Genomic DNA, 72,089 nt, shown 5'->3' with positions numbered 1-72,089 from the left:
ATTTGTGCTCAAAAAGTGAGGGATTGTCTGTGAAGAATGAATGCATGGAGCGTAAAAATGAACTTTTGCACCATAAAATGAGGCCTAATTGTAGAAAAATGAGGATTTTCACACAAAACAGGTGGTTTTAGGCCTTGAAATGGGGTATAGTAGGCATTATCTCTGAAAAATGAATGCTTGGACTATAAAAATGAGATTTTGGACCCTAAAAATTAGGCCCAATTGTAGAAAAATGAGGAATATCAGGAAAATAATGGTGCTTTTCGATCTTGAAATAGGTTTTGTGCCCTAAATGTGAGGGATTCTCTGTGAAAAATGAATGCTTGGAGCATAAAAATGAGTTTTGCACCATAAAAATAATGGCTAATTGTAGAAAAATGAGGATTTTCACGCAAGAAACCTGCTTGAAGACCTTGTAATGGGGTAGAGTAGGCATTATCTGTGAAAAGTGAATGCTTGGACTAAAAAAGTGAGGATTTCGATAATAAAAATAGAGGCCTTATTGAAGAAAAATGAGGAATATCAGGAAAATAACGGTGCTTTTTGATCTTGAAATAGGTTTTGTGCCCTAAATTTGAGGGATTCTCTGTGAAGAATGAATGCATGGAGCGTAAAAATGAACTTTTGCACCATAAAATGAGGCCTAATTGTAGAAAAATGAGGATTTTCACACAAAGAAGGTTCTTTTTCACCTTGAAATGGGATTTGTGGTCGAAAAGTGAGGGGTTGTCTGTGAAAAATGAGTTCTTGGCGTCTAAAAATGAGCTTTTGGACCATAAAAATGAGAACTAATTGTAGAAAAATGAGGATTTTCACACACAGAATGTGCTTTTTCACCTTGAAATGGGATTTGTGCTCGAAAAGTGAGGGATTGTCTTTGAAAAAAGAATGCTTGGAGTATTCAAATGAGCTCTTGGACCATAAAAATGACAACTAATTGTAGAAAAATGAGGATTTTCAAAAAAACCCAGGTGCTTTTTCACCTTGAAATAGGATTTGTGCCCTAAATGTGAGAGATTGTCTGTGAAAAATGAATGCATGGAATGTAAAAATGAGATTTTGGACCATAAAAATAAGGCCTAATTCTAGAAAAATGAGGATTTTCACAAAAAACAGGTACTTTTTGACCTTGAAATGAGGTATGGTAGGCATTATCTGTGAAAAATGAATGCTTGGACTGTAAAGGTGAGGTTTTGGACTATAAGAATGCAGACGTAGAGTAGAATAATGAGGATTATCAAGGAAAACATGGTGCTTTTTGACCTTGTTATGGGTTTTGTCCCTCAATTTGAGGGATTTTCTGTGAAAAATGAATGCTTGGAGGATAAAAATGAGCTTTTGGACCATAAAAATGAGGCCTAATTTTAGAAAAATGAGGGTTTGCACACAAAGAATGTGCTTTTTCACCTTGAAATAGGATTTGTCCTCAAGAAGTGAGGGATTGCTGTGAAAAATGAGTTCTTGGCATCTAAAAATGAGCTTTTGGACCATAAAAATGAGAACTAATTGTAGAAAAATGAGGATTTTTTTTTAAAAAAACATGTGCTTTTTCACCTTGAAATGGGATGTGCTCGAAAAGTGAGGGATTGTCTGTAAAAAATGAGTGCTTGGTGTCTAAAAATGAGCATTTGGACCATAAAAATGAGGCCTAATTGTAAAAAAATGAGGATTTTTTTTTTTAAAAAAGGTGCTTTTTGATCTTGAAATGGGATTTGGACTCAAAAAGTGTGGGATTGTCTGTGAGAAATGTATGATTGGATATTCAAATGAGTTTTGCACCATAAAAATGAGGCCTAATTGTAGAAAAATGAGGATTTTCAAACACAGAATGTGCTTTTTCACCTTGAAATGGGATTTGTGCTCGAAAAGTGAGGGATTGTCTGTGAAGAATGAATGCATGGAGCGTAAAAATGAACTTTTGCAGCATAAAATGAGGCCTAATTGTAGAAAAATGAGGATTTTCACACAAAACAGGTGGTTTTAGGCCTTGAAATGGGGTATAGTAGGCATTATCTCTGAAAGATGAATGCTTGGACTATAAAAATGAGATTTTGGACCCTAAAAATTAGGCCCAGTTGTAGAAAAATGAGGAATATCAGGAAAATAATGGTGCTTTTCGATCTTGAAATAGGATTTGTGCCCTAAATGTGAGGGATTCTCTGTGAAAAATGAATGCTTGGAGCATAAAAATGAGTTTTGCACCATAAAAATAAAGGCTAATTGTAGAAAAATGAGGATTTTCACGCAAGAAACCTGCTTTAAGACCTTGTAATGGGGTAGAGTAGGCATTATCTGTGAAAAATGAATGCTTGGACTAAAAACATGAGGATTTCGATAATAAAAATAGAGGCCTTATTGAAGAAAAATGAGGAATATCAGGAAAATAACGGTGCTTTTTAATCTTGAAATAGCTTTTGTGCCCTAAATGTGAGGGATTCTCTGTGAAAAATGAATGCTTGCAGTATAAAAATGAGATTTTGCACCATAAAAATGAGGCCTAATTGTAGAAAAATGAGGATTTTCACACAAAGAAGGTTCTTTTTCACCTTGAAATGGGATTTGTGGTCGAAAAGTGAGGGATTGTCTGTGAAAAATGAGTTCTTGTCGTCTAAAAATGAGCTTTTGGACCATAAAAATGAGAACTAATTGTAGAAAAATGAGGATTTTCACACACAGAATGTGCTTTTTCACCTTGAAATGGGATTTGTGCTCGAAAAGTGAGGGATTGTCTTTGAAAAAAAGAATGCTTGGAGTATTCAAATGAGCTCTTGGACCATAAAAATGACAACTAATTGTAGAAAAATGAGGATTTTCAAAAAAAACCAGGTGCTTTTTCACCTTGAAATAGGATTTGTGCCCTAAATGTGAGAGATTGTCTGTGAAAAATAATGCTTGGAGTATAAAAAGGAGCTTTTGCACCATAAAAATGAGGCCTAATTGTAGAAAAATGAGGATTTTCACATAAAGAATGTGCATTTTCACCGTGAAATGGGATTTGTGCTCGAAAAGTGAGGGATTGTCTGTGAAAAATGAATGCTTGTACTATTCAAATGAGCTTTTGGACCCTAAAAATGAGGCCTAATTTGTGAAAAATGAGGGTTTTCACACAAAACGTGCTTTTAGGCCTTGAAATGGGGTATAGTAGGCATTATCTGTGAAAAGTGCTTTCTTAGAATCTAAAAATGAGGATTTGGACAATAAAAATAGAGGCCATATTATAGCAAAATGAGCATTATCAGGAAAATAATGGTGTTTTTTGATCTTGAAATAGGTTTTGTGCCCTAAATGTGAGAGATTGTCTGTGAAAAATGAATGCATGGAATGTAAAAATGAGATTTTGGACCATAAAAATAAGGCCTAATTCTAGAAAAATGAGGATTTTCACAAAAAACAGGTACTTTTTGACCTTGAAATGAGGTATGGTAGGCATTATCTGTGAAAAATGAATGCTTGGACTGTAAAGGTGAGGTTTTGGACTATAAGAATGCAGACGTAGAGTAGAATAATGAGGATTATCAAGGAAAACATGGTGCTTTTTGACCTTGATATGGGTTTTGTCCCTCAATTTGAGGGATTTTCTGTGAAAAATGAATGCTTGGAGTATAAAAATGAGCTTTTGGACCATAAAAATGAGGCCTAATTTTAGAAAAATGAGGGTTTGCACACAAAGAATGTGCTTTTTCACCTTGAAATAGGATTTCTACTCAAGAAGTGAGGGATTGCTGTGAAAAATGAGTTCTTGGCATCTAAAAATGAGCTTTTGGACCATAAAAATGAGAACTAATTGTAGAAAAATGAGGATTTTTTTAAAAACAAACCCATGTGCTTTTTCACCTTGAAATGGGATGTGCTCGAAAAGTGAGGGATTGTCTGTAAAAAATGAGTGCTTGGTGTCTAAAAATGAGCATTTGGACCATAAAAATGAGGCCTAATTGTAAAAAAATGAGGATTTTCACACCCAGAATGTGCTTTTTCACCTTGAAATGGGATTTGTGCTCGAAAAGTGAGGGATTGTCTGAGAAGAATGAATGCATGGAGCGTAAAAATGAACTTTTGCAGCATAAAATGAGGCCTAATTGTAGAAAAATGAGGATTTTCACACAAAACAGGTGGTTTTAGGCCTTGAAATGGGGTATAGTAGGCATTATCTCTGAAACATGAATGCTTGGACTAAAAAAATGAGGATTTCGATAATAAAAATAGAGGCCTTATTGAAGAAAAATGAGGAATATCAGGAAAATAACGGTGCTTTTTGATCTTGAAATAGGTTTTGTGCCCTAAATTTGAGGGATTCTCTGTGAAGAATGAATGCATGGAGCGTAAAAATGAACTTTTGCACCATAAAATGAGGCCTAATTGTAGAAAAATGAGGATTTTCACACAAAGAAGGTTCTTTTTCACCTTGAAATGGGATTTGTGGTCGAAAAGTGAGGGGTTGTCTGTGAAAAATGAGTTCTTGGCGTCTAAAAATGAGCTTTTGGACCATAAAAATGAGAACTAATTGTAGAAAAATGAGGATTTTCACACACAGAATGTGCTTTTTCACCTTGAAATGGGATTTGTGCTCGAAAAGTGAGGGATTGTCTTTGAAAAAAGAATGCTTGGAGTATTCAAATGAGCTCTTGGACCATAAAAATGACAACTAATTGTAGAAAAATGAGGATTTTCAAAAAAACCAGGTGCTTTTTCACCTTGAAATAGGATTTGTGCCCTAAATGTGAGAGATTGTCTGTGAAAAATAATGCTTGGAGTATAAAAATGAGCTTTTGCACCATAAAAATGAGGCCTAATTGTAGAAAAATGAGGATTTTCACATAAAGAATGTGCTTTTTCACCTTGAAATGGGATTTGTGCTCGAAAAGTGAGGGATTGTCTGTGAAAAAAGAATGCTTGTACTATTCAAATGAGCTTTTGGACCCTAAAAATGAGGCCTAATTTGTGAAAAATGAGGGTTTTCACACAAAACGTGCTTTTAGGCCTTGAAATGGGGTATAGTAGGCATTATCTGTGAAAAGTGCTTTCTTAGAATCTAAAAATGAGGATTTGGACAATAAAAATAGAGGCCATATTATAGCAAAATGAGCATTATCAGGAAAATAATGGTGTTTTTTGATCTTGAAATAGGTTTTGTGCACTAAATGTGAGAGATTGTCTGTGAAAAATGAATGCATGGAATGTAAAAATGAGATTTTGGACCATAAAAATGAGGCCTAATTCTAGAAAAATGAGGATTTTCACAAAAAACAGGTACTTTTTGACCTTGAAATGAGGTATGGTAGGCATTATCTGTGAAAAATGAATGCTTGGACTGTAAAGGTGAGGTTTTGGACTATAAGAATGCAGACGTAGAGTAGAATAATGAGGATTATCAAGGAAAACATGGTGCTTTTTGACCTTGTTATGGGTTTTGTCCCTCAATTTGAGGGATTTTCTGTGAAAAATGAATGCTTGGAGTATAAAAATGAGCTTTTGGACCCTAAAAATGAGGCCTAATTTTAGAAAAATGAGGGTTTGCACACAAAGAATGTGCTTTTTCACCTTGAAATAGGATTTCTATTCAAGAAGTGAGGGATTGCTGTGAAAAATGAGTTCTTGGCATCTAAAAATGAGATTTTGGACCATAAAAATGAGAAATAATTGTAGAAAAATGAGGATTTAAAAAAAAAAAACATGTGCTTTTTCACCTCGAAATGGGATGTGCTCGAAAAGTGAGGGATTGTCTGTAAAAAATGAGTGCTTGGTGTCTAAAAATGAGCATTTGGACCATAAAAATGAGGCCTAATTTTAAAAAAATGAGGATTTAAAAAAAAAAACCAGGTGCTTTTTGATCTTGAAATGGGATTTGGACTCAAAAAGTGTGGGATTGTCTGTGAGAAATGTATGATTGGATATTCAAATGAGTTTTGCACCATAAAAATGAGGCCTAATTGTAGAATAATGAGGATTTAAAAAAAAAAAAACAGGTGCTTTTTCACCTTGAAATGGGATTTGTGCTTGAAAAGTGGGGGATTGTCTGTGAAGAATGAATGCATGGAGCGTAAAAATGAACTTTTGCACCATAAAATGAGGCCTAATTGTAGAAAAATGAGGATTTTCACACAAAACAGGTGGTTTTAGGCCTTGAAATGGGGTATAGTAGGCATTATCTCTGAAAAATGAATGCTTGGACTATAAAAATGAGATTTTGGACCCTAAAAATTAGGCCCAATTGTAGAAAAATGAGGAATATCAGGAAAATAAGGTGCTTTTCGATCTTGAAATAGGTTTTGTGCCCTAAATGTGAGGGATTCTCTGTGAAAAATGAATGCTTGGAGCATAAAAATGAGTTTTGCACCATAAAAATAATGGCTAATTGTAGAAAAATGAGGATTTTCACACAAAGAAGGTTCTTTTTCACCTTGAAATGGGATTTGTGGTCGAAAAGTGAGGGATTGTCTGTGAAAAATGAGTTCTTGGCGTCTAAAACTGAGCTTTTGGACCATAAAAATGAGAACTAATTGTAGAAAAATGAGGATTTTCACACACAGAATGTGCTTTTTCACCTTGAAATGGGATTTGTGCTCGAAAAGTGAGGGATTGTCTTTGAAAAAAGAATGCTTGGAGTATTCAAATGAGCTCTTGGACCATAAAAATGACAACTAATTATAGAAAAATGAGGATTTTCAAAAAAAACCAGGTGTTTTTTCACCTTGAAATAGGATTTGTGCCCTAAATGTGAGAGATTGTCTGTGAAAAATAATGCTTGGAGTATAAAAATGAGCTTTTGCACCATATAAATGAGGCCTAACTGTAGAAAACTGAGGATTTTCACAAAAAACAGGTACTTTTTGACCTTGAAATGAGGTATGGTAGGTATTATCTGTGAAAAATGAATGCTTGGACTGTAAAGGTGAGGTTTTGGACTATAAGAATGCAGACGTAGAGTAGAATAATGAGGATTATCAAGGAAAACATGGTGCTTCTTGACCTTGATATGGGTTTTCTCCCTCAATTTGAGGGATTTTCTGTGAAAAATGAATGCTTGGAGTATAAAAATGAGCTTTTGGACCATAAAAATGAGGCCTAATTTTAGAAAAATGAGGGTTTGCACACAAAGAATGTGCTTTTTCACCTTGAAATAGGATTTCTACTCAAGAAGTGAGGGATTGCTGTGAAAAATGAGTTCTTGGCATCTAAAAATGAGCTTTTGGACCATAAAAATGAGAACTAATTGTAGAAAAATGAGGATTTTTTTTAAAAAAAACAAGTGCTTTTTCACCTTGAAATGGGATGTGCTCGAATAGTGAGGGATTGTCTGTAAAAAATGAGTGCTTGGTGTCTAAAAATGAGCATTTGGACCATAAAAATGAGGCCTAATTGTACAAAAATGAGGATTTTTAAAAAAAAAAACAGGTGCTTTTTGATCTTGAAATGGGATTTGGACTCAAAAAGTGTGGGATTGTCTGTGAGAAATGTATGATTGGATATTCAAATGAGTTTTGCACCATAAAAATGAGGCCTAATTGTAGAAAAATGAGGATTTTCACACACAGAATGTGCTTTTTCACCTTGAAATGGGATTTGTGCTCAAAAAGTGAGGGATTGTCTGTGAAGAATGAATGCATGGAGCGTAAAAATGAACTTTTGCAGCATAAAATGAGGCCTAATTGTAGAAAAATGAGGATTTTCACACAAAACAGGTGGTTTTAGGCCTTGAAATGGGGTATAGTAGGCATTATCTCTGAAAGATGAATGCTTGGACTATAAAAATGAGATTTTGGACCCTAAAAATTAGGCCCAATTGTAGAAAAATGAGGAATATCAGGAAAATAATGGTGCTTTTCGATCTGGAAATAGGTTTTGTGCCCTAAATGTGAGGGATTCTCTGTGAAAAATGAATGCTTGGAGCATAAAAATGAGTTTTGCACCATAAAATTAAAGGCTAATTGTAGAAAAATGAGGATTTTCACGCAAGAAACCTGCTTTAAGACCTTGTAATGGGGTAGAGTAGGCATTATCTGTGAAAAATGAATGCTTGGACTAAAAACATGAGGATTTTGATAATAAAAATAGAGGCCTTATTGAAGAAAAATGAGGAATATCAGGAAAATAACGGTGCTTTTTGATCTTGAAATAGGTTTTGTGCCCTAAATGTGAGGGATTCTCTGTGAAAAATGAATGCTTGGAGCATAAAAATGAGTTTTGCACCATAAAAATAATGGCTAATTGTAGAAAAATGAGGATTTTCACAGAAAGAAGGTTCTTTTTCACCTTGAAATGGGATTTGTGGTCGAAAAGTGAGGGATTGTCTGTGAAAAATGAGTTCTTGGCGTCTAAAAATGAGCTTTTGGACCATAAAAATGAGAACTAATTGTAGAAAAATGAGGATTTTCACACACAGAATGTGCTTTTTCACCTTGAAATGGGATTTGTGCTCGAAAAGTGAGGGATTGTCTTTGAAAAAAGAATGCTTGGAGTATTCAAATGAGCTCTTGGACCATAAAAATGACAACTAATTGTAGAAAAATGAGGATTTTCAAGAAAAACCAGGTGTTTTTTCACCTTGAAATAGGATTTGTGCCCTAAATGTGAGAGATTGTCTGTGAAAAATAATGCTTGGAGTATAAAAATGAGCTTTTGCACCATAAAAATGAGGCCTAACTGTAGAAAACTGAGGATTTTCACAAAAAACAGGTACTTTTTGACCTTGAAAAGAGGTATGGTAGGCATTATCTGTGAAAAATGAATGCTTGGACTGTAAAGGTGAGGTTTTGGACTATAAGAATGCAGACGTAGAGTAGAATAATGAGGATTATCAAGGAAAACATGGTGCTTCTTGACCTTGATATGGGTTTTGTCCCTAAATTTGAGGGATTTTCTCTGAAAAATGAATGCTTGGAGGATAAAAATGAGCTTTTGGACCATAAAAATGAGGCCTAATTTTAGAAAAATGAGGGTTTGCACACAAAGAATGTGCTTTTTCACCTTGAAATAGGATTTGTCCTCAAGAAGTGAGGGATTGCTGTGAAAAATGAGTTCTTGGCATCTAAAAATGAGCTTTTGGACCATAAAAATGAGAACTAATTGTAGAAAAATGAGGATTTTCACACACAGAATGTGCTTTTTCACCTTGAAATGGGATGTGCTCGAAAAGTGAGGGATTGTCTGTAAAAAATGAGTGCTTGGTGTCTAAAAATGAGCATTTGGACCATAAAAATGAGGCCTAATTGTACAAAAATGAGGATTTTTAAAAAAAAAACAGGTGCTTTTTGATCTTGAAATGGGATTTGGACTCAAAAAGTGTGGGATTGTCTGTGAGAAATGTATGATTGGATATTCAAATGAGTTTTGCACCATAAAAATGAGGCCTAATTGTAGAAAAATGAGGATTTTCACACACAGAATGTGCTTTTTCACCTTGAAATGGGATTTGTGCTCAAAAAGTGAGGGATTGTCTGTGAAGAATGAATGCATGGAGCGTAAAAATGAACTTTTGCAGCATAAAATGAGGCCTAATTGTAGAAAAATGAGGATTTTCACACAAAACAGGTGGTTTTAGGCCTTGAAATGGGGTAGAGTAGGCATTATCTGTGAAAAATGAATGCTTGGACTAAAAAAATGAGGATTTCGATAATAAAAATAGAGGCCTTATTGAAGAAAAATGAGGAATATCAGGAAAATAACGGTGCTTTTTGATCTTGAAATAGGTTTTGTGCCCTAAATGTGAGGGATTCTCTGTGAAAAATGAATGCTTGGAGCATAAAAATGAGTTTTGCACCATAAAAATAAAGGCTAATTGCAGAAAAATGAGGATTTTCACGCAAGAAACCTGCTTTAAGACCTTGTAATGGGGTAGAGTAGGCATTACCTGTGAAAAATGAATGCTTGGACTAAAAAAATGAGGATTTCGATAATAAAAATAGAGGCCTTATTGAAGAAAAATGAGGAATATCAGGAAATTAACGGTGCTTTTTGATCTTGAAATAGCTTTTGTGCCCTAAATTTGAGGGATTCTCTGTGAAAAATGAATGCTTGGAGTATAAAAATGAGCTTTTGGACCCTAAAAATGAGGCCTAATTTTAGAAAAATGAGGGTTTGCACACAAAGAATGTGCTTTTTCACCTTGAAATAGGATTTCTATTCAAGAAGTGAGGGATTGCTGTGAAAAATGAGTTCTTGGCATCTAAAAATGAGATTTTGGACCATAAAAATGAGAAATAATTGTAGAAAAATGAGGATTTAAAAAAAAAAAACATGTGCTTTTTCACCTCGAAATGGGATGTGCTCGAAAAGTGAGGGATTGTCTGTAAAAAATGAGTGCTTGGTGTCTAAAAATGAGCATTTGGACCATAAAAATGAGGCCTAATTTTAAAAAAATGAGGATTTAAAAAAAAAAACCAGGTGCTTTTTGATCTTGAAATGGGATTTGGACTCAAAAAGTGTGGGATTGTCTGTGAGAAATGTATGATTGGATATTCAAATGAGTTTTGCACCATAAAAATGAGGCCTAATTGTAGAATAATGAGGATTTAAAAAAAAAAAAACAGGTGCTTTTTCACCTTGAAATGGGATTTGTGCTTGAAAAGTGGGGGATTGTCTGTGAAGAATGAATGCATGGAGCGTAAAAATGAACTTTTGCACCATAAAATGAGGCCTAATTGTAGAAAAATGAGGATTTTCACACAAAACAGGTGGTTTTAGGCCTTGAAATGGGGTATAGTAGGCATTATCTCTGAAAGATGAATGCTTGGACTATAAAAATGAGATTTTGGACCCTAAAAATTAGGCCCAATTGTAGAAAAATGAGGAATATCAGGAAAATAAGGTGCTTTTCGATCTTGAAATAGGTTTTGTGCCCTAAATGTGAGGGATTCTCTGTGAAAAATGAATGCTTGGAGCATAAAAATGAGTTTTGCACCATAAAAATAATGGCTAATTGTAGAAAAATGAGGATTTTCACACAAAGAAGGTTCTTTTTCACCTTGAAATGGGATTTGTGGTCGAAAAGTGAGGGATTGTCTGTGAAAAATGAGTTCTTGGCGTCTAAAACTGAGCTTTTGGACCATAAAAATGAGAACTAATTGTAGAAAAATGAGGATTTTCACACACAGAATGTGCTTTTTCACCTTGAAATGGGATTTGTGCTCGAAAAGTGAGGGATTGTCTTTGAAAAAAGAATGCTTGGAGTATTCAAATGAGCTCTTGGACCATAAAAATGACAACTAATTATAGAAAAATGAGGATTTTCAAAAAAAACCAGGTGTTTTTTCACCTTGAAATAGGATTTGTGCCCTAAATGTGAGAGATTGTCTGTGAAAAATAATGCTTGGAGTATAAAAATGAGCTTTTGCACCATATAAATGAGGCCTAACTGTAGAAAACTGAGGATTTTCACAAAAAACAGGTACTTTTTGACCTTGAAATGAGGTATGGTAGGTATTATCTGTGAAAAATGAATGCTTGGACTGTAAAGGTGAGGTTTTGGACTATAAGAATGCAGACGTAGAGTAGAATAATGAGGATTATCAAGGAAAACATGGTGCTTCTTGACCTTGATATGGGTTTTCTCCCTCAATTTGAGGGATTTTCTGTGAAAAATGAATGCTTGGAGTATAAAAATGAGCTTTTGGACCATAAAAATGAGGCCTAATTTTAGAAAAATGAGGGTTTGCACACAAAGAATGTGCTTTTTCACCTTGAAATAGGATTTCTACTCAAGAAGTGAGGGATTGCTGTGAAAAATGAGTTCTTGGCATCTAAAAATGAGCTTTTGGACCATAAAAATGAGAACTAATTGTAGAAAAATGAGGATTTTTTTTAAAAAAAACAAGTGCTTTTTCACCTTGAAATGGGATGTGCTCGAATAGTGAGGGATTGTCTGTAAAAAATGAGTGCTTGGTGTCTAAAAATGAGCATTTGGACCATAAAAATGAGGCCTAATTGTACAAAAATGAGGATTTTTAAAAAAAAAAACAGGTGCTTTTTGATCTTGAAATGGGATTTGGACTCAAAAAGTGTGGGATTGTCTGTGAGAAATGTATGATTGGATATTCAAATGAGTTTTGCACCATAAAAATGAGGCCTAATTGTAGAAAAATGAGGATTTTCACACACAGAATGTGCTTTTTCACCTTGAAATGGGATTTGTGCTCAAAAAGTGAGGGATTGTCTGTGAAGAATGAATGCATGGAGCGTAAAAATGAACTTTTGCAGCATAAAATGAGGCCTAATTGTAGAAAAATGAGGATTTTCACACAAAACAGGTGGTTTTAGGCCTTGAAATGGGGTATAGTAGGCATTATCTCTGAAAGATGAATGCTTGGACTATAAAAATGAGATTTTGGACCCTAAAAATTAGGCCCAATTGTAGAAAAATGAGGAATATCAGGAAAATAATGGTGCTTTTCGATCTGGAAATAGGTTTTGTGCCCTAAATGTGAGGGATTCTCTGTGAAAAATGAATGCTTGGAGCATAAAAATGAGTTTTGCACCATAAAATTAAAGGCTAATTGTAGAAAAATGAGGATTTTCACGCAAGAAACCTGCTTTAAGACCTTGTAATGGGGTAGAGTAGGCATTATCTGTGAAAAATGAATGCTTGGACTAAAAACATGAGGATTTTGATAATAAAAATAGAGGCCTTATTGAAGAAAAATGAGGAATATCAGGAAAATAACGGTGCTTTTTGATCTTGAAATAGGTTTTGTGCCCTAAATGTGAGGGATTCTCTGTGAAAAATGAATGCTTGGAGCATAAAAATGAGTTTTGCACCATAAAAATAATGGCTAATTGTAGAAAAATGAGGATTTTCACAGAAAGAAGGTTCTTTTTCACCTTGAAATGGGATTTGTGGTCGAAAAGTGAGGGATTGTCTGTGAAAAATGAGTTCTTGGCGTCTAAAAATGAGCTTTTGGACCATAAAAATGAGAACTAATTGTAGAAAAATGAGGATTTTCACACACAGAATGTGCTTTTTCACCTTGAAATGGGATTTGTGCTCGAAAAGTGAGGGATTGTCTTTGAAAAAAGAATGCTTGGAGTATTCAAATGAGCTCTTGGACCATAAAAATGACAACTAATTGTAGAAAAATGAGGATTTTCAAGAAAAACCAGGTGTTTTTTCACCTTGAAATAGGATTTGTGCCCTAAATGTGAGAGATTGTCTGTGAAAAATAATGCTTGGAGTATAAAAATGAGCTTTTGCACCATAAAAATGAGGCCTAACTGTAGAAAACTGAGGATTTTCACAAAAAACAGGTACTTTTTGACCTTGAAAAGAGGTATGGTAGGCATTATCTGTGAAAAATGAATGCTTGGACTGTAAAGGTGAGGTTTTGGACTATAAGAATGCAGACGTAGAGTAGAATAATGAGGATTATCAAGGAAAACATGGTGCTTCTTGACCTTGATATGGGTTTTGTCCCTAAATTTGAGGGATTTTCTCTGAAAAATGAATGCTTGGAGGATAAAAATGAGCTTTTGGACCATAAAAATGAGGCCTAATTTTAGAAAAATGAGGGTTTGCACACAAAGAATGTGCTTTTTCACCTTGAAATAGGATTTGTCCTCAAGAAGTGAGGGATTGCTGTGAAAAATGAGTTCTTGGCATCTAAAAATGAGCTTTTGGACCATAAAAATGAGAACTAATTGTAGAAAAATGAGGATTTTCACACACAGAATGTGCTTTTTCACCTTGAAATGGGATGTGCTCGAAAAGTGAGGGATTGTCTGTAAAAAATGAGTGCTTGGTGTCTAAAAATGAGCATTTGGACCATAAAAATGAGGCCTAATTGTACAAAAATGAGGATTTTTAAAAAAAAAACAGGTGCTTTTTGATCTTGAAATGGGATTTGGACTCAAAAAGTGTGGGATTGTCTGTGAGAAATGTATGATTGGATATTCAAATGAGTTTTGCACCATAAAAATGAGGCCTAATTGTAGAAAAATGAGGATTTTCACACACAGAATGTGCTTTTTCACCTTGAAATGGGATTTGTGCTCAAAAAGTGAGGGATTGTCTGTGAAGAATGAATGCATGGAGCGTAAAAATGAACTTTTGCACCATAAAATGAGGGCTAATTGTAGAAAAATGAGGATTTTCACACAAAACAGGTGGTTTTAGGCCTTGAAATGGGGTAGAGTAGGCATTATCTGTGAAAAATGAATGCTTGGACTAAAAAAATGAGGATTTCGATAATAAAAATAGAGGCCTTATTGAAGAAAAATGAGGAATATCAGGAAAATAACGGTGCTTTTTGATCTTGAAATAGGTTTTGTGCCCTAAATGTGAGGGATTCTCTGTGAAAAATGAATGCTTGGAGCATAAAAATGAGTTTTGCACCATAAAAATAAAGGCTAATTGCAGAAAAATGAGGATTTTCACGCAAGAAACCTGCTTTAAGACCTTGTAATGGGGTAGAGTAGGCATTACCTGTGAAAAATGAATGCTTGGACTAAAAAAATGAGGATTTCGATAATAAAAATAGAGGCCTTATTGAAGAAAAATGAGGAATATCAGGAAATTAACGGTGCTTTTTGATCTTGAAATAGCTTTTGTGCCCTAAATTTGAGGGATTCTCTGTGAAAAATGAATGCTTGGAGTATAAAAATGAGCTTTTGGACCCTAAAAATGAGGCCTAATTTTAGAAAAATGAGGGTTTGCACACAAAGAATGTGCTTTTTCACCTTGAAATAGGATTTCTATTCAAGAAGTGAGGGATTGCTGTGAAAAATGAGTTCTTGGCATCTAAAAATGAGATTTTGGACCATAAAAATGAGAAATAATTGTAGAAAAATGAGGATTTAAAAAAAAAAAACATGTGCTTTTTCACCTCGAAATGGGATGTGCTCGAAAAGTGAGGGATTGTCTGTAAAAAATGAGTGCTTGGTGTCTAAAAATGAGCATTTGGACCATAAAAATGAGGCCTAATTTTAAAAAAATGAGGATTTAAAAAAAAAAACCAGGTGCTTTTTGATCTTGAAATGGGATTTGGACTCAAAAAGTGTGGGATTGTCTGTGAGAAATGTATGATTGGATATTCAAATGAGTTTTGCACCATAAAAATGAGGCCTAATTGTAGAATAATGAGGATTTAAAAAAAAAAAAACAGGTGCTTTTTCACCTTGAAATGGGATTTGTGCTTGAAAAGTGGGGGATTGTCTGTGAAGAATGAATGCATGGAGCGTAAAAATGAACTTTTGCACCATAAAATGAGGCCTAATTGTAGAAAAATGAGGATTTTCACACAAAACAGGTGGTTTTAGGCCTTGAAATGGGGTATAGTAGGCATTATCTCTGAAAGATGAATGCTTGGACTATAAAAATGAGATTTTGGACCCTAAAAATTAGGCCCAATTGTAGAAAAATGAGGAATATCAGGAAAATAAGGTGCTTTTCGATCTTGAAATAGGTTTTGTGCCCTAAATGTGAGGGATTCTCTGTGAAAAATGAATGCTTGGAGCATAAAAATGAGTTTTGCACCATAAAAATAATGGCTAATTGTAGAAAAATGAGGATTTTCACACAAAGAAGGTTCTTTTTCACCTTGAAATGGGATTTGTGGTCGAAAAGTGAGGGATTGTCTGTGAAAAATGAGTTCTTGGCGTCTAAAACTGAGCTTTTGGACCATAAAAATGAGAACTAATTGTAGAAAAATGAGGATTTTCACACACAGAATGTGCTTTTTCACCTTGAAATGGGATTTGTGCTCGAAAAGTGAGGGATTGTCTTTGAAAAAAGAATGCTTGGAGTATTCAAATGAGCTCTTGGACCATAAAAATGACAACTAATTATAGAAAAATGAGGATTTTCAAAAAAAACCAGGTGTTTTTTCACCTTGAAATAGGATTTGTGCCCTAAATGTGAGAGATTGTCTGTGAAAAATAATGCTTGGAGTATAAAAATGAGCTTTTGCACCATATAAATGAGGCCTAACTGTAGAAAACTGAGGATTTTCACAAAAAACAGGTACTTTTTGACCTTGAAATGAGGTATGGTAGGTATTATCTGTGAAAAATGAATGCTTGGACTGTAAAGGTGAGGTTTTGGACTATAAGAATGCAGACGTAGAGTAGAATAATGAGGATTATCAAGGAAAACATGGTGCTTCTTGACCTTGATATGGGTTTTCTCCCCCAATTTGAGGGATTTTCTGTGAAAAATGAATGCTTGGAGCATAAAAATGAGTTTTGCACCATAAAAATAAAGGCTAATTGCAGAAAAATGAGGATTTTCACGCAAGAAACCTGCTTTAAGACCTTGTAATGGGGTAGAGTAGGCATTACCTGTGAAAAATGAATGCTTGGACTAAAAAAATGAGGATTTCGATAATAAAAATAGAGGCCTTATTGAAGAAAAATGAGGAATATCAGGAAATTAACGGTGCTTTTTGATCTTGAAATAGGTTTTGTGCCCTAAATGTGAGCGATTCTCTGTGAAAAATGAATGCTTGCAGTATAAAAATGAGATTTTGCACCATAAAAATGAGGCCTAATTGTAGAAAAATGAGGATTTTCACACAAAGAAGGTTCTTTTTCACCTTGAAATGGGATTTGTGGTCGAAAAGTGAGGGATTGTCTGTGAAAAATGAGTTCTTGGCGTCTAAAAATGAGCTTTTGGACCATAAAAATGAGAACTAATTGTAGAAAAATGAGGATTTTCACACACAGAATGTGCTTTTTCACCTTGAAATGGGATTTGTGCTCGAAAAGTGAGGGATTGTCTTTGAAAAAAAGAATGCTTGGAGTATTCCAATGAGCTCTTGGACCATAAAAATGACAACTAATTGTAGAAAAATTAGGATTTTCAAAAAAAAACAGGTGCTTTTTCACCTTGAAATAGGATTTGTGCCCTAAATGTGAGAGATTGTCTGTGAAAAATAATGCTTGGAGTATAAAAATGAGCTTTTGCACCATAAAAATGAGGCCTAACTGTAGAAAAATGAGGATTTTCACATAAAGAATGTGCTTTTTCACCTTGAAATGGGATTTGTGCTCGAAAAGTGAGGGATTGTCTGTGAAAAAAGAATGCTTGTACTATTCAAATGAGCTTTTGGACCCTAAAAATGAGGCCTAATTTGTGAAAAATGAGGGTTTTCACACAAAACGTGCTTTTAGGCCTTGAAATGGGGTATAGTAGGCATTATCTGTGAAAAGTGCTTTCTTAGAATCTAAAAATGAGGATTTGGACAATAAAAATAGAGGCCATATTATAGAAAAATGAGCATTATTAGGAAAATAATGGTGCTTTTTGACCTTGTTATGGGTTTTGTCCCTCAATTTGAGGGATTTTCTGTGAAAAATGAATGCTTGGAGGATAAAAATGAGCTTTTGGACCATAAAAATGAGGCCTAATTTTAGAAAAATGAGGGTTTGCACACAAAGAATGTGCTTTTTCACCTTGAAATAGGATTTGTCCTCAAGAAGTGAGGGATTGCTGTGAAAAATGAGTGCTTGGCATCTAAAAATGAGCTTTTGGACCATAAAAATGAGAACTAATTGTAGAAAAATGAGGATTTTTTTTAAAAAAAACATGTGCTTTTTCACCTTGAAATGGGATGTGCTCGAAAAGTGAGGGATTGTCTGTAAAAAATGAGTGCTTGGTGTCTAAAAATGAGCATTTGGACCATAAAAATGAGGCCTAATTGTAAAAAAATGAGGATTTAAAAAAAAAAACAGGTGCTTTTTGATCTTGAAATGGGATTTGGACTCAAAAAGTGTGGGATTGTCTGTGAAGAATGAATGCATGGAGCGTAAAAATGAACTTTTGCACCATAAAATGAGGCCTAATTGTAGAAAAATGAGGATTTTCACACAAAGAAGGTTCTTTTTCACCTTGAAATGGGATTTGTGGTCGAAAAGTGAGGGGTTGTCTGTGAAAAATGAGTTCTTGGCGTCTAAAAATGAGCTTTTGGACCATAAAAATGAGAACTAATTGTAGAAAAATGAGGATTTTCACACACAGAATGTGCTTTTTCACCTTGAAATGGGATTTGTGCTCGAAAAGTGAGGGATTGTCTTTGAAAAAAGAATGCTTGGAGTATTCAAATGAGCTCTTGGACCATAAAAATGACAACTAATTGTAGAAAAATGAGGATTTTCAAAAAAACCAGGTGCTTTTTCACCTTGAAATAGGATTTGTGCCCTAAATGTGAGAGATTGTCTGTGAAAAATAATGCTTGGAGTATAAAAATGAGCTTTTGCACCATAAAAATGAGGCCTAATTGTAGAAAAATGAGGATTTTCACATAAAGAATGTGCTTTTTCACCTTGAAATGGGATTTGTGCTCGAAAAGTGAGGGATTGTCTGTGAAAAAAGAATGCTTGTACTATTCAAATGAGCTTTTGGACCCTAAAAATGAGGCCTAATTTTTGAAAAATGAGGGTTTTCACACAAAACGTGCTTTTAGGCCTTGAAATGGGGTATAGTAGGCATTATCTGTGAAAAGTGCTTTCTTAGAATCTAAAAATGAGGATTTGGACAATAAAAATAGAGGCCATATTATAGAAAAATGAGCATTATCAGGAAAATAATGGTGTTTTTTGATCTTGAAATAGGTTTTGTGCCCTAAATGTGAGAGATTGTCTGTGAAAAATGAATGCATGGAATGTAAAAATGAGATTTTGGACCATAAAAATAAGGCTTAATTCTAGAAAAATGAGGATTTTCACAAAAAACAGGTACTTTTTGACCTTGAAATGAGGTATGGTAGGCATTATCTGTGAAAAATGAATGCTTGGACTGTAAAGGTGAGGTTTTGGACTATAAGAATGCAGACGTAGAGTAGAATAATGAGGATTATCAAGGAAAACATGGTGCTTTTTGACCTTGTTATGGGTTTTGTCCCTCAATTTGAGGGATTTTCTGTGAAAAATGAATGCTTGGAGGATAAAAATGAGCTTTTGGACCATAAAAATGAGGCCTAATTTTAGAAAAATGAGGGTTTGCACACAAAGAATGTGCTTTTTCACCTTGAAATAGGATTTGTCCTCAAGAAGTGAGGGATTGCTGTGAAAAATGAGTTCTTGGCATCTAAAAATGAGCTTTTGGACCATAAAAATGAGAAATAATTGTAGAAAAATGAGGATTTTTAAAAAAAACCCATGTGCTTTTTCACCTTGAAATGGGATGTGCTCGAAAAGTGAGGGATTGTCTGTAAAAAATGAATGCTTGGTGTCTAAAAATGAGCATTTGGACCATAAAAATGAGGCCTAATTGTAAAAAAATGAGGATTTAAAAAAATAAACAGGTGCTTTTTGATCTTGAAATGGGATTTGGACTCAAAAAGTGTGGGATTGTCTGTGAGAAATGTATGATTGGATATTCAAATGAGTTTTGCACCATAAAAATGAGGCCTAATTGTAGAAAAATGAGGATTTTCACACCCAGAATGTGCTTTTTCACCTTGAAATGGGATTTGTGCTCGAAAAGTGAGGGATTGTCTGTGAAGAATGAATGCATGGAGCGTAAAAATGAACTTTTGCAGCATAAAATGAGGCCTAATTGTAGAAAAATGAGGATTTTCACACAAAACAGGTGGTTTTAGGCCTTGAAATGGGGTATAGTAGGCATTATCTCTGAAAGATGAATGCTTGGACTATAAAAATGAGATTTTGGACCCTAAAAATTAGGCCCAGTTGTAGAAAAATGAGGAATATCAGGAAAATAATGGTGCTTTTCGATCTTGAAATAGGATTTGTGCCCTAAATGTGAGGGATTCTCTGTGAAAAATGAATGCTTGGAGCATAAAAATGAGTTTTGCACCATAAAAATAAAGGCTAATTGTAGAAAAATGAGGATTTTCACGCAAGAAACCTGCTTTAAGACCTTGTAATGGGGTAGAGTAGGCATTATCTGTGAAAAATGAATGCTTGGACTAAAAAAATGAGGATTTCGATAATAAAAATAGAGGCCTTATTGAAGAAAAATGAGGAATATCAGGAAAATAACGGTGCTTTTTAATCTTGAAATAGCTTTTGTGCCCTAAATGTGAGGGATTCTCTGTGAAAAATGAATGCTTGCAGTATAAAAATGAGATTTTGCACCATAAAAATGAGGCCTAATTGTAGAAAAATGAGGATTTTCACATAAAGAATGTGCATTTTCACCGTGAAATGGGATTTGTGCTCGAAAAGTGAGGGATTGTCTGTGAAAAATGAATGCTTGTACTATTCAAATGAGCTTTTGGACCCTAAAAATGAGGCCTAATTTGTGAAAAATGAGGGTTTTCACACAAAACGTGCTTTTAGGCCTTGAAATGGGGTATAGTAGGCATTATCTGTGAAAAGTGCTTTCTTAGAATCTAAAAATGAGGATTTGGACAATAAAAATAGAGGCCATATTATAGCAAAATGAGCATTATCAGGAAAATAATGGTGTTTTTTGATCTTGAAATAGGTTTTGTGCCCTAAATGTGAGAGATTGTCTGTGAAAAATGAATGCATGGAATGTAAAAATGAGATTTTGGACCATAAAAATAAGGCCTAATTCTAGAAAAATGAGGATTTTCACAAAAAACAGGTACTTTTTGACCTTGAAATGAGGTATGGTAGGCATTATCTGTGAAAAATGAATGCTTGGACTGTAAAGGTGAGGTTTTGGACTATAAGAATGCAGACGTAGAGTAGGATAATGAGGATTATCAAGGAAAACATGGTGCTTTTTGACCTTGATATGGGTTTTGTCCCTCAATTTGAGGGATTTTCTGTGAAAAATGAATGCTTGGAGTATAAAAATGAGCTTTTGGACCATAAAAATGAGGCCTAATTTTAGAAAAATGAGGGTTTGCACACAAAGAATGTGCTTTTTCACCTTGAAATAGGATTTGTCCTCAAGAAGTGAGGGATTGCTGTGAAAAATGAGTTCTTGGCATCTAAAAATGAGCTTTTGGACCATAAAAATGAGAACTAATTGTAGAAAAATGAGGATTTTTTTAAAAAAAAACCCATGTGCTTTTTCACCTTGAAATGGGATGTGCTCGAAAAGTGAGGGATTGTCTGTAAAAAATGAGTGCTTGGTGTCTAAAAATGAGCATTTGGACCATAAAAATGAGGCCTAATTGTAAAAAAATGAGGATTTTCACACCCAGAATGTGCTTTTTCACCTTGAAATGGGATTTGTGCTCGAAAAGTGAGGGATTGTCTGAGAAGAATGAATGCATGGAGCGTAAAAATGAACTTTTGCAGCATAAAATGAGGCCTAATTGTAGAAAAATGAGGATTTTCACACAAAACAGGTGGTTTTAGGCCTTGAAATGGGGTATAGTAGGCATTATCTCTGAAACATGAATGCTTGGACTAAAAAAATGAGGATTTCGATAATAAAAATAGAGGCCTTATTGAAGAAAAATGAGGAATATCAGGAAAATAACGGTGCTTTTTGATCTTGAAATAGGTTTTGTGCCCTAAATTTGAGGGATTCTCTGTGAAGAATGAATGCATGGAGCGTAAAAATGAACTTTTGCACCATAAAATGAGGCCTAATTGTAGAAAAATGAGGATTTTCACACAAAGAAGGTTCTTTTTCACCTTGAAATGGGATTTGTGGTCGAAAAGTGAGGGGTTGTCTGTGAAAAATGAGTTCTTGGCGTCTAAAAATGAGCTTTTGGACCATAAAAATGAGAACTAATTGTAGAAAAATGAGGATTTTCACACACAGAATGTGCTTTTTCACCTTGAAATGGGATTTGTGCTCGAAAAGTGAGGGATTGTCTTTGAAAAAAGAATGCTTGGAGTATTCAAATGAGCTCTTGGACCATAAAAATGACAACTAATTGTAGAAAAATGAGGATTTTCAAAAAAACCAGGTGCTTTTTCACCTTGAAATAGGATTTGTGCCCTAAATGTGAGAGATTGTCTGTGAAAAATAATGCTTGGAGTATAAAAATGAGCTTTTGCACCATAAAAATGAGGCCTAACTGTAGAAAAATGAGGATTTTCACATAAAGAATGTGCTTTTTCACCTTGAAATGGGATTTGTGCTCGAAAAGTGAGGGATTGTCTGTGAAAAAAGAATGCTTGTACTATTCAAATGAGCTTTTGGACCCTAAAAATGAGGCCTAATTTGTGAAAAATGAGGGTTTTCACACAAAACGTGCTTTTAGGCCTTGAAATGGGGTATAGTAGGCATTATCTGTGAAAAGTGCTTTCTTAGAATCTAAAAATGAGGATTTGGACAATAAAAATAGAGGCCATATTATAGAAAAATGAGCATTATTAGGAAAATAATGGTGCTTTTTGACCTTGTTATGGGTTTTGTCCCTCAATTTGAGGGATTTTCTGTGAAAAATGAATGCTTGGAGGATAAAAATGAGCTTTTGGACCATAAAAATGAGGCCTAATTTTAGAAAAATGAGGGTTTGCACACAAAGAATGTGCTTTTTCACCTTGAAATAGGATTTGTCCTCAAGAAGTGAGGGATTGCTGTGAAAAATGAGTGCTTGGCATCTAAAAATGAGCTTTTGGACCATAAAAATGAGAACTAATTGTAGAAAAATGAGGATTTTTTTTAAAAAAAACATGTGCTTTTTCACCTTGAAATGGGATGTGCTCGAAAAGTGAGGGATTGTCTGTAAAAAATGAGTGCTTGGTGTCTAAAAATGAGCATTTGGACCATAAAAATGAGGCCTAATTGTAAAAAAATGAGGATTTAAAAAAAAAAACAGGTGCTTTTTGATCTTGAAATGGGATTTGGACTCAAAAAGTGTGGGATTGTCTGTGAAGAATGAATGCATGGAGCGTAAAAATGAACTTTTGCACCATAAAATGAGGCCTAATTGTAGAAAAATGAGGATTTTCACACAAAGAAGGTTCTTTTTCACCTTGAAATGGGATTTGTGGTCGAAAAGTGAGGGGTTGTCTGTGAAAAATGAGTTCTTGGCGTCTAAAAATGAGCTTTTGGACCATAAAAATGAGAACTAATTGTAGAAAAATGAGGATTTTCACACACAGAATGTGCTTTTTCACCTTGAAATGGGATTTGTGCTCGAAAAGTGAGGGATTGTCTTTGAAAAAAGAATGCTTGGAGTATTCAAATGAGCTCTTGGACCATAAAAATGACAACTAATTGTAGAAAAATGAGGATTTTCAAAAAAACCAGGTGCTTTTTCACCTTGAAATAGGATTTGTGCCCTAAATGTGAGAGATTGTCTGTGAAAAATAATGCTTGGAGTATAAAAATGAGCTTTTGCACCATAAAAATGAGGCCTAATTGTAGAAAAATGAGGATTTTCACATAAAGAATGTGCTTTTTCACCTTGAAATGGGATTTGTGCTCGAAAAGTGAGGGATTGTCTGTGAAAAAAGAATGCTTGTACTATTCAAATGAGCTTTTGGACCCTAAAAATGAGGCCTAATTTTTGAAAAATGAGGGTTTTCACACAAAACGTGCTTTTAGGCCTTGAAATGGGGTATAGTAGGCATTATCTGTGAAAAGTGCTTTCTTAGAATCTAAAAATGAGGATTTGGACAATAAAAATAGAGGCCATATTATAGAAAAATGAGCATTATCAGGAAAATAATGGTGTTTTTTGATCTTGAAATAGGTTTTGTGCCCTAAATGTGAGAGATTGTCTGTGAAAAATGAATGCATGGAATGTAAAAATGAGATTTTGGACCATAAAAATAAGGCTTAATTCTAGAAAAATGAGGATTTTCACAAAAAACAGGTACTTTTTGACCTTGAAATGAGGTATGGTAGGCATTATCTGTGAAAAATGAATGCTTGGACTGTAAAGGTGAGGTTTTGGACTATAAGAATGCAGACGTAGAGTAGAATAATGAGGATTATCAAGGAAAACATGGTGCTTTTTGACCTTGTTATGGGTTTTGTCCCTCAATTTGAGGGATTTTCTGTGAAAAATGAATGCTTGGAGGATAAAAATGAGCTTTTGGACCATAAAAATGAGGCCTAATTTTAGAAAAATGAGGGTTTGCACACAAAGAATGTGCTTTTTCACCTTGAAATAGGATTTGTCCTCAAGAAGTGAGGGATTGCTGTGAAAAATGAGTTCTTGGCATCTAAAAATGAGCTTTTGGACCATAAAAATGAGAAATAATTGTAGAAAAATGAGGATTTTTAAAAAAAACCCATGTGCTTTTTCACCTTGAAATGGGATGTGCTCGAAAAGTGAGGGATTGTCTGTAAAAAATGAATGCTTGGTGTCTAAAAATGAGCATTTGGACCATAAAAATGAGGCCTAATTGTAAAAAAATGAGGATTTAAAAAAATAAACAGGTGCTTTTTGATCTTGAAATGGGATTTGGACTCAAAAAGTGTGGGATTGTCTGTGAGAAATGTATGATTGGATATTCAAATGAGTTTTGCACCATAAAAATGAGGCCTAATTGTAGAAAAATGAGGATTTTCACACCCAGAATGTGCTTTTTCACCTTGAAATGGGATTTGTGCTCGAAAAGTGAGGGATTGTCTGTGAAGAATGAATGCATGGAGCGTAAAAATGAACTTTTGCAGCATAAAATGAGGCCTAATTGTAGAAAAATGAGGATTTTCACACAAAACAGGTGGTTTTAGGCCTTGAAATGGGGTATAGTAGGCATTATCTCTGAAAGATGAATGCTTGGACTATAAAAATGAGATTTTGGACCCTAAAAATTAGGCCCAGTTGTAGAAAAATGAGGAATATCAGGAAAATAATGGTGCTTTTCGATCTTGAAATAGGATTTGTGCCCTAAATGTGAGGGATTCTCTGTGAAAAATGAATGCTTGGAGCATAAAAATGAGTTTTGCACCATAAAAATAAAGGCTAATTGTAGAAAAATGAGGATTTTCACGCAAGAAACCTGCTTTAAGACCTTGTAATGGGGTAGAGTAGGCATTATCTGTGAAAAATGAATGCTTGGACTAAAAAAATGAGGATTTCGATAATAAAAATAGAGGCCTTATTGAAGAAAAATGAGGAATATCAGGAAAATAACGGTGCTTTTTAATCTTGAAATAGCTTTTGTGCCCTAAATGTGAGGGATTCTCTGTGAAAAATGAATGCTTGCAGTATAAAAATGAGATTTTGCACCATAAAAATGAGGCCTAATTGTAGAAAAATGAGGATTTTCACATAAAGAATGTGCATTTTCACCGTGAAATGGGATTTGTGCTCGAAAAGTGAGGGATTGTCTGTGAAAAATGAATGCTTGTACTATTCAAATGAGCTTTTGGACCCTAAAAATGAGGCCTAATTTGTGAAAAATGAGGGTTTTCACACAAAACGTGCTTTTAGGCCTTGAAATGGGGTATAGTAGGCATTATCTGTGAAAAGTGCTTTCTTAGAATCTAAAAATGAGGATTTGGACAATAAAAATAGAGGCCATATTATAGCAAAATGAGCATTATCAGGAAAATAATGGTGTTTTTTGATCTTGAAATAGGTTTTGTGCCCTAAATGTGAGAGATTGTCTGTGAAAAATGAATGCATGGAATGTAAAAATGAGATTTTGGACCATAAAAATAAGGCCTAATTCTAGAAAAATGAGGATTTTCACAAAAAACAGGTACTTTTTGACCTTGAAATGAGGTATGGTAGGCATTATCTGTGAAAAATGAATGCTTGGACTGTAAAGGTGAGGTTTTGGACTATAAGAATGCAGACGTAGAGTAGAATAATGAGGATTATCAAGGAAAACATGGTGCTTTTTGACCTTGATATGGGTTTTGTCCCTCAATTTGAGGGATTTTCTGTGAAAAATGAATGCTTGGAGTATAAAAATGAGCTTTTGGACCATAAAAATGAGGCCTAATTTTAGAAAAATGAGGGTTTGCACACAAAGAATGTGCTTTTTCACCTTGAAATAGGATTTGTCCTCAAGAAGTGAGGGATTGCTGTGAAAAATGAGTTCTTGGCATCTAAAAATGAGCTTTTGGACCATAAAAATGAGAACTAATTGTAGAAAAATGAGGATTTTTTTAAAAAAAAACCCATGTGCTTTTTCACCTTGAAATGGGATGTGCTCGAAAAGTGAGGGATTGTCTGTAAAAAATGAGTGCTTGGTGTCTAAAAATGAGCATTTGGACCATAAAAATGAGGCCTAATTGTAAAAAAATGAGGATTTTCACACCCAGAATGTGCTTTTTCACCTTGAAATGGGATTTGTGCTCGAAAAGTGAGGGATTGTCTGAGAAGAATGAATGCATGGAGCGTAAAAATGAACTTTTGCAGCATAAAATGAGGCCTAATTGTAGAAAAATGAGGATTTTCACACAAAACAGGTGGTTTTAGGCCTTGAAATGGGGTATAGTAGGCATTATCTCTGAAACATGAATGCTTGGACTAAAAAAATGAGGATTTCGATAATAAAAATAGAGGCCTTATTGAAGAAAAATGAGGAATATCAGGAAAATAACGGTGCTTTTTGATCTTGAAATAGGTTTTGTGCCCTAAATTTGAGGGATTCTCTGTGAAGAATGAATGCATGGAGCGTAAAAATGAACTTTTGCACCATAAAATGAGGCCTAATTGTAGAAAAATGAGGATTTTCACACAAAGAAGGTTCTTTTTCACCTTGAAATGGGATTTGTGGTCGAAAAGTGAGGGGTTGTCTGTGAAAAATGAGTTCTTGGCGTCTAAAAATGAGCTTTTGGACCATAAAAATGAGAACTAATTGTAGAAAAATGAGGATTTTCACACACAGAATGTGCTTTTTCACCTTGAAATGGGATTTGTGCTCGAAAAGTGAGGGATTGTCTTTGAAAAAAGAATGCTTGGAGTATTCAAATGAGCTCTTGGACCATAAAAATGACAACTAATTGTAGAAAAATGAGGATTTTCAAAAAAACCAGGTGCTTTTTCACCTTGAAATAGGATTTGTGCCCTAAATGTGAGAGATTGTCTGTGAAAAATAATGCTTGGAGTATAAAAATGAGCTTTTGCACCATAAAAATGAGGCCTAATTGTAGAAAAATGAGGATTTTCACATAAAGAATGTGCTTTTTCACCTTGAAATGGGATTTGTGCTCGAAAAGTGAGGGATTGTCTGTGAAAAAAGAATGCTTGTACTATTCAAATGAGCTTTTGGACCCTAAAAATGAGGCCTAATTTGTGAAAAATGAGGGTTTTCACACAAAACGTGCTTTTAGGCCTTGAAATGGGGTATAGTAGGCATTATCTGTGAAAAGTGCTTTCTTAGAATCTAAAAATGAGGATTTGGACAATAAAAATAGAGGCCATATTATAGCAAAATGAGCATTATCAGGAAAATAATGGTGTTTTTTGATCTTGAAATAGGTTTTGTGCACTAAATGTGAGAGATTGTCTGTGAAAAATGAATGCATGGAATGTAAAAATGAGATTTTGGACCATAAAAATGAGGCCTAATTCTAGAAAAATGAGGATTTTCACAAAAAACAGGTACTTTTTGACCTTGAAATGAGGTATGGTAGGCATTATCTGTGAAAAATGAATGCTTGGACTGTAAAGGTGAGGTTTTGGACTATAAGAATGCAGACGTAGAGTAGAATAATGAGGATTATCAAGGAAAACATGGTGCTTTTTGACCTTGTTATGGGTTTTGTCCCTGAATTTGAGGGATTTTCTGTGAAAAATGAATGCTTGGAGTATAAAAATGAGCTTTTGGACCATAAAAATGAGGCCTAATTTTAGAAAAATGAGGGTTTGCACACAAAGAATGTGCTTTTTCACCTTGAAATAGGATTTGTCCTCAAGAAGTGAGGGATTGCTGTGAAAAATGAGTTCTTGGCATCTAAAAATGAGCTTTTGGACCATAAAAATGAGAACTAATTGTAGAAAAATGAGGATTTTTTTTTAAAAAATCATGTGCTTTTTCACCTTGAAATGGGATGTGCTCGAAAAGTGAGGGATTGTCTGTAAAAAATGAGTGCTTGGTGTCTAAAAATGAGCATTTGGACCATAAAAATGAGGCCTAATTGTAAAAAAATGAGGATTTTAAAAAAAAAAACAGGTGCTTTTTGATCTTGAAATGGGATTTGGACTCAAAAAGTGTGGGATTGTCTGTGAGAAATGTATGATTGGATATTCAAATGAGTTTTGCACCATAAAAATGAGGCCTAATTGTAGAAAAATGAGGATTTAAAAAAAAAAACCAGGTGCTTTTTCACCTTGAAATGGGATTTGTGCTCAAAAAGTGAGGGATTGTCTGTGAAGAATGAATGCATGGAGCGTAAAAATGAACTTTTGCAGCATAAAATGAGGCCTAATTGTAGAAAAATGAGGATTTTCACACAAAACAGGTGGTTTTAGGCCTTGAAATGGGGTAGAGTAGGCATTATCTCTGAAAAATGAATGCTTGGACTATAAAAATGAGATTTTGGACCCTAAAAATTAGGCCCAATTGTAGAAAAATGAGGAATATCAGGAAAATAATGGTGCTTTTCGATCTTGAAATAGGTTTTGTGCCCTAAATGTGAGGGATTCTCTGTGAAAAATGAATGCTTGGAGCATAAAAATGAGTTTTGCACCATTAAAATAAAGGCTAATTGTAGAAAAATGAGGATTTTCACGCAAGAAACCTGCTTTAAGACCTTGTAATGGGGTAGAGTAGGCATTATCTGTGAAAAATGAATGCTTGGACTAAAAAAATGAGGATTTCGATAATAAAAATAGAGGCCTTATTGAAGAAAAATGAGGACTACCAGGAAAATAACGGTGCTTTTTGATCTCGAAATAGGTTTTGTGCCCTAAATTTGAGGGATTCTCTGTGAAAAATGAATGCTTGCAGTATAAAAATGAGATTTTGCACCATAAAAATGAGGCCTAATTGTAGAAAAATGAGGATTTTCACACAAAGAAGGTTCTTTTTCACCTTGAAATGGGATTTGTGGTCGAAAAGTGAGGGATTGTCTGTGAAAAATGAGTTCTTGGCGTCTAAAAATGAGCTTTTGGACCATAAAAATGAGAACTAATTGTAGAAAAATGAGGATTTTCACACACAGAATGTGCTTTTTCACCTTGAAATGGGATTTGTGCTCGAAAAGTGAGGGATTGTCTTTGAAAAAAGAATGCTTGGAGTATTCAAATGAGCTCTTGGACCATAAAAATGACAAATAATTGTAGAAAAATGACGATTTTCAAAAAAACCCAGGTGCTTTTTCACCTTGAAATAGGATTTGTGCCCTAAATGTGAGAGATTGTCTGTGAAAAATAATGCTTGGAGTATAAAAATGAGCTTTTGCACCATAAAAATGAGGCCTAATTGTAGAAAAATGAGGATTTTCACATAAAGAATGTGCTTTTTCACCTTGAAATGGGATTTGTGCTCGAAAAGTGAGGGATTGTCTGTGAAAAAAGAATGCTTGTACTATTCACATGAGCTTTTGGACCCTAAAAATGAGGCCTAATTTTTGAAAAATGAGGCTTTTCACACAAAACGTGCTTTTAGGCCTTGAAATGGGGTATAGTAGGCATTATCTGTGAAAAGTGCTTTCTTAGAATCTAAAAATGAGGATTTGGACAATAAAAATAGAGGCCATATTATAGAAAAATGAGCATTATCAGGAAAATAATGGTGTTTTTTGATCTTGAAATAGGTTTTGTGCCCTAAATGTGAGAGATTGTCTGTGAAAAATGAATGCATGGAATGTAAAGATGAGATTTTGGACCATAAAAATGAGGCCTAATTCTAGAAAAATGAGGATTTTCACAAAAAACAGGTACTTTTTGACCTTGAAGTGAGGTATGGTAGGCATTATCTGTGAAAAATGAATGCTTGGACTGTAAAGGTGAGGTTTTGGACTATAAGAATGCAGACGTAGAGTAGAATAATGAGGATTATCAAGGAAAACATGGTGCTTTTTGACCTTGTTATGGGTTTTGTCCCTCAATTTGAGGGATTTTCTGTGAAAAATGAATGCTTGGAGTATAAAAATGAGCTTTTGGACCATAAAAATGAGGCCTAATTTTAGAAAAATGAGGGTTTGCACACAAAGAATGTGCTTTTTCACCTTGAAATAGGATTTGTCCTCAAGAAGTGAGGGATTGCTGTGAAAAATGAGTTCTTGGCATCTAAAAATGAGCTTTTGGACCATAAAAATGAGAACTAATTGTAGAAAAATGAGGATTTTTTTTTAAAAAAACATGTGCTTTTTCACCTTGAAATGGGATGTGCTCGAAAAGTGAGGGATTGTCTGTAAAAAATGAGTGCTTGGTGTCTAAAAATGAGCATTTGGACCATAAAAATGAGGCCTAATTGTAAAAAAATGAGGATTTAAAAAAAAAAACAACAGGTGCTTTTTGATCTTGAAATGGGATTTGGACTCAAAAAGTGTGGGATTGTCTGTGAGAAATGTATGATTGGATATTCAAATGAGTTTTGCACCATAAAAATGAGGCCTAATTGTAGAAAAATGAGGATTTAAAAAAAAAAAACCAGGTGCTTTTTCACCTTGAAATGGGATTTGTGCTCAAAAAGTGAGGGATTGTCTGTGAAGAATGAATGCATGGAGCGTAAAAATGAACTTTTGCAGCATAAAATGAGGCCTAATTGTAGAAAAATGAGGATTTTCACACAAAACAGGTGGTTTTAGGCCTTGAAATGGGGTATAGTAGGCATTATCTCTGAAAAAAGAATGCTTGGACTATAAAAATGAGATTTTGGACCCTAAAAATTAGGCCCAGTTGTAGAAAAATGAGGAATATCAGGAAAATAATGGTGCTTTTCGATCTTGAAATAGGTTTTGTGCCCTAAATGTGAGGGATTCTCTGTGAAAAATGAATGCTTGGAGCATAAAAATGAGTTTTGCACCATAAAAATAAAGGCTAATTGTAGAAAAATGAGGATTTTCACGCAAGAAACCTGCTTTAAGACCTTGTAATGGGGTAGAGTAGGCATTATCTGTGAAAAATGAATGCTTGGACTAAAAAAATGAGGATTTCGATAATAAAAATAGAGGCCTTATTGAAGAAAAATGAGGACTATCAGGAAAATAACGGTGCTTTTTGATCTCGAAATAGGTTTTGTGCCCTAAATTTGAGGGATTCTCTGTGAAAAATGAATGCTTGCAGTATAAAAATGAGATTTTGCACCATAAAAATGAGGCCTAATTGTAGAAAAACGAGGATTTTCACACAAAGAAGGTTCTTTTTCACCTTGAAATGGGATTTGTGGTTGAAAAGTGAGGGATTGTCTGTGAAAAATGAGTTCTTGGTGTCTAAAAATGAGCTTTTGGACCATAAAAATGAGAACTAATTGTAGAAAAATGAGGATTTTCACATAAAGAATGTGCTTTTTCACCTTGAAATGGGATTTGTGCTCGAAAAGTGAGGGATTGTCTTTGAAAAAAGAATGCTTGGAGTATTCAAATGAGCTCTTGGACCCTAAAAATGACAACTAATTGTAGAAAAATGAGGATTTTCAAAAATACCCAGGTGCTTTTTCACCTTGAAATAGGATTTGTGCCCTAAATGTGAGAGATTGTCTGTGAAAAATAGTGCTTGGAGTATAAAAATGAGCTTTTGCACCATAAAAATGAGGCCTAATTGTAGAAAAATGAGGATTTTCACATAAAGAATGTGCTTTTTCACCTTGAAATGGGATTTGTGCTCGAAAAGTGAGGGATTGTCTGTGAAAAAAGAATGCTTGTACTATTCACATGAGCTTTTGGACCCTAAAAATGAGGCCTAATTTTTGAAAAATGAGGGTTTTCACACAAAACGTGCTTTTAGGCCTTGAAATGGGGTATAGTAGGCATTATCTGTGAAAAGTGCTTTCTTAGAATCTAAAAATGAGGATTTGGACAATAAAAATAGAGGCCATATTATAGAAAAATGAGCATTATCAGGAAAATAATGGTGTTTTTTGATCTTGAAATAGGTTTTGTGCCCTAAATGTGAGAGATTGTCTGTGAAAAATGAATGCATGGAATGTAAAGATGAGATTTTGGACCATAAAAATGAGGCCTAATTCTAGAAAAATGAGGATTTTCACACACAGAATGTGCTTTTTCACCTTGAAATGGGATTTGTGCTCAAAAAGTGAGGGATTGTCTGTGAAGAATGAATGCATGGAGCGTAAAAATGAACTTTTGCAGCATAAAATGAGGCCTAATTGTAGAAAAATGAGGATTTTCACACAAAACAGGTGGTTTTAGGCCTTGAAATGGGGTATAGTAGGCATTATCTCTGAAAAATGAATGCTTGGACTATAAAAATGAGATTTTGGACCCTAAAAATTAGGCCCAATTGTAGAAAAATGAGGAATATCAGGAAAATAATGGTGCTTTTCGATCTTGAAATAGGTTTTGTGCCCTAAATGTGAGGGATTCTCTGTGAAAAATGAATGCTTGGAGCATAAAAATGAGTTTTGCACCATAAAAATAAAGGCTAATTGTAGAAAAATGAGGATTTTCACGCAAGAAACCTGCTTGAAGACCTTGTAATGGGGTAGAGTAGGCATTATCTGTGAAAAATGAATGCTTGGACAAAAAAAATGAGGATTTCGATAATAAAAATAGAGGCCTTATTGAAGAAAAATGAGGAATATCAGGAAAATAACGGTGCTTTTTGATCTCGAAATAGGTTTTGTGCCCTAAATTTGAGGGATTCTCTGTGAAAAATGAATGCTTGCAGTATAAAAATGAACTTTTGCACCATAAAAATGAGGCCTAATTGTAGAAAAATGAGGATTTTCACACAAAGAAGGTTCTTTTTCACCTTGAAATGGGATTTGTGGTCGAAAAGTGAGGGATTGTCTGTGAAAAATGAGTTCTTGGCGTCTAAAAATGAGCTTTTGGACCATAAAAATGAGAACTAATTGTAGAAAAATGAGGATTTTCACATAAAGAATGTGCTTTTTCACCTTGAAATGGGATTTGTGCTCGAAAAGTGAGGGATTGTCTTTGAAAAAAGAATGCTTGGAGTATTCAAATGAGCTCTTGGACCCTAAAAATGACAACTAATTGTAGAAAAATGAGGATTTTCAAAAATACCCAGGTGCTTTTTCACCTTGAAATATGATTTGTGCCCTAAATGTGAGAGATTGTCTGTGAAAAATAGTGCTTGGAGTATAAAAATGAGCTTTTGCACCATAAAAATGAGGCCTAATTGTAGAAAAATGAGGATTTTCACATAAAGAATGTGCTTTTTCACCTTGAAATGGGATTTGTGCTCGAAAAGTGAGGGATTGTCTGTGAAAAAAGAATGCTTGTACTATTCAAATGAGCTTTTGGACCCTAAAAATGAGGCCTAATTTTTGAAAAATGAGGGTTTTCACACAAAACGTGCTTTTAGGCCTTGAAATGGGGTATAGTAGGCATTATCTGTGAAAAGTGCTTTCTTAGAATCTAAAAATGAGGATTTGGACAATAAAAATAGAGGCCATATTATAGAAAAATGAGCATTATCAGGAAAATAATGGTGTTTTTTGATCTTGAAATAGGTTTTGTGCCCTAAATGTGAGAGATTGTCTGTGAAAAATGAATGCATGGAATGTAAAGATGAGATTTTGGACCATAAAAATGAGGCCTAATTCTAGAAAAATGAGGATTTTCACAAAAAACAGGTACTTTTTGACCTTGAAGTGAGGTATGGTAGGCATTATCTGTGAAAAATGAATGCTTGGACTGTAAAGGTGAGGTTTTGGACTATAAGAATGCAGACGTAGAGTAGAATAATGAGGATTATCAAGGAAAACATGGTGCTTTTTGACCTTGTTATGGGTTTTGTCCCTCAATTTGAGGGATTTTCTGTGAAAAATGAATGCTTGGAGTATAAAAATGAGCTTTTGGACCCTAAAAATGAGGCCTAATTTTAGAAAAATGAGGGTTTGCACACAAAGAATGTGCTTTTTCACCTTGAAATAGGATTTGTCCTCAAGAAGTGAGGGATTGCTGTGAAAAATGAGTTCTTGGCATCTAAAAATGAGCTTTTGGACCATAAAAATGAGAACTAATTGTAGAAAAATGAGGATTTTTTTTAAAAAAAACATGTGCTTTTTCACCTTGAAATGGGATGTGCTCGAAAAGTGAGGGATTGTCTGTAAAAAATGAGTGCTTGGTGTCTAAAAATGAGCATTTGGACCATAAAAATGAGGCCTAATTGTAAAAAAATGAGGATTTAAAAAAAAAAAACAACAGGTGCTTTTTGATCTTGAAATGGGATTTGGACTCAAAAAGTGTGGGATTGTCTGTGAGAAATGTATGATTGGATATTCAAATGAGTTTTGCACCATAAAAATGAGGCCTAATTGTAGAAAAATGAGGATTTAAAAAAAAAAACCAGGTGCTTTTTCACCTTGAAATGGGATTTGTGCTCAAAAAGTGAGGGATTGTCTGTGAAGAATGAATGCATGGAGCGTAAAAATGAACTTTTGCAGCATAAAATGAGGCCTAATTGTAGAAAAATGAGGATTTTCACACAAAACAGGTGGTTTTAGGCCTTGAAATGGGGTATAGTAGGCATTATCTCTGAAAAATGAATGCTTGGACTATAAAAATGAGATTTTGGACCCTAAAAATTAGGCCCAATTGTAGAAAAATGAGGAATATCAGGAAAATAATGGTGCTTTTCGATCTTGAAATAGGTTTTGTGCCCTAAATGTGAGGGATTCTCTGTGAAAAATGAATGCTTGGAGCATAAAAATGAGTTTTGCACCATAAAAATAAAGGCTAATTGTAGAAAAATGAGGATTTTCACGCAAGAAACCTGCTTTAAGACCTTGTAATGGGGTAGAGTAGGCATTATCTGTGAAAAATGAATGCTTGGACTAAAAAAATGAGGATTTCAATAATAAAAATAGAGGCCTTATTGAAGAAAAATGAGGAATATCAGGAAAATAACGGTGCTTTTTGATCTCGAAATAGGTTTTGTGCCCTAAATTTGAGGGATTCTCTGTGAAAAATGAATGCTTGCAGTATAAAAATGAGATTTTGCACCATAAAAATGAGGCCTAATTGTAGAAAAATGAGGATTTTCACACAAAGAAGGTTCTTTTTCACCTTGAAATGGGATTTGTGCTCGAAAAGTGAGGGATTGTCTGTGAAAAATGAGTTCTTGGCGTCTAAAAATGAGCTTTTGGACCATAAAAATGAGAACTAATTGTAGAAAAATGAGGATTTTCACACACAGAATGTGCTTTTTCACCTTGAAATGGGATTTGTGCTCAAAAACTGAGGGATTGTCTTTGAAAAAAGAATGCTTGGAGTATTCAAATGAGCTCTTGGACCATAAAAATGACAACTAATTGTAGAAAAATGAGGATTTTCAAAAATACCCAGGTGCTTTTTCACCTTGAAATAGGATTTGTGCCCTAAATGTGAGAGATTGTCTGTGAAAAATAGTGCTTGGAGTATAAAAATGAGCTTTTGCACCATAAAAATGAGGCCTAATTGTAGAAAAATGAGGATTTTCACATAAAGAATGTGCTTTTTCACCTTGAAATGGGATTTGTGCTCGAAAAGTGAGGGATTGTCTGTGAAAAAAGAATGCTTGTACTATTCAAATGAGCTTTTGGACCCTAAAAATGAGGCCTAATTTTTGAAAAATGAGGGTTTTCACACAAAACGTGCTTTTAGGCCTTGAAATGGGGTATAGTAGGCATTATCTGTGAAAAGTGCTTTCTTAGAATCTAAAAATGAGGATTTGGACAATAAAAATAGAGGCCATATTATAGAAAAATGAGCATTATCAGGAAAATAATGGTGGTTTTTGATCTTGAAATAGGTTTTGTGCCCTAAATGTGAGAGATTGTCTGTGAAAAATGAATGCATGGAATGTAAAGATGAGATTTTGGACCATAAAAATGAGGCCTAATTCTAGAAAAATGAGGATTTTCACAAAAAACAGGTACTTTTTGACCTTGAAATGAGGTATGGTAGGCATTATCTGTGAAAAATGAATGCTTGGACTGTAAAGGTGAGGTTTTGGACTATAAGAATGCAGACGTAGAGTAGAATAATGAGGATTATCAAGGAAAACATGGTGCTTTTTGACCTTGTTATGGGTTTTGTCCCTCAATTTGAGGGATTTTCTGTGAAAAATGAATGCTTGGAGTATAAAAATGAGCTTTTGGACCCTAAAAATGAGGCCTAATTTTAGAAAAATAAGGGTTTGCACACAAAGAATGTGCTTTTTCACCTTGAAATAGGATTTGTCCTCAAGAAGTGAGGGATTGCTGTGAAAAATGAGTTCTTGGCATCTAAAAATGAGCTTTTGGACCATAAAAATGAGAACTAATTGTAGAAAAATGAGGATTTTTTTTAAAAAAAACATGTGCTTTTTCACCTTGAAATGGGATGTGCTCGAAAAGTGAGGGATTGTCTGTAAAAAATGAGTGCTTGGTGTCTAAAAATGAGCATTTGGACCATAAAAATGAGGCCTAATTGTAAAAAAATAAACAACAGGTGCTTTTTGATCCTGAAATGGGATTTGGACTCAAAAAGTGTGGGATTGTCTGTGAGAAATGTATGATTGGATATTCAAATGAGTTTTGCACCATAAAAATGAGGCCTAATTGTAGATAAATGAGGATTTTCACACACAGAATGTGCTTTTTCACCTTGAAATGGGATTTGTGCTCAAAAAGTGAGGGATTGTCTGTGAAGAATGAATGCATGGAGCGTAAAAATGAACTTTTGCAGCATAAAATGAGGCCTAATTGTAGAAAAATGAGGATTTTCACACAAAACAGGTGGTTTTAGGCCTTGAAATGGGGTATAGTAGGCATTATCTCTGAAAAATGAATGCTTGGACTATAAAAATGAGATTTTGGACCCTAAAAATTAGGCCCAATTGTAGAAAAATGAGGAATATCAGGAAAATAATGGTGCTTTTCGATCTTGAAATAGGTTTTGTGCCCTAAATGTGAGGGATTCTCTGTGAAAAATGAATGCTTGGAGCATAAAAATGAGTTTTGCACCATAAAAATAAAGGCTAATTGTAGAAAAATGAGGATTTTCACGCAAGAAACCTGCTTGAAGACCTTGTAATGGGGTAGAGTAGGCATTATCTGTGAAAAATGAATGCTTGGACAAAAAAAATGAGGATTTCGATAATAAAAATAGAGGCCTTATTGAAGAAAAATGAGGAATATCAGGAAAATAACGGTGCTTTTTGATCTCGAAATAGGTTTTGTGCCCTAAATTTGAGGGATTCTCTGTGAAAAATGAATGCTTGCAGTATAAAAATGAACTTTTGCACCATAAAAATGAGGCCTAATTGTAGAAAAATGAGGATTTTCACACAAAGAAGGTTCTTTTTCACCTTGAAATGGGATTTGTGCTCGAAAAGTGAGGGATTGTCTGTGAAAAAAGAATGCTTGTACTATTCAAATGAGCTTTTGGACCCTAAAAATGAGGCCTAATTTTTGAAAAATGAGGGTTTTCACACAAAACGTGCTTTTAGGCCTTGAAATGGGGTATAGTAGGCATTATCTGTGAAAAGTGCTTTCTTAGAATCTAAAAATGAGGATTTGGACAATAAAAATAGAGGCCATATTATAGAAAAATGAGCATTAGCAGGAAAATAATGGTGGTTTTTGATCTTGAAATAGGTTTTGTGCCCTAAATGTGAGAGATTGTCTGTGAAAAATGAATGCATGGAATGTAAAAATGAGATTTTGGACCATAAAAATAAGGCCTAATTCTAGAAAAATGAGGATTTTCACAAAAAACAGGTACTTTTTGACCTTGAAGTGAGGTATGGTAGGCATTATCTGTGAAAAATGAATGCTTGGACTGTAAAGGTGAGGTTTTGGACTATAAGAGTGCAGACGTAGAGTAGAATAATGAGGATTATCAAGGAAAACATGGTGCTTTTTGACCTTGTTATGGGTTTTGTCCCTCAATTTGAGGGATTTTCTGTGAAAAATGAATGCTTGGAGTATAAAAATGAGCTTTTGGACCATAAAAATGAGGCCTAATTTTAGAAAAATGAGGGTTTGCACACAAAGAATGTGCTTTTTCACCTTGAAATAGGATTTGTCCTCAAGAAGTGAGGGATTGCTGTGAAAAATGAGTTCTTGGCATCTAAAAATGAGCTTTTGGACCATAAAAATGAGAACTAATTGTAGAAAAATGAGGATTTTTTTTTAAAAAAACATGTGCTTTTTCACCTTGAAATGGGATGTGCTCGAAAAGTGAGGGATTGTCTGTAAAAAATGAGTGCTTGGTGTCTAAAAATGAGCATTTGGACCATAAAAATGAGGCCTAATTGTAAAAAAATGAGGATTTAAAAAAAAAAACCAGGTGCTTTTTGATCTTGAAATGGGATTTGGACTCAAAAAGTGTGGGATTGTCTGTGAGAAATGTATGATTGGATATTCAAATGAGTTTTGCACCATAAAAATGAGGCCTAATTGTAGAAAAATGAGGATTTTCACACACAGAATGTGCTTTTTCACCTTGAAATGGGATTTGTGCTCAAAAAGTGAGGGATTGTCTGTGAAGAATGAATGCATGGAGCGTAAAAATGAACTTTTGCAGCATAAAATGAGGCCTAATTGTAGAAAAATGAGGATTTTCACACAAAACAGGTGGTTTTAGGCCTTGAAATGGGGTATAGTAGGCATTATCTCTGAAAAATGAATGCTTGGACTATAAAAATGAGATTTTGGACCCTAAAAATTAGGCCCAATTGTAGAAAAATGAGGAATATCAGGAAAATAATGGTGCTTTTCGATCTTGAAATAGGTTTTGTGCCCTAAATGTGAGGGATTCTCTGTGAAAAATGAATGCTTGGAGCATAAAAATGAGTTTTGCACCATAAAAATAAAGGCTAATTGTAGAAAAATGAGGATTTTCACGCAAGAAACCTGCTTGAAGACCTTGTAATGGGGTAGAGTAGGCATTATCTGTGAAAAATGAATGCTTGGATTAAAAAAATGAGGATTTCGATAATAAAAATAGAGGCCTTATTGAAGAAAAATGAGGAATATCAGGAAAATAACGGTGCTTTTTGATCTCGAAATAGGTTTTGTGCCCTAAATTTGAGGGATTCTCTGTGAAAAATGAATGCTTGCAGTATAAAAATGAGATTTTGCACCATAAAAATGAGGCCTAATTGTAGAAAAATGAGGATTTTCACACAAAGAAGGTTCTTTTTCACCTTGAAATGGGATTTGTGGTCGAAAAGTGAGGGATTGTCTGTGAAAAATGAGTTCTTGGCGTCTAAAAATGAGCTTTTGGACCATAAAAATGAGAACTAATTGTAGAAAAATGAGGATTTTCACACACAGAATGTGCTTTTTCACCTTGAAATGGGATTTGTGCTCGAAAAGTGAGGGATTGTCTTTGAAAAAAGAATGCTTGGAGTATTCAAATGAGCTCTTGGACCCTAAAAATGACAACTAATTGTAGAAAAATGAGGATTTTCAAAAATACCCAGGTGCTTTTTCACCTTGAAATAGGATTTGTGCCCTAAATGTGAGAGATTGTCTGTGAAAAATAGTGCTTGGAGTATAAAAATGAGCTTTTGCACCATAAAAATGAGGCCTAATTGTAGAAAAATGAGGATTTTCACATAAAGAATGTGCTTTTTCACCTTGAAATGGGATTTGTGCTCGAAAAGTGAGGGATTGTCTGTGAAAAAAGAATGCTTGTACTATTCACATGAGCTTTTGGACCCTAAAAATGAGGCCTAATTTTTGAAAAATGAGGGTTTTCACACAAAACGTGCTTTTAGGCCTTGAAATGGGGTATAGTAGGCATTATCTGTGAAAAGTGCTTTCTTAGAATCTAAAAATGAGGATTTGGACAATAAAAATAGAGGCCATATTATAGAAAAATGAGCATTATCAGGAAAATAATGGTGTTTTTTGATCTTGAAATAGGTTTTGTGCCCTAAATGTGAGAGATTGTCTGTGAAAAATGAATGCATGGAATGTAAAGATGAGATTTTGGACCATAAAAATGAGGCCTAATTCTAGAAAAATGAGGATTTTCACAAAAAACAGGTACTTTTTGACCTTGAAATGAGGTATGGTAGGCATTATCTGTGAAAAATGAATGCTTGGACTGTAAAGGTGAGGTTTTGGACTATAAGAATGCAGACGTAGAGTAGAATAATGAGGATTATCAAGGAAAACATGGTGCTTCTTGACCTTGTTATGGGTTTTGTCCCTCAATTTGAGGGATTTTCTGTGAAAAATGAATGCTTGGAGTATAAAAATGAGCTTTTGGACCCTAAAAATGAGGCCTAATTTTAGAAAAATGAGGGTTTGCACACAAAGAATGTGCTTTTTCACCTTGAAATAGGATTTGTCCTCAAGAAGTGAGGGATTGCTGTGAAAAATGAGTTCTTGGCATCTAAAAATGAGCTTTTGGACCATAAAAATGAGAACTAATTGTAGAAAAATGAGGATTTTTTTTTAAAAAAACATGTGCTTTTTCACCTTGAAATGGGATGTGCTCGAAAAGTGAGGGATTGTCTGTAAAAAATGAGTGCTTGGTGTCTAAAAATGAGCATTTGGACCATAAAAATGAGGCCTAATTGTAAAAAAATGAGGATTTAAAAAAAAAAAACAGGTGCTTTTTGATCTTGAAATGGGATTTGGACTCAAAAAGTGTGGGATTGTCTGTGAGAAATGTATGATTGGATATTCAAATGAGTTTTGCACCATAAAAATGAGGCCTAATTGTAGAAAAATGAGGATTTAAAAAAAAAAAAACAGGTGCTTTTTCACCTTGAAATGGGATTTGTGCTCAAAAAGTGAGGGATTGTCTGTGAAGAATGAATGCATGGAGCGTAAAAATGAACTTTTGCAGCATAAAATGAGGCCTAATTGTAGAAAAATGAGGATTTTCACACAAAACAGGTGGTTTTAGGCCTTGAAATGGGGTATAGTAGGCATTATCTCTGAAAAATGAATGCTTGGACTATAAAAATGAGATTTTGGACCCTAAAAATTAGGCCCAATTGTAGAAAAATGAGGAATATCAGGAAAATAATGGTGCTTTTCGATCTTGAAATAGGTTTTGTGCCCTAAATGTGAGGGATTCTCTGTGAAAAATGAATGCTTGGAGCATAAAAATGAGTTTTGCACCATAAAAATAAAGGCTAATTGTAGAAAAATGAGGATTTTCACGCAAGAAACCTGCTTGAAGACCTTGTAATGGGGTAGAGTAGGCATTATCTGTGAAAAATGAATGCTTGGACAAAAAAAATGAGGATTTCGATAATAAAAATAGAGGCCTTATTGAAGAAAAATGAGGAATATCAGGAAAATAACGGTGCTTTTTGATCTCGAAATAGGTTTTGTGCCCTAAATTTGAGGGATTCTCTGTGAAAAATGAATGCTTGCAGTATAAAAATGAACTTTTGCACCATAAAAATGAGGCCTAATTGTAGAAAAATGAGGATTTTCACACAAAGAAGGTTCTTTTTCACCTTGAAATGGGATTTGTGCTCGAAAAGTGAGGGATTGTCTGTGAAAAAAGAATGCTTGTACTATTCAAATGAGCTTTTGGACCCTAAAAATGAGGCCTAATTTTTGAAAAATGAGGCTTTTCACACAAAACGTGCTTTTAGGCCTTGAAATGGGGTATAGTAGGCATTATCTGTGAAAAGTGCTTTCTTAGAATCTAAAAATGAGGATTTGGACAATAAAAATAGAGGCCATATTATAGAAAAATGAGCATTAGCAGGAAAATAATGGTGGTTTTTGATCTTGAAATAGGTTTTGTGCCCTAAATGTGAGAGATTGTCTGTGAAAAATGAATGCATGGAATGTAAAAATGAGATTTTGGACCATAAAAATAAGGCCTAATTCTAGAAAAATGAGGATTTTCACAAAAAACAGGTACTTTTTGACCTTGAAGTGAGGTATGGTAGGCATTATCTGTGAAAAATGAATGCTTGGACTGTAAAGGTGAGGTTTTGGACTATAAGAGTGCAGACGTAGAGTAGAATAATGAGGATTATCAAGGAAAACATGGTGCTTTTTGACCTTGTTATGGGTTTTGTCCCTCAATTTGAGGGATTTTCTGTGAAAAATGAATGCTTGGAGTATAAAAATGAGCTTTTGGACCATAAAAATGAGGCCTAATTTTAGAAAAATGAGGGTTTGCACACAAAGAATGTGCTTTTTCACCTTGAAATAGGATTTGTCCTCAAGAAGTGAGGGATTGCTGTGAAAAATGAGTTCTTGGCATCTAAAAATGAGCTTTTGGACCATAAAAATGAGAACTAATTGTAGAAAAATGAGGATTTTTTTTTAAAAAAACATGTGCTTTTTCACCTTGAAATGGGATGTGCTCGAAAAGTGAGGGATTGTCTGTAAAAAATGAGTGCTTGGTGTCTAAAAATGAGCATTTGGACCATAAAAATGAGGCCTAATTGTAAAAAAATGAGGATTTAAAAAAAAAAACCAGGTGCTTTTTGATCTTGAAATGGGATTTGGACTCAAAAAGTGTGGGATTGTCTGTGAGAAATGTATGATTGGATATTCAAATGAGTTTTGCACCATAAAAATGAGGCCTAATTGTAGAAAAATGAGGATTTTCACACACAGAATGTGCTTTTTCACCTTGAAATGGGATTTGTGCTCAAAAAGTGAGGGATTGTCTGTGAAGAATGAATGCATGGAGCGTAAAAATGAACTTTTGCAGCATAAAATGAGGCCTAATTGTAGAAAAATGAGGATTTTCACACAAAACAGGTGGTTTTAGGCCTTGAAATGGGGTATAGTAGGCATTATCTCTGAAAAATGAATGCTTGGACTATAAAAATGAGATTTTGGACCCTAAAAATTAGGCCCAATTGTAGAAAAATGAGGAATATCAGGAAAATAATGGTGCTTTTCGATCTTGAAATAGGTTTTGTGCCCTAAATGTGAGGGATTCTCTGTGAAAAATGAATGCTTGGAGCATAAAAATGAGTTTTGCACCATAAAAATAAAGGCTAATTGTAGAAAAATGAGGATTTTCACGCAAGAAACCTGCTTGAAGACCTTGTAATGGGGTAGAGTAGGCATTATCTGTGAAAAATGAATGCTTGGATTAAAAAAATGAGGATTTCGATAATAAAAATAGAGGCCTTATTGAAGAAAAATGAGGAATATCAGGAAAATAACGGTGCTTTTTGATCTCGAAATAGGTTTTGTGCCCTAAATTTGAGGGATTCTCTGTGAAAAATGAATGCTTGCAGTATAAAAATGAGATTTTGCACCATAAAAATGAGGCCTAATTGTAGAAAAATGAGGATTTTCACACAAAGAAGGTTCTTTTTCACCTTGAAATGGGATTTGTGGTCGAAAAGTGAGGGATTGTCTGTGAAAAATGAGTTCTTGGCGTCTAAAAATGAGCTTTTGGACCATAAAAATGAGAACTAATTGTAGAAAAATGAGGATTTTCACACACAGAATGTGCTTTTTCACCTTGAAATGGGATTTGTGCTCGAAAAGTGAGGGATTGTCTTTGAAAAAAGAATGCTTGGAGTATTCAAATGAGCTCTTGGACCCTAAAAATGACAACTAATTGTAGAAAAATGAGGATTTTCAAAAATACCCAGGTGCTTTTTCACCTTGAAATAGGATTTGTGCCCTAAATGTGAGAGATTGTCTGTGAAAAATAGTGCTTGGAGTATAAAAATGAGCTTTTGCACCATAAAAATGAGGCCTAATTGTAGAAAAATGAGGATTTTCACATAAAGAATGTGCTTTTTCACCTTGAAATGGGATTTGTGCTCGAAAAGTGAGGGATTGTCTGTGAAAAAAGAATGCTTGTACTATTCACATGAGCTTTTGGACCCTAAAAATGAGGCCTAATTTTTGAAAAATGAGGGTTTTCACACAAAACGTGCTTTTAGGCCTTGAAATGGGGTATAGTAGGCATTATCTGTGAAAAGTGCTTTCTTAGAATCTAAAAATGAGGATTTGGACAATAAAAATAGAGGCCATATTATAGAAAAATGAGCATTATCAGGAAAATAATGGTGTTTTTTGATCTTGAAATAGGTTTTGTGCCCTAAATGTGAGAGATTGTCTGTGAAAAATGAATGCATGGAATGTAAAGATGAGATTTTGGACCATAAAAATGAGGCCTAATTCTAGAAAAATGAGGATTTTCACAAAAAACAGGTACTTTTTGACCTTGAAATGAGGTATGGTAGGCATTATCTGTGAAAAATGAATGCTTGGACTGTAAAGGTGAGGTTTTGGACTATAAGAATGCAGACGTAGAGTAGAATAATGAGGATTATCAAGGAAAACATGGTGCTTCTTGACCTTGTTATGGGTTTTGTCCCTCAATTTGAGGGATTTTCTGTGAAAAATGAATGCTTGGAGTATAAAAATGAGCTTTTGGACCCTAAAAATGAGGCCTAATTTTAGAAAAATGAGGGTTTGCACACAAAGAATGTGCTTTTTCACCTTGAAATAGGATTTGTCCTCAAGAAGTGAGGGATTGCTGTGAAAAATGAGTTCTTGGCATCTAAAAATGAGCTTTTGGACCATAAAAATGAGAACTAATTGTAGAAAAATGAGGATTTTTTTTTAAAAAAACATGTGCTTTTTCACCTTGAAATGGGATGTGCTCGAAAAGTGAGGGATTGTCTGTAAAAAATGAGTGCTTGGTGTCTAAAAATGAGCATTTGGACCATAAAAATGAGGCCTAATTGTAAAAAAATGAGGATTTAAAAAAAAAAAACAGGTGCTTTTTGATCTTGAAATGGGATTTGGACTCAAAAAGTGTGGGATTGTCTGTGAGAAATGTATGATTGGATATTCAAATGAGTTTTGCACCATAAAAATGAGGCCTAATTGTAGAAAAATGAGGATTTAAAAAAAAAAAAACAGGTGCTTTTTCACCTTGAAATGGGATTTGTGCTCAAAAAGTGAGGGATTGTCTGTGAAGAATGAATGCATGGAGCGTAAAAATGAACTTTTGCAGCATAAAATGAGGCCTAATTGTAGAAAAATGAGGATTTTCACACAAAACAGGTGGTTTTAGGCCTTGAAATGGGGTATAGTAGGCATTATCTCTGAAAAATCAATGCTTGGACTATAAAAATGAGATTTTGGACCCTAAAAATTAGGCCCAATTGTAGAAAAATGAGGAATATCAGGAAAATAATGGTGCTTTTCGATCTTGAAATAGGTTTTGTGCCCTAAATGTGAGGGATTCTCTGTGAAAAATGAATGCTTGGAGCATAAAAATGAGTTTTGCACCATAAAAATAAAGGCTAATTGTAGAAAAATGAGGATTTTCACGCAAGAAACCTGCTTGAAGACCTTGTAATGGGGTAGAGTAGGCATTATCTGTGAAAAATGAATTCTTGGACTAAAAAAATGAGGATTTCGATAATAAAAATAGAGGCCTTATTGAAGAAAAATGAGGAATATCAGGAAAATAACGGTGCTTTTTGATCTCGAAATAGGTTTTGTGCCCTAAATTTGAGGGATTCTCTGTGAAAAATGAATGCTTGCAGTATAAAAATGAGATTTTGCACCATAAAAATGAGGCCTAATTGTAGAAAAATGAGGATTTTCACACAAAGAAGGTTCTTTTTCACCTTGAAATGGGATTTGTGGTCGAAAAGTGAGGGATTGTCTGTGAAAAATGAGTTCTTGGCGTCTAAAAATGAGCTTTTGGACCATAAAAATGAGAACTAATTGTAGAAAAATGAGGATTTTCACACACAGAATGTGCTTTTTCACCTTGAAATGGGATTTGTGCTCGAAAAGTGAGGGATTGTCTTTGAAAAAAGAATGCTTGGAGTATTCAAATGAGCTCTTGGACCCTAAAAATGACAACTAATTGTAGAAAAATGAGGATTTTCAAAAATACCCAGGTGCTTTTTCACCTTGAAATAGGATTTGTGCCCTAAATGTGAGAGATTGTCTGTGAAAAATAGTGCTTGGAGTATAAAAATGAGCTTTTGCACCATAAAAATGAGGCCTAATTGTAGAAAAATGAGGATTTTCACATAAAGAATGTGCTTTTTCACCTTGAAATGGGATTTGTGCTCGAAAAGTGAGGGATTGTCTGTGAAAAAAGAATGCTTGTACTATTCAAATGAGCTTTTGGACCCTAAAAATGAGGCCTAATTTTTGAAAAATGAGGGTTTTCACACAAAACGTGCTTTTAGGCCTTGAAATGGGGTATAGTAGGCATTATCTGTGAAAAGTGCTTTCTTAGAATCTAAAAATGAGGATTTGGACAATAAAAATAGAGGCCATATTATAGAAAAATGAGCATTATCAGGAAAATAATGGTGGTTTTTGATCTTGAAATAGGTTTTGTGCCCTAAATGTGAGAGATTGTCTGTGAAAAATGAATGCATGGAATGTAAAAATGAGATTTTGGACCATAAAAATAAGGCCTAATTCTAGAAAAATGAGGATTTTCACAAAAAACAGGTACTTTTTGACCTTGAAATGAGGTATGGTAGGCATTATCTGTGAAAAATGAATGCTTGGACTGTAAAGGTGAGGTTTTGGACTATAAGAATGCAGACGTAGAGTAGAATAATGAGGATTATCAAGGAAAACATGGTGCTTTTTGACCTTGTTATGGGTTTTGTCCCTCAATTTGAGGGATTTTCTGTGAAAAATGAATGCTTGGAGTATAAAAATGAGCTTTTGGACCCTAAAAATGAGGCCTAATTTTAGAAAAATGAGGGTTTGCACACAAAGAATGTGCTTTTTCACCTTGAAATAGGATTTGTCCTCAAGAAGTGAGGGATTGCTGTGAAAAATGAGTTCTTGGCATCTAAAAATGAGCTTTTGGACCATAAAAATGAGAACTAATTGTAGAAAAATGAGGATTTTTTTTTAAAAAAACATGTGCTTTTTCACCTTGAAATGGGATGTGCTCGAAAAGTGAGGGATTGTCTGTAAAAAATGAGTGCTTGGTGTCTAAAAATGAGCATTTGGACCATAAAAATGAGGCCTAATTGTAAAAAAATGAGGATTTAAAAAAAAAAACCAGGTGCTTTTTGATCTTGAAATGGGATTTGGACTCAAAAAGTGTGGGATTGTCTGTGAGAAATGTATGATTGGATATTCAAATGAGTTTTGCACCATAAAAATGAGGCCTAATTGTAGAAAAATGAGGATTTTCACACACAGAATGTGCTTTTTCACCTTGAAATGGGATTTGTGCTCAAAAAGTGAGGGATTGTCTGTGAAGAATGAATGCATGGAGCGTAAAAATGAACTTTTGCACCATAAAATGAGGCCTAATTGTAGAAAAATGAGGATTTTCACACAAAACAGGTGGTTTTAGGCCTTGAAATGGGGTATAGTAGGCATTATCTCTGAAAAATGAATGCTTGGACTATAAAAATGAGATTTTGGACCCTAAAAATTAGGCCCAATTGTAGAAAAATGAGGAATATCAGGAAAATAATGGTGCTTTTCGATCTTGAAATAGGTTTTGTGCCCTAAATGTGAGGGATTCTCTGTGAAAAATGAATGCTTGGAGCATAAAAATGAGTTTTGCACCATAAAAATAAAGGCTAATTGTAGAAAAATGAGGATTTTCACGCAAGAAACCTGCTTGAAGACCTTGTAATGGGGTAGAGTAGGCATTATCTGTGAAAAATGAATTCTTGGACTAAAAAAATGAGGATTTCGATAATAAAAATAGAGGCCTTATTGAAGAAAAATGAGGAATATCAGGAAAATAACGGTGCTTTTTGATCTCGAAATAGGTTTTGTGCCCTAAATTTGAGGGATTCTCTGTGAAAAATGAATGCTTGCAGTATAAAAATGAGATTTTGCACCATAAAAATGAGGCCTAATTGTAGAAAAATGAGGATTTTCACACAAAGAAGGTTCTTTTTCACCTTGAAATGGGATTTGTGGTCGAAAAGTGAGGGATTGTCTGTGAAAAATGAGTTCTTGGCGTCTAAAAATGAGCTTTTGGACCATAAAAATGAGAACTAATTGTAGAAAAATGAGGATTTTCACACACAGAATGTGCTTTTTCACCTTGAAATGGGATTTGTGCTCGAAAAGTGAGGGATTGTCTTTGAAAAAAGAATGCTTGGAGTATTCAAATGAGCTCTTGGACCCTAAAAATGACAACTAATTGTAGAAAAATGAGGATTTTCAAAAATACCCAGGTGCTTTTTCACCTTGAAATAGGATTTGTGCCCTAAATGTGAGAGATTGTCTGTGAAAAATAGTGCTTGGAGTATAAAAATGAGCTTTTGCACCATAAAAATGAGGCCTAATTGTAGAAAAATGAGGATTTTCACATAAAGAATGTGCTTTTTCACCTTGAAATGGGATTTGTGCTCGAAAAGTGAGGGATTGTCTGTGAAAAAAGAATGCTTGTACTATTCAAATGAGCTTTTGGACCCTAAAAATGAGGCCTAATTTTTGAAAAATGAGGGTTTTCACACAAAACGTGCTTTTAGGCCTTGAAATGGGGTATAGTAGGCATTATCTGTGAAAAGTGCTTTCTTAGAATCTAAAAATGAGGATTTGGACAATAAAAATAGAGGCCATATTATAGAAAAATGAGCATTATCAGGAAAATAATGGTGGTTTTTGATCTTGAAATAGGTTTTGTGCCTTAAATGTGAGAGATTGTCTGTGAAAAATGAATGCATGGAATGTAAAGATGAGATTTTGGACCATAAAAATGAGGCCTAATTCTAGAAAAATGAGGATTTTCACAAAAAACAGGTACTTTTTGACCTTGAAATGAGGTATGGTAGGCATTATCTGTGAAAAATGAATGCTTGGACTGTAAAGGTGAGGTTTTGGACTATAAGAATGCAGACGTAGAGTAGAATAATGAGGATTATCAAGGAAAACATGGTGCTTCTTGACCTTGTTATGGGTTTTGTCCCTCAATTTGAGGGATTTTCTGTGAAAAATGAATGCTTGGAGTATAAAAATGAGCTTTTGGACCCTAAAAATGAGGCCTAATTTTAGAAAAATGAGGGTTTGCACACAAAGAATGTGCTTTTTCACCTTGAAATAGGATTTGTCCTCAAGAAGTGAGGGATTGCTGTGAAAAATGAGTTCTTGGCATCTAAAAATGAGCTTTTGGACCATAAAAATGAGAACTAATTGTAGAAAAATGAGGATTTTTTTTTAAAAAAACATGTGCTTTTTCACCTTGAAATGGGATGTGCTCGAAAAGTGAGGGATTGTCTGTAAAAAATGAGTGCTTGGTGTCTAAAAATGAGCATTTGGACCATAAAAATGAGGCCTAATTGTAAAAAAATAAACAACAGGTGCTTTTTGATCTTGAAATGGGATTTGGACTCAAAAAGTGTGGGATTCTCTGTGAGAAATGTATGATTGGATATTCAAATGAGTTTTGCACCATAAAAATGAGGCCTAATTGTAGAAAAATGGGGATTTTCAAAAAAAACCAGGCGCTTTTTCACGTTGAAATGGGATTTGTGCTCGAAAAGTGAGGGATTGTCTGTGAAGAATGAATGCATGGAGCATAAAAATGAACTTTTGCAGCATAAAATGAGTCCTAATTGTAGAAAAATGAGGATTTTCACACAAAACAGGTGGTTTTAGGCCTTGAAATGGGGTATAGTAGGCATTATCTCTGAAAAATCAATGCTTGGACTATAAAAATGAGATTTTGGACCCTAAAAATTAGGCCCAATTGTAGAAAAATGAGGAATATCAGGAAAATAATGGTGCTTTTCGATCTTGAAATAGGTTTTGTGCCCTAAATGTGAGGGATTCTCTGTGAAAAATGAATGCTTGGAGCATAAAAATGAGTTTTGCACCATAAAAATAAAGGCTAATTGTAGAAAAATGAGGATTTTCACACAAAGAAGGTTCTTTTTCACCTTGAAATGGGATTTGTGGTCGAAAAGTGAGGGATTGTCTGTGAAAAATGAGTTCTTGGCGTCTAAAAATGAGCTTTTGGACCATAAAAATGAGAACTAATTGTAGAAAAATGAGGATTTTCACACACAGAATGTGCTTTTTCACCTTGAAATGGGATTTGTGCTCGAAAAGTGAGGGATTGTCTTTGAAAAAAGAATGCTTGGAGTATTCAAATGAGCTCTTGGACCCTAAAAATGACAACTAATTGTAGAAAAATGAGGATTTTCAAAAATACCCAGGTGCTTTTTCACCTTGAAATAGGATTTGTGCCCTAAATGTGAGAGATTGTCTGTGAAAAATAGTGCTTGGAGTATAAAAATGAGCTTTTGCACCATAAAAATGAGGCCTAATTGTAGAAAAATGAGGATTTTCACATAAAGAATGTGCTTTTTCACCTTGAAATGGGATTTGTGCTCGAAAAGTGAGGGATTGTCTGTGAAAAAAGAATGCTTGTACTATTCAAATGAGCTTTTGGACCCTAAAAATGAGGCCTAATTTTTGAAAAATGAGGGTTTTCACACAAAACGTGCTTTTAGGCCTTGAAATGGGGTATAGTAGGCATTATCTGTGAAAAGTGCTTTCTTAGAATCTAAAAATGAGGATTTGGACAATAAAAATAGAGGCCATATTATAGAAAAATGAGCATTATCAGGAAAATAATGGTGGTTTTTGATCTTGAAATAGGTTTTGTGCCCTAAATGTGAGAGATTGTCTGTGAAAAATGAATGCATGGAATGTAAAGATGAGATTTTGGACCATAAAAATGAGGCCTAATTCTAGAAAAATGAGGATTTTCACAAAAAACAGGTACTTTTTGACCTTGAAATGAGGTATGGTAGGCATTATCTGTGAAAAATGAATGCTTGGACTGTAAAGGTGAGGTTTTGGACTATAAGAATGCAGACGTAGAGTAGAATAATGAGGATTATCAAGGAAAACATGGTGCTTCTTGACCTTGATATGGGTTTTGTCCCTCAATTTGAGGGATTTTCTGTGAAAAATGAATGCTTGGAGTATAAAAATGAGCTTTTGGACCATAAAAATGAGGCCTAATTTTAGAAAAATGAGGGTTTGCACACAAAGAATGTGCTTTTTCACCTTGAAATAGGATTTGTCCTCAAGAAGTGAGGGATTGCTGTGAAAAATGAGTTCTTGGCATCTAAAAATGAGCTTTTGGACCATAAAAATGAGAACTAATTGTAGAAAAATGAGGATTTTTTTTAAAAAAAACATGTGCTTTTTCACCTTGAAATGGGATGTGCTCGAAAAGTGAGGGATTGTCTGTAAAAAATGAGTGCTTGGTGTCTAAAAATGAGCATTTGGACCATAAAAATGAGGCCTAATTGTAAAAAAATGAGGATTTAAAAAAAAAAAACAACAGGTGCTTTTTGATCTTGAAATGGGATTTGGACTCAAAAAGTGTGGGATTGTCTGTGAGAAATGTATGATTGGATATTCAAATGAGTTTTGCACCATAAAAATGAGGCCTAATTGTAGAAAAATGAGGATTTTAAAAAAAAAAAACAGGTGCTTTTTCACCTTGAAATGGGATTTGTGCTCGAAAAGTGAGGGATTGTCTGAGAAGAATGAATGCATGGAGCGTAAAAATGAACTTTTGCAGCATAAAATGAGGCCTAATTGTAGAAAAATGAGGATTTTCACACAAAACAGGTGGTTTTAGGCCTTGAAATGGGGTATAGTAGGCATTATCTCTGAAAAATGAATGCTTGGACTATAAAAATGAGATTTTGGACCCTAAAAATTAGGCCCAATTGTAGAAAAATGAGGAATATCAGGAAAATAATGGTGCTTTTCGATCTTGAAATAGGTTTTGTGCCCTAAATGTGAGGGATTCTCTGTGAAAAATGAATGCTTGGAGCATAAAAATGAGTTTTGCACCATAAAAATAAAGGCTAATTGTAGAAAAATGAGGATTTTCACGCAAGAAACCTGCTTGAAGACCTTGTAATGGGGTAGAGTAGGCATTATCTGTGAAAAATGAATTCTTGGACTAAAAAAATGAGGATTTCGATAATAAAAATAGAGGCCTTATTGAAGAAAAATGAGGACTATCAGGAAAATAACGGTGCTTTTTGATCTCGAAATAGGTTTTGTGCCCTAAATTTGAGGGATTCTCTGTGAAAAATGAATGCTTGCAGTATAAAAATGAGATTTTGCACCATAAAAATGAGGCCTAATTGTAGAAAAATGAGGATTTTCACACAAAGAAGGTTCTTTTTCACCTTAAAATGGGATTTGTGGTCGAAAAGTGAGGGATTGTCTGTGAAAAATGAGTTCTTGGCGTCTAAAAATGAGCTTTTGGACCATAAAAATGAGAACTAATTGTAGAAAAATGAGGATTTTCACACACAGAATGTGCTTTTTCACCTTGAAATGGGATTTGTGCTCGAAAAGTGAGGGATTGTCTTTGAAAAAAGAATGCTTGGAGTATTCAAATGAGCTCTTGGACCCTAAAAATGACAAATAATTGTAGAAAAATGACGATTTTCAAAAAAACCCAGGTGCTTTTTCACCTTGAAATAGGATTTGTGCCCTAAATGTGAGAGATTGTCTGTGAAAAATAATGCTTGGAGTATAAAAATGAGCTTTTGCACCATAAAAATGAGGCCTAATTGTAGAAAAATGAGGATTTTCACATAAAGAATGTGCTTTTTCACCTTGAAATGGGATTTGTGCTCGAAAAGTGAGGGATTGTCTGTGAAAAAAGAATGCTTGTACTATTCAAATGAGCTTTTGGACCCTAAAAATGAGGCCTAATTTTTGAAAAATGAGGGTTTTCACACAAAACGTGCTTTTAGGCCTTGAAATGGGGTATAGTAGGCATTATCTGTGAAAAGTGCTTTCTTAGAATCTAAAAATGAGGATTTGGACAATAAAAATAGAGGCCATATTATAGAAAAATGAGCATTATCAGGAAAATAATGGTGTTTTTTGATCTTGAAATAGGTTTTGTGCCTTAAATGTGAGAGATTGTCTGTGAAAAATGAATGCATGGAATGTAAAGATGAGATTTTGGACCATAAAAATGAGGCCTAATTCTAGAAAAATGAGGATTTTCACAAAAAACAGGTACTTTTTGACCTTGAAATGAGGTATGGTAGGCATTATCTGTGAAAAATGAATGCTTGGACTGTAAAGGTGAGGTTTTGGACTATAAGAATGCAGACGTAGAGTAGAATAATGAGGATTATCAAGGAAAACATGGTGCTTCTTGACCTTGTTATGGGTTTTGTCCCTCAATTTGAGGGATTTTCTGTGAAAAATGAATGCTTGGAGTATAAAAATGAGCTTTTGGACCCTAAAAATGAGGCCTAATTTTAGAAAAATGAGGGTTTGCACACAAAGAATGTGCTTTTTCACCTTGAAATAGGATTTGTCCTCAAGAAGTGAGGGATTGCTGTGAAAAATGAGTTCTTGGCATCTAAAAATGAGCTTTTGGACCATAAAAATGAGAACTAATTGTAGAAAAATGAGGATTTTTTTTAAAAAAAACATGTGCTTTTTCACCTTGAAATGGGATGTGCTCGAAAAGTGAGGGATTGTCTGTAAAAAATGAGTGCTTGGTGTCTAAAAATGAGCATTTGGACCATAAAAATGAGGCCTAATTGTAAAAAAATGAGGATTTAAAAAAAAAAAACAACAGGTGCTTTTTGATCTTGAAATGGGATTTGGACTCAAAAAGTGTGGGATTGTCTGTGAGAAATGTATGATTGGATATTCAAATGAGTTTTGCACCATAAAAATGAGGCCTAATTGTAGAAAAATGAGGATTTTCACACACAGAATGTGCTTTTTCACCTTGAAATGGGATTTGTGCTCAAAAAGTGAGGGATTGTCTGTGAAGAATGAATGCATGGAGCGTAAAAATGAACTTTTGCAGCATAAAATGAGGCCTAATTGTAGAAAAATGAGGATTTTCACACAAAACAGGTGGTTTTAGGCCTTGAAATGGGGTATAGTAGGCATTATCTCTGAAAAATGAATGCTTGGACTATAAAAATGAGATTTTGGACCCTAAAAATTAGGCCCAATTGTAGAAAAATGAGGAATATCAGGAAAATAATGGTGCTTTTCGATCTTGAAATAGGTTTTGTGCCCTAAATGTGAGGGATTCTCTGTGAAAAATGAATGCTTGGAGCATAAAAATGAGTTTTGCACCACAAAAATAAAGGCTAATTGTAGAAAAATGAGGATTTTCACGCAAGAAACCTGCTTGAAGACCTTGTAATGGGGTAGAGTAGGCATTATCTGTGAAAAATGAATTCTTGGACTAAAAAAATGAGGATTTCGATAATAAAAATAGAGGCCTTATTGAAGAAAAATGAGGAATATCAGGAAAATAACGGTGCTTTTTGATCTCGAAATAGGTTTTGTGCCCTAAATTTGAGGGATTCTCTGTGAAAAATGAATGCTTGCAGTATAAAAATGAGATTTTGCACCATAAAAATGAGGCCTAATTGTAGAAAAATGAGGATTTTCACACAAAGAAGGTTCTTTTTCACCTTGAAATGGGATTTGTGGTCGAAAAGTGAGGGATTGTCTGTGAAAAATGAGTTCTTGGCGTCTAAAAATGAGCTTTTGGACCATAAAAATGAGAACTAATTGTAGAAAAATGAGGATTTTCACACACAGAATGTGCTTTTTCACCTTGAAATGGGATTTGTGCTCGAAAAGTGAGGGATTGTCTTTGAAAAAAGAATGCTTGGAGTATTCAAATGAGCTCTTGGACCCTAAAAATGACAACTAATTGTAGAAAAATGAGGATTTTCAAAAATACCCAGGTGCTTTTTCACCTTGAAATAGGATTTGTGCCCTAAATGTGAGAGATTGTCTGTGAAAAATAGTGCTTGGAGTATAAAAATGAGCTTTTGCACCATAAAAATGAGGCCTAATTGTAGAAAAATGAGGATTTTCACATAAAGAATGTGCTTTTTCACCTTGAAATGGGATTTGTGCTCGAAAAGTGAGGGATTGTCTGTGAAAAAAGAATGCTTGTACTATTCAAATGAGCTTTTGGACCCTAAAAATGAGGCCTAATTTTTGAAAAATGAGGGTTTTCACACAAAACGTGCTTTTAGGCCTTGAAATGGGGTATAGTAGGCATTATCTGTGAAAAGTGCTTTCTTAGAATCTAAAAATGAGGATTTGGACAATAAAAATAGAGGCCATATTATAGAAAAATGAGCATTATCAGGAAAATAATGGTGTTTTTTGATCTTGAAATAGGTTTTGTGCCTTAAATGTGAGAGATTGTCTGTGAAAAATGAATGCATGGAATGTAAAGATGAGATTTTGGACCATAAAAATGAGGCCTAATTCTAGAAAAATGAGGATTTTCACAAAAAACAGGTACTTTTTGACCTTGAAATGAGGTATGGTAGGCATTATCTGTGAAAAATGAATGCTTGGACTGTAAAGGTGAGGTTTTGGACTATAAGAATGCAGACGTAGAGTAGAATAATGAGGATTATCAAGGAAAACATGGTGCTTCTTGACCTTGTTATGGGTTTTGTCCCTCAATTTGAGGGATTTTCTGTGAAAAATGAATGCTTGGAGTATAAAAATGAGCTTTTGGACCATAAAAATGAGGCCTAATTTTAGAAAAATGAGGGTTTGCACACAAAGAATGTGCTTTTTCACCTTGAAATAGGATTTGTCCTCAAGAAGTGAGGGATTGCTGTGAAAAATGAGTTCTTGGCATCTAAAAATGAGCTTTTGGACCATAAAAATGAGAACTAATTGTAGAAAAATGAGGATTTTTTTTTAAAAAAACATGTGCTTTTTCACCTTGAAATGGGATGTGCTCGAAAAGTGAGGGATTGTCTGTAAAAAATGAGTGCTTGGTGTCTAAAAATGAGCATTTGGACCATAAAAATGAGGCCTAATTGTAAAAAAAAAAACAACAGGTGCTTTTTGATCTTGAAATGGGATTTGGACTCAAAAAGTGTGGGATTGTCTGTGAGAAATGTATGATTGGATATTCAAATGAGTTTTGCACCATAAAAATGAGGCCTAATTGTAGAAAAATGAGGATTTTCAAAAAAAACCAGGCGCTTTTTCACGTTGAAATGGGATTTGTGCTCGAAAAGTGAGGGATTGTCTGTGAAGAATGAATGCATGGAGCATAAAAATGAACTTTTGCAGCATAAAATGAGTCCTAATTGTAGAAAAATGAGGATTTTCACACAAAACAGGTGGTTTTAGGCCTTGAAATGGGGTAGAGTAGGCATTATCTCTGAAAAATGAATGTTGGACTATCAAAATGAGATTTTGGACCCTAAAAATTAGGCCCAATTGTAGAAAAATGAGGAATATCAGGAAAATAATGGTGCTTTTCGATCTTGAAATAGGTTTTGTGCCCTAAATGTGAGGGATTCTCTGTGAAAAATGAATGCTTGGAGCATAAAAATGAGTTTTGCACCATAAAAATAAAGGCTAATTGTAGAAAAATGAGGATTTTCACACAAAGAAGGTTCTTTTTCACCTTGAAATGGGATTTGTGGTCGAAAAGTGAGGGATTGTCTGTGAAAAATGAGTTCTTGGCGTCTAAAAATGAGCTTTTGGACCATAAAAATGAGAACTAATTGTAGAAAAATGAGGATTTTCACACACAGAATGTGCTTTTTCACCTTGAAATGGGATTTGTGCTCGAAAAGTGAGGGATTGTCTTTGAAAAAAGAATGCTTGGAGTATTCAAATGAGCTCTTGGACCCTAAAAATGACAACTAATTGTAGAAAAATGAGGATTTTCAAAAATACCCAGGTGCTTTTTCACCTTGAAATAGGATTTGTGCCCTAAATGTGAGAGATTGTCTGTGAAAAATAGTGCTTGGAGTATAAAAATGAGCTTTTGCACCATAAAAATGAGGCCTAATTGTAGAAAAATGAGGATTTTCACATAAAGAATGTGCTTTTTCACCTTGAAATGGGATTTGTGCTCGAAAAGTGAGGGATTGTCTGTGAAAAAAGAATGCTTGTACTATTCAAATGAGCTTTTGGACCCTAAAAATGAGGCCTAATTTTTGAAAAATGAGGGTTTTCACACAAAACGTGCTTTTAGGCCTTGAAATGGGGTATAGTAGGCATTATCTGTGAAAAGTGCTTTCTTAGAATCTAAAAATGAGGATTTGGACAATAAAAATAGAGGCCATATTATAGAAAAATGAGCATTATCAGGAAAATAATGGTGGTTTTTGATCTTGAAATAGGTTTTGTGCCTTAAATGTGAGAGATTGTCTGTGAAAAATGAATGCATGGAATGTAAAGATGAGATTTTGGACCATAAAAATGAGGCCTAATTCTAGAAAAATGAGGATTTTCACAAAAAACAGGTACTTTTTGACCTTGAAATGAGGTATGGTAGGCATTATCTGTGAAAAATGAATGCTTGGACTGTAAAGGTGAGGTTTTGGACTATAAGAATGCAGACGTAGAGTAGAATAATGAGGATTATCAAGGAAAACATGGTGCTTCTTGACCTTGTTATGGGTTTTGTCCCTCAATTTGAGGGATTTTCTGTGAAAAATGAATGCTTGGAGTATAAAAATGAGCTTTTGGACCATAAAAATGAGGCCTAATTTTAGAAAAATGAGGGTTTGCACACAAAGAATGTGCTTTTTCACCTTGAAATAGGATTTGTCCTCAAGAAGTGAGGGATTGCTGTGAAAAATGAGTTCTTGGCATCTAAAAATGAGCTTTTGGACCATAAAAATGAGAACTAATTGTAGAAAAATGAGGATTTTTTTTAAAAAAAACATGTGCTTTTTCACCTTGAAATGGGATGTGCTCGAAAAGTGAGGGATTGTCTGTAAAAAATGAGTGCTTGGTGTCTAAAAATGAGCATTTGGACCATAAAAATGAGGCCTAATTGTAAAAAAATGAGGATTTAAAAAAAAAAAACAACAGGTGCTTTTTGATCTTGAAATGGGATTTGGACTCAAAAAGTGTGGGATTGTCTGTGAGAAATGTATGATTGGATATTCAAATGAGTTTTGCACCATAAAAATGAGGCCTAATTGTAGAAAAATGAGGATTTAAAAAAAAAAAAAACAGGTGCTTTTTCACCTTGAAATGGGATTTGTGCTCAAAAAGTGAGGGATTGTCTGTGAAGAATGAATGCATGGAGCGTAAAAATGAACTTTTGCAGCATAAAATGAGGCCTAATTGTAGAAAAATGAGGATTTTCACACAAAACAGGTGGTTTTAGGCCTTGAAATGGGGTATAGTAGGCATTATCTCTGAAAAATGAATGCTTGGACTATAAAAATGAGATTTTGGACCCTAAAAATTAGGCCCAATTGTAGAAAAATGAGGAATATCAGGAAAATAATGGTGCTTTTCGATCTTGAAATAGGTTTTGTGCCCTAAATGTGAGGGATTCTCTGTGAAAAATGAATGCTTGGAGCATAAAAATGAGTTTTGCACCATAAAAATAAAGGCTAATTGTAGAAAAATGAGGATTTTCACGCAAGAAACCTGCTTGAAGACCTTGTAATGGGGTAGAGTAGGCATTATCTGTGAAAAATGAATTCTTGGACTAAAAAAATGAGGATTTCGATAATAAAAATAGAGGCCTTATTGAAGAAAAATGAGGACTATCAGGAAAATAACGGTGCTTTTTGATCTCGAAATAGGTTTTGTGCCCTAAATTTGAGGGATTCTCTGTGAAAAATGAATGCTTGCAGTATAAAAATGAGATTTTGCACCATAAAAATGAGGCCTAATTGTAGAAAAATGAGGATTTTCACACAAAGAAGGTTCTTTTTCACCTTAAAATGGGATTTGTGGTCGAAAAGTGAGGGATTGTCTGTGAAAAATGAGTTCTTGGCGTCTAAAAATGAGCTTTTGGACCATAAAAATGAGAACTAATTGTAGAAAAATGAGGATTTTCACACACAGAATGTGCTTTTTCACCTTGAAATGGGATTTGTGCTCGAAAAGTGAGGGATTGTCTTTGAAAAAAGAATGCTTGGAGTATTCAAATGAGCTCTTGGACCCTAAAAATGACAAATAATTGTAGAAAAATGACGATTTTCAAAAAAACCCAGGTGCTTTTTCACCTTGAAATAGGATTTGTGCCCTAAATGTGAGAGATTGTCTGTGAAAAATAATGCTTGGAGTATAAAAATGAGCTTTTGCACCATAAAAATGAGGCCTAATTGTAGAAAAATGAGGATTTTCACATAAAGAATGTGCTTTTTCACCTTGAAATGGGATTTGTGCTCGAAAAGTGAGGGATTGTCTGTGAAAAAAGAATGCTTGTACTATTCAAATGAGCTTTTGGACCCTAAAAATGAGGCCTAATTTTTGAAAAATGAGGGTTTTCACACAAAACGTGCTTTTAGGCCTTGAAATGGGGTATAGTAGGCATTATCTGTGAAAAGTGCTTTCTTAGAATCTAAAAATGAGGATTTGGACAATAAAAATAGAGGCCATATTATAGAAAAATGAGCATTATCAGGAAAATAATGGTGTTTTTTGATCTTGAAATAGGTTTTGTGCCTTAAATGTGAGAGATTGTCTGTGAAAAATGAATGCATGGAATGTAAAGATGAGATTTTGGACCATAAAAATGAGGCCTAATTCTAGAAAAATGAGGATTTTCACAAAAAACAGGTACTTTTTGACCTTGAAATGAGGTATGGTAGGCATTATCTGTGAAAAATGAATGCTTGGACTGTAAAGGTGAGGTTTTGGACTATAAGAATGCAGACGTAGAGTAGAATAATGAGGATTATCAAGGAAAACATGGTGCTTTTTGACCTTGTTATGGGTTTTGTCCCTCAATTTGAGGGATTTTCTGTGAAAAATGAATGCTTGGAGTATAAAAATGAGCTTTTGGACCATAAAAATGAGGCCTAATTTTAGAAAAATGAGGGTTTGCACACAAAGAATGTGCTTTTTCACCTTGAAATAGGATTTGTCCTCAAGAAGTGAGGGATTGCTGTGAAAAATGAGTTCTTGGCATCTAAAAATGAGCTTTTGGACCATAAAAATGAGAACTAATTGTAGAAAAATGAGGATTTTTTTTTAAAAAAACATGTGCTTTTTCACCTTGAAATGGGATGTGCTCGAAAAGTGAGGGATTGTCTGTAAAAAATGAGTGCTTGGTGTCTAAAAATGAGCATTTGGACCATAAAAATGAGGCCTAATTGTAAAAAAATGAGGATTTAAAAAAAAAAACCAGGTGCTTTTTGATCTTGAAATGGGATTTGGACTCAAAAAGTGTGGGATTGTCTGTGAGAAATGTATGATTGGATATTCAAATGAGTTTTGCACCATAAAAATGAGGCCTAATTGTAGAAAAATGAGGATTTTCACACACAGAATGTGCTTTTTCACCTTGAAATGGGATTTGTGCTCAAAAAGTGAGGGATTGTCTGTGAAGAATGAATGCATGGAGCGTAAAAATGAACTTTTGCAGCATAAAATGAGGCCTAATTGTAGAAAAATGAGGATTTTCACACAAAACAGGTGGTTTTAGGCCTTGAAATGGGGTATAGTAGGCATTATCTCTGAAAAATGAATGCTTGGACTATAAAAATGAGATTTTGGACCCTAAAAATTAGGCCCAATTGTAGAAAAATGAGGAATATCAGGAAAATAATGGTGCTTTTCGATCTTGAAATAGGTTTTGTGCCCTAAATGTGAGGGATTCTCTGTGAAAAATGAATGCTTGGAGCATAAAAATGAGTTTTGCACCATAAAAATAAAGGCTAATTGTAGAAAAATGAGGATTTTCACGCAAGAAACCTGCTTGAAGACCTTGTAATGGGGTAGAGTAGGCATTATCTGTGAAAAATGAATTCTTGGACTAAAAAAATGAGGATTTCGATAATAAAAATAGAGGCCTTATTGAAGAAAAATGAGGACTATCAGGAAAATAACGGTGCTTTTTGATCTCGAAATAGGTTTTGTGCCCTAAATTTGAGGGATTCTCTGTGAAAAATGAATGCTTGCAGTATAAAAATGAGATTTTGCACCATAAAAATGAGGCCTAATTGTAGAAAAATGAGGATTTTCACACAAAGAAGGTTCTTTTTCACCTTAAAATGGGATTTGTGGTCGAAAAGTGAGGGATTGTCTGTGAAAAATGAGTTCTTGGCGTCTAAAAATGAGCTTTTGGACCATAAAAATGAGAACTAATTGTAGAAAAATGAGGATTTTCACACACAGAATGTGCTTTTTCACCTTGAAATGGGATTTGTGCTCGAAAAGTGAGGGATTGTCTTTGAAAAAAGAATGCTTGGAGTATTCAAATGAGCTCTTGGACCCTAAAAATGACAAATAATTGTAGAAAAATGACGATTTTCAAAAAAAACCCAGGTGCTTTTTCACCTTGAAATAGGATTTGTGCCCTAAATGTGAGAGATTGTCTGTGAAAAATAATGCTTGGAGTATAAAAATGAGCTTTTGCACCATAAAAATGAGGCCTAATTGTAGAAAAATGAGGATTTTCACATAAAGAATGTGCTTTTTCACCTTGAAATGGGATTTGTGCTCGAAAAGTGAGGGATTGTCTGTGAAAAAAGAATGCTTGTACTATTCAAATGAGCTTTTGGACCCTAAAAATGAGGCCTAATTTTTGAAAAATGAGGGTTTTCACACAAAACGTGCTTTTAGGCCTTGAAATGGGGTATAGTAGGCATTATCTGTGAAAAGTGCTTTCTTAGAATCTAAAAATGAGGATTTGGACAATAAAAATAGAGGCCATATTATAGAAAAATGAGCATTATCAGGAAAATAATGGTGTTTTTTGATCTTGAAATAGGTTTTGTGCCTTAAATGTGAGAGATTGTCTGTGAAAAATGAATGCATGGAATGTAAAGATGAGATTTTGGACCATAAAAATGAGGCCTAATTCTAGAAAAATGAGGATTTTCACAAAAAACAGGTACTTTTTGACCTTGAAATGAGGTATGGTAGGCATTATCTGTGAAAAATGAATGCTTGGACTGTAAAGGTGAGGTTTTGGACTATAAGAATGCAGACGTAGAGTAGAATAATGAGGATTATCAAGGAAAACATGGTGCTTCTTGACCTTGTTATGGGTTTTGTCCCTCAATTTGAGGGATTTTCTGTGAAAAATGAATGCTTGGAGTATAAAAATGAGCTTTTGGACCATAAAAATGAGGCCTAATTTTAGAAAAATGAGGGTTTGCACACAAAGAATGTGCTTTTTCACCTTGAAATAGGATTTGTCCTCAAGAAGTGAGGGATTGCTGTGAAAAATGAGTTCTTGGCATCTAAAAATGAGCTTTTGGACCATAAAAATGAGAACTAATTGTAGAAAAATGAGGATTTTTTTTAAAAAAAACATGTGCTTTTTCACCTTGAAATGGGATGTGCTCGAAAAGTGAGGGATTGTCTGTAAAAAATGAGTGCTTGGTGTCTAAAAATGAGCATTTGGACCATAAAAATGAGGCCTAATTGTAAAAAAATGAGGATTTAAAAAAAAAAAACAGGTGCTTTTTGATCTTGAAATGGGATTTGGACTCAAAAAGTGTGGGATTGTCTGTGAGAAATGTATGATTGGATATTCAAATGAGTTTTGCACCATAAAAATGAGGCCTAATTGTAGAAAAATGAGGATTTTCACACACAGAATGTGCTTTTTCACCTTGAAATGGGATTTGTGCTCAAAAAGTGAGGGATTGTCTGTGAAGAATGAATGCATGGAGCGTAAAAATGAACTTTTGCAGCATAAAATGAGGCCTAATTGTAGAAAAATGAGGATTTTCACACAAAACAGGTGGTTTTAGGCCTTGAAATGGGGTATAGTAGGCATTATCTCTGAAAAATGAATGCTTGGACTATAAAAATGAGATTTTGGACCCTAAAAATTAGGCCCAATTGTAGAAAAATGAGGAATATCAGGAAAATAATGGTGCTTTTCGATCTTGAAATAGGTTTTGTGCCCTAAATGTGAGGGATTCTCTGTGAAAAATGAATGCTTGGAGCATAAAAATGAGTTTTGCACCACAAAAATAAAGGCTAATTGTAGAAAAATGAGGATTTTCACGCAAGAAACCTGCTTGAAGACCTTGTAATGGGGTAGAGTAGGCATTATCTGTGAAAAATGAATTCTTGGACTAAAAAAATGAGGATTTCGATAATAAAAATAGAGGCCTTATTGAAGAAAAATGAGGAATATCAGGAAAATAACGGTGCTTTTTGATCTCGAAATAGGTTTTGTGCCCTAAATTTGAGGGATTCTCTGTGAAAAATGAATGCTTGCAGTATAAAAATGAGATTTTGCACCATAAAAATGAGGCCTAATTGTAGAAAAATGAGGATTTTCACACAAAGAAGGTTCTTTTTCACCTTGAAATGGGATTTGTGGTCGAAAAGTGAGGGATTGTCTGTGAAAAATGAGTTCTTGGCGTCTAAAAATGAGCTTTTGGACCATAAAAATGAGAACTAATTGTAGAAAAATGAGGATTTTCACACACAGAATGTGCTTTTTCACCTTGAAATGGGATTTGTGCTCGAAAAGTGAGGGATTGTCTTTGAAAAAAGAATGCTTGGAGTATTCAAATGAGCTCTTGGACCCTAAAAATGACAACTAATTGTAGAAAAATGAGGATTTTCAAAAATACCCAGGTGCTTTTTCACCTTGAAATAGGATTTGTGCCCTAAATGTGAGAGATTGTCTGTGAAAAATAGTGCTTGGAGTATAAAAATGAGCTTTTGCACCATAAAAATGAGGCCTAATTGTAGAAAAATGAGGATTTTCACATAAAGAATGTGCTTTTTCACCTTGAAATGGGATTTGTGCTCGAAAAGTGAGGGATTGTCTGTGAAAAAAGAATGCTTGTACTATTCAAATGAGCTTTTGGACCCTAAAAATGAGGCCTAATTTTTGAAAAATGAGGGTTTTCACACAAAACGTGCTTTTAGGCCTTGAAATGGGGTATAGTAGGCATTATCTGTGAAAAGTGCTTTCTTAGAATCTAAAAATGAGGATTTGGACAATAAAAATAGAGGCCATATTATAGAAAAATGAGCATTATCAGGAAAATAATGGTGTTTTTTGATCTTGAAATAGGTTTTGTGCCTTAAATGTGAGAGATTGTCTGTGAAAAATGAATGCATGGAATGTAAAGATGAGATTTTGGACCATAAAAATGAGGCCTAATTCTAGAAAAATGAGGATTTTCACAAAAAACAGGTACTTTTTGACCTTGAAATGAGGTATGGTAGGCATTATCTGTGAAAAATGAATGCTTGGACTGTAAAGGTGAGGTTTTGGACTATAAGAATGCAGACGTAGAGTAGAATAATGAGGATTATCAAGGAAAACATGGTGCTTCTTGACCTTGTTATGGGTTTTGTCCCTCAATTTGAGGGATTTTCTGTGAAAAATGAATGCTTGGAGTATAAAAATGAGCTTTTGGACCCTAAAAATGAGGCCTAATTTTAGAAAAATGAGGGTTTGCACACAAAGAATGTGCTTTTTCACCTTGAAATAGGATTTGTCCTCAAGAAGTGAGGGATTGCTGTGAAAAATGAGTTCTTGGCATCTAAAAATGAGCTTTTGGACCATAAAAATGAGAACTAATTGTAGAAAAATGAGGATTTTTTTTTAAAAAAACATGTGCTTTTTCACCTTGAAATGGGATGTGCTCGAAAAGTGAGGGATTGTCTGTAAAAAATGAGTGCTTGGTGTCTAAAAATGAGCATTTGGACCATAAAAATGAGGCCTAATTGTAAAAAAATAAACAACAGGTGCTTTTTGATCTTGAAATGGGATTTGGACTCAAAAAGTGTGGGATTCTCTGTGAGAAATGTATGATTGGATATTCAAATGAGTTTTGCACCATAAAAATGAGGCCTAATTGTAGAAAAATGAGGATTTTCAAAAAAAACCAGGCGCTTTTTCACGTTGAAATGGGATTTGTGCTCGAAAAGTGAGGGATTGTCTGTGAAGAATGAATGCATGGAGCATAAAAATGAACTTTTGCAGCATAAAATGAGTCCTAATTGTAGAAAAATGAGGATTTTCACACAAAACAGGTGGTTTTAGGCCTTGAAATGGGGTAGAGTAGGCATTATCTCTGAAAAATGAATGTTGGACTATCAAAATGAGATTTTGGACCCTAAAAATTAGGCCCAATTGTAGAAAAATGAGGAATATCAGGAAAATAATGGTGCTTTTCGATCTTGAAATAGGTTTTGTGCCCTAAATGTGAGGGATTCTCTGTGAAAAATGAATGCTTGGAGCATAAAAATGAGTTTTGCACCATAAAAATAAAGGCTAATTGTAGAAAAATGAGGATTTTCACACAAAGAAGGTTCTTTTTCACCTTGAAATGGGATTTGTGGTCGAAAAGTGAGGGATTGTCTGTGAAAAATGAGTTCTTGGCGTCTAAAAATGAGCTTTTGGACCATAAAAATGAGAACTAATTGTAGAAAAATGAGGATTTTCACACACAGAATGTGCTTTTTCACCTTGAAATGGGATTTGTGCTCGAAAAGTGAGGGATTGTCTTTGAAAAAAGAATGCTTGGAGTATTCAAATGAGCTCTTGGACCCTAAAAATGACAACTAATTGTAGAAAAATGAGGATTTTCAAAAATACCCAGGTGCTTTTTCACCTTGAAATAGGATTTGTGCCCTAAATGTGAGAGATTGTCTGTGAAAAATAGTGCTTGGAGTATAAAAATGAGCTTTTGCACCATAAAAATGAGGCCTAATTGTAGAAAAATGAGGATTTTCACATAAAGAATGTGCTTTTTCACCTTGAAATGGGATTTGTGCTCGAAAAGTGAGGGATTGTCTGTGAAAAAAGAATGCTTGTACTATTCAAATGAGCTTTTGGACCCTAAAAATGAGGCCTAATTTTTGAAAAATGAGGGTTTTCACACAAAACGTGCTTTTAGGCCTTGAAATGGGGTATAGTAGGCATTATCTGTGAAAAGTGCTTTCTTAGAATCTAAAAATGAGGATTTGGACAATAAAAATAGAGGCCATATTATAGAAAAATGAGCATTATCAGGAAAATAATGGTGGTTTTTGATCTTGAAATAGGTTTTGTGCCTTAAATGTGAGAGATTGTCTGTGAAAAATGAATGCATGGAATGTAAAGATGAGATTTTGGACCATAAAAATGAGGCCTAATTCTAGAAAAATGAGGATTTTCACAAAAAACAGGTACTTTTTGACCTTGAAATGAGGTATGGTAGGCATTATCTGTGAAAAATGAATGCTTGGACTGTAAAGGTGAGGTTTTGGACTATAAGAATGCAGACGTAGAGTAGAATAATGAGGATTATCAAGGAAAACATGGTGCTTCTTGACCTTGTTATGGGTTTTGTCCCTCAATTTGAGGGATTTTCTGTGAAAAATGAATGCTTGGAGTATAAAAATGAGCTTTTGGACCATAAAAATGAGGCCTAATTTTAGAAAAATGAGGGTTTGCACACAAAGAATGTGCTTTTTCACCTTGAAATAGGATTTGTCCTCAAGAAGTGAGGGATTGCTGTGAAAAATGAGTTCTTGGCATCTAAAAATGAGCTTTTGGACCATAAAAATGAGAACTAATTGTAGAAAAATGAGGATTTTTTTTAAAAAAAACATGTGCTTTTTCACCTTGAAATGGGATGTGCTCGAAAAGTGAGGGATTGTCTGTAAAAAATGAGTGCTTGGTGTCTAAAAATGAGCATTTGGACCATAAAAATGAGGCCTAATTGTAAAAAAATGAGGATTTAAAAAAAAAAAACAACAGGTGCTTTTTGATCTTGAAATGGGATTTGGACTCAAAAAGTGTGGGATTGTCTGTGAGAAATGTATGATTGGATATTCAAATGAGTTTTGCACCATAAAAATGAGGCCTAATTGTAGAAAAATGAGGATTTAAAAAAAAAAAAACAGGTGCTTTTTCACCTTGAAATGGGATTTGTGCTCAAAAAGTGAGGGATTGTCTGTGAAGAATGAATGCATGGAGCGTAAAAATGAACTTTTGCAGCATAAAATGAGGCCTAATTGTAGAAAAATGAGGATTTTCACACAAAACAGGTGGTTTTAGGCCTTGAAATGGGGTATAGTAGGCATTATCTCTGAAAAATGAATGCTTGGACTATAAAAATGAGATTTTGGACCCTAAAAATTAGGCCCAATTGTAGAAAAATGAGGAATATCAGGAAAATAATGGTGCTTTTCGATCTTGAAATAGGTTTTGTGCCCTAAATGTGAGGGATTCTCTGTGAAAAATGAATGCTTGGAGCATAAAAATGAGTTTTGCACCATAAAAATAAAGGCTAATTGTAGAAAAATGAGGATTTTCACGCAAGAAACCTGCTTGAAGACCTTGTAATGGGGTAGAGTAGGCATTATCTGTGAAAAATGAATTCTTGGACTAAAAAAATGAGGATTTCGATAATAAAAATAGAGGCCTTATTGAAGAAAAATGAGGACTATCAGGAAAATAACGGTGCTTTTTGATCTCGAAATAGGTTTTGTGCCCTAAATTTGAGGGATTCTCTGTGAAAAATGAATGCTTGCAGTATAAAAATGAGATTTTGCACCATAAAAATGAGGCCTAATTGTAGAAAAATGAGGATTTTCACACAAAGAAGGTTCTTTTTCACCTTAAAATGGGATTTGTGGTCGAAAAGTGAGGGATTGTCTGTGAAAAATGAGTTCTTGGCGTCTAAAAATGAGCTTTTGGACCATAAAAATGAGAACTAATTGTAGAAAAATGAGGATTTTCACACACAGAATGTGCTTTTTCACCTTGAAATGGGATTTGTGCTCGAAAAGTGAGGGATTGTCTTTGAAAAAAGAATGCTTGGAGTATTCAAATGAGCTCTTGGACCCTAAAAATGACAAATAATTGTAGAAAAATGACGATTTTCAAAAAAACCCAGGTGCTTTTTCACCTTGAAATAGGATTTGTGCCCTAAATGTGAGAGATTGTCTGTGAAAAATAGTGCTTGGAGTATAAAAATGAGCTTTTGCACCATAAAAATGAGGCCTAATTGTAGAAAAATGAGGATTTTCACATAAAGAATGTGCTTTTTCACCTTGAAATGGGATTTGTGCTCGAAAAGTGAGGGATTGTCTGTGAAAAAAGAATGCTTGTACTATTCAAATGAGCTTTTGGACCCTAAAAATGAGGCCTAATTTTTGAAAAATGAGGGTTTTCACACAAAACGTGCTTTTAGGCCTTGAAATGGGGTATAGTAGGCATTATCTGTGAAAAGTGCTTTCTTAGAATCTAAAAATGAGGATTTGGACAATAAAAATAGAGGCCATATTATAGAAAAATGAGCATTATCAGGAAAATAATGGTGTTTTTTGATCTTGAAATAGGTTTTGTGCCTTAAATGTGAGAGATTGTCTGTGAAAAATGAATGCATGGAATGTAAAGATGAGATTTTGGACCATAAAAATGAGGCCTAATTCTAGAAAAATGAGGATTTTCACAAAAAACAGGTACTTTTTGACCTTGAAATGAGGTATGGTAGGCATTATCTGTGAAAAATGAATGCTTGGACTGTAAAGGTGAGGTTTTGGACTATAAGAATGCAGACGTAGAGTAGAATAATGAGGATTATCAAGGAAAACATGGTGCTTTTTGACCTTGTTATGGGTTTTGTCCCTCAATTTGAGGGATTTTCTGTGAAAAATGAATGCTTGGAGTATAAAAATGAGCTTTTGGACCATAAAAATGAGGCCTAATTTTAGAAAAATGAGGGTTTGCACACAAAGAATGTGCTTTTTCACCTTGAAATAGGATTTGTCCTCAAGAAGTGAGGGATTGCTGTGAAAAATGAGTTCTTGGCATCTAAAAATGAGCTTTTGGACCATAAAAATGAGAACTAATTGTAGAAAAATGAGGATTTTTTTTTAAAAAAACATGTGCTTTTTCACCTTGAAATGGGATGTGCTGGAAAAGTGAGGGATTGTCTGTAAAAAATGAGTGCTTGGTGTCTAAAAATGAGCATTTGGACCATAAAAATGAGGCCTAATTGTAAAAAAATGAGGATTTAAAAAAAAAAACCAGGTGCTTTTTGATCTTGAAATGGGATTTGGACTCAAAAAGTGTGGGATTGTCTGTGAGAAATGTATGATTGGATATTCAAATGAGTTTTGCACCATAAAAATGAGGCCTAATTGTAGAAAAATGAGGATTTTCACACACAGAATGTGCTTTTTCACCTTGAAATGGGATTTGTGCTCGAAATGTGAGGGATTGTCTGTGAAGAATGAATGCATGGAGCGTAAAAATGAACTTTTGCAGCATAAAATGAGGCCTAATTGTAGAAAAATGAGGATTTTCACACAAAACAGGTGGTTTTAGGCCTTGAAATGGGGTATAGTAGGCATTATCTCTGAAAAATGAATGCTTGGACTATAAAAATGAGATTTTGGACCCTAAAAATTAGGCCCAATTGTAGAAAAATGAGGAATATCAGGAAAATAATGGTGCTTTTCGATCTTGAAATAGGTTTTGTGCCCTAAATGTGAGGGATTCTCTGTGAAAAATGAATGCTTGGAGCATAAAAATGAGTTTTGCACCATAAAAATAAAGGCTAATTGTAGAAAAATGAGGATTTTCACGCAAGAAACCTGCTTTAAGACCTTGTAATGGGGTAGAGTAGGCATTATCTGTGAAAAATGAATGCTTGGACTAAAAAAATGAGGATTTTGATAATAAAAATAGAGGCCTTATTGAAGAAAAATGAGGACTATCAGGAAAATAATGGTGCTTTTTGATCTCGAAATAGGTTTTGTGCCCTAAATTTGAGGGATTCTCTGTGAAAAATGAATGCTTGCAGTATAAAAATGAGATTTTGCACCATAAAAATGAGGCCTAATTGTAGAAAAATGAGGATTTTCACACAAAGAAGGTTCTTTTTCACCTTGAAATGGGATTTGTGGTCGAAAAGTGAGGGATTGTCTGTGAAAAATGAGTTCTTGGCGTCTAAAAATGAGCTTTTGGACCATAAAAATGAGAACTAATTGTAGAAAAATGAGGATTTTCACACACAGAATGTGCTTTTTCACCTTGAAATGGGATTTGTGCTCGAAAAGTGAGGGATTGTCTTTGAAAAAAGAATGCTTGGAGTATTCAAATGAGCTCTTGGACCATAAAAATGACAACTAATTGTAGAAAAATGAGGATTTTCAAAAATACCCAGGTGCTTTTTCACCTTGAAATAGGATTTGTGCCCTAAATGTGAGAGATTGTCTGTGAAAAATAATGCTTGGAGTATAAAAATGAGCTTTTGCACCATAAAAATGAGGCCTAATTGTAGAAAAATGAGGATTTTCACATAAAGAATGTGCTTTTTCACCTTGAAATGGGATTTGTGCTCGAAAAGTGAGGGATTGTCTGTGAAAAAAGAATGCTTGTACTATTCCAATGAGCTTTTGGACCCTAAAAATGAGGCCTAATTTTTGAAAAATGAGGCTTTTCACACAAAACGTGCTTTTAGGCCTTGAAATGGGGTATAGTAGGCATTATCTGTGAAAAGTGCTTTCTTAGAATCTAAAAATGAGGATTTGGACAATAAAAATAGAGGCCATATTATAGAAAAATGAGCATTATCAGGAAAATAATGGTGGTTTTTGATCTTGAAATAGGTTTTGTGCCCTAAATGTGAGAGATTGTCTGTGAAAAATGAATGCATGGAATGTAAAGATGAGATTTTGGACCATAAAAATGAGGCCTAATTCTAGAAAAATGAGGATTTTCACAAAAAACAGGTACTTTTTGACCTTGAAATGAGGTATGGTAGGCATTATCTGTGAAAAATGAATGCTTGGACTGTAAAGGTGAGGTTTTGGACTATAAGAATGCAGACGTAGAGTAGAATAATGAGGATTATCAAGGAAAACATGGTGCTTCTTGACCTTGTTATGGGTTTTGTCCCTCAATTTGAGGGATTTTCTGTGAAAAATGAATGCTTGGAGTATAAAAATGAGCTTTTGGACCATAAAAATGAGGCCTAATTTTAGAAAAATGAGGGTTTGCACACAAAGAATGTGCTTTTTCACCTTGAAATAGGATTTGTCCTCAAGAAGTGAGGGATTGCTGTGAAAAATGAGTTCTTGGCATCTAAAAATGAGCTTTTGGACCATAAAAATGAGAACTAATTGTAGAAAAATGAGGATTTTTTTTTAAAAAAACATGTGCTTTTTCACCTTGAAATGGGATGTGCTCGAAAAGTGAGGGATTGTCTGTAAAAAATGAGTGCTTGGTGTCTAAAAATGAGCATTTGGACCATAAAAATGAGGCCTAATTGTAAAAAAATAAACAACAGGTGCTTTTTGATCTTGAAATGGGATTTGGACTCAAAAAGTGTGGGATTCTCTGTGAGAAATGTATGATTGGATATTCAAATGAGTTTTGCACCATAAAAATGAGGCCTAATTGTAGAAAAATGAGGATTTTCAAAAAAAACCAGGCGCTTTTTCACGTTGAAATGGGATTTGTGCTCAAAAAGTGAGGGATTGTCTGTGAAGAATGAATGCATGGAGCATAAAAATGAACTTTTGCACCATAAAATGAGGCCTAATTGTAGAAAAATGAGGATTTTCACACAAAACAGGTGGTTTTAGGCCTTGAAATGGGGTATAGTAGGCATTATCTCTGAAAAATGAATGCTTGGACTATAAAAATGAGATTTTGGACCCTAAAAATTAGGCCCAATTGTAGAAAAATGAGGAATATCAGGAAAATAATGGTGCTTTTCGATCTTGAAATAGGTTTTGTGCCCTAAATGTGAGGGATTCTCTGTGAAAAATGAATGCTTGGAGCATAAAAATGAGTTTTGCACCATAAAAATAAAGGCTAATTGTAGAAAAATGAGGATTTTCACACAAGAAACCTGCTTGAAGACCTTGTAATGGGGTAGAGTAGGCATTATCTGTGAAAAATGAATGCTTGGACTAAAAAAATGAGGATTTCGATAATAAAAATAGAGGCCTTATTGAAGAAAAATGAGGAATATCAGGAAAATAACGGTGCTTTTTGATCTTGAAATAGGTTTTGTGCCCTAAATGTGAGGGATTCTCTGTGAAAAATGAATGCTTGGAGCACAAACATGAGTTTTGCACCATAAAAATGAGGCCTAATTGTAGAAAAACGAGGATTTTCACACAAAGAAGGTTCTTTTTCACCTTAAAATGGGATTTGTGGTCGAAAAGTGAGAGATTGTCTGTGAAAAATGAGTTCTTGGCGTCTAAAAATGAGCTTTTGGACCATAAAAATGAGAACTAATTGTAGAAAAATGAGGATTTTCACACACAGAATGTGCTTTTTCACGTTGAAATGGGATTTGTGCTCGAAAAGTGAGAGATTGTCTGTGAAAAATAATGCTTGGAGTATAAAAATGAGCTTTTGCACCATAAAAATGAGG

Source organism: Athene noctua, unplaced genomic scaffold, assembly GCF_965140245.1.
Source record: "Athene noctua unplaced genomic scaffold, bAthNoc1.hap1.1 HAP1_HAP1_scaffold_48, whole genome shotgun sequence".
Taxonomy (NCBI): Eukaryota; Metazoa; Chordata; class Aves; order Strigiformes; family Strigidae; genus Athene; species Athene noctua.
Note: the sequence above shows the minus strand (reverse complement) of the source record.